The sequence below is a fragment of the Cygnus olor genome, chromosome 4 (assembly GCF_009769625.2).
Source record: "Cygnus olor isolate bCygOlo1 chromosome 4, bCygOlo1.pri.v2, whole genome shotgun sequence".
In the NCBI taxonomy this organism is placed as follows: domain Eukaryota; kingdom Metazoa; phylum Chordata; class Aves; order Anseriformes; family Anatidae; genus Cygnus; species Cygnus olor.
The window spans coordinates 38,737,462-38,809,550 of record NC_049172.1 but is presented as its reverse complement, the minus strand read 5'-3'; the positions used below and the strand labels follow the sequence as shown (position 1 = coordinate 38,809,550).

General features: G+C 34.1%; 1 long non-coding RNA gene across 1 annotated transcript; it reads right to left on the bottom strand.

Annotated features, from left to right (window-relative positions):
• Nucleotides 1–42,503: 42,503 nt before the first annotated feature.
• Nucleotides 42,504–60,231, bottom strand: LOC121069265. The gene is made up of 3 exons (XR_005819368.1): nucleotides 60,132–60,231; nucleotides 48,712–48,768; nucleotides 42,504–42,560 (listed from the first exon to the last, which is right to left on the bottom strand). It is a non-coding gene; the product is annotated as an uncharacterized LOC121069265 (long non-coding RNA).
• Between the last annotated feature and the right edge of the window lie 11,858 nt (nucleotides 60,232–72,089).

Genomic DNA, 72,089 nt, shown 5'->3' with positions numbered 1-72,089 from the left:
ATAAAATAAAAACTAGATACATCTAGTTTAATAAATTTCCCTACAGCTCAACATACTCCACGCATATGAAAAAATGTCTTGCAAATTCAAATACTTATTAGAAGCAATGCTGCCACGAGCAGAATCAGAATACGATCACCACATTTTGATCAGTCAATGTTTAGAGATGCTTAATAACAAGGTTTAAGACGAACAACTCGAATGTAATAAAAATAATGAGAAATTACTAACAATCTCACTAATAACCTCTCTGAGGGTAACTTGAATACAAGATTGAAAATAATTATTTTCAAACTAAGGGGTATATTTAAAAGACTATTGTCAATAATCAAAAATTGAGTATCAGTCCAATAGCACAGGTGATGGAATGCAACTTGACCCCTTTGTATAATGTGTAGTGCTAATTTGTATGTGTTTTTTTTTTTTCCAATGTAACTTTAAACTTGTACATGATTACATATCTAAGTGCTTCATTTCTCAAAATTTGCTTAAATTAAAACAGGGAAAAAATAGATTTTGCCATAGCTGTAGTTGTGCCAGAAAACGACCACTTAATTTACATTGATTACTCTATTTTCTTAGCTGTAAAGTTAATTGTGTTGATCCCTGTATCTCATCTGCTGCTGCAGCTTGTGAGAAACCAGTGAGAGGAAAGGAATTACACACATACAATATTGATGGGAACAGAGGATCAAGTACAGGGCAAAGATGAGATATTGATCAATAGTCTATGTCCAGATACTCATCACAAAGTCAATTCCCTGCCCTCAGAATAAATGACCAGAAAGAAGTATGTTGTTCTAAATAATGAAAGACATTCTTCCCCAATCCACAAATGCTTTAGGTAGCACTTTATGTCACATAAGTTGGCTTAGTTTTCCCAGTGACAAAAACAATGTTCGGATAACAGGAAACTTAAACCTGGGAAAAAAAATGCATTTCAAGATTAGGTTTTTATTTTTAAAAGTAACCACAACCCCAGTATACTACCAGAATGTTCTCTTCTCCCCTTGCATCCAATTCTTCATTCTTTTCACATCTATTTCTCTTGCAAAAACATTTCTTAGTTGAAGAAGGTGTTAAGAGGACCGTATAGGTCAAAGGAAATGAAATTTTTGAAGCTGAATAAAACCTTGAAATTAAATAATCGTATAGCTAAATGAGAAGATAAAAAAAGAGGTCCCTATATTTTGTATTGTCTATATTCCCTCACCCAGCTAGGCATATCACTGATTGTATTAATTGTCACCAGTATAGTACCACCAGATTTGTTTACTACCAAGAACAAGTTAACACCTTTTTTTTTTTCTTTTAAATAAATACTTTATCATCTTTTTCATTTCTTCCTGAAATGCTTGAATTTATTACTGGATAAATAATAACTTAGAAGTACAATCCTCTTAAGTTATAGTTTAAGGAAAATACAATGAATTTAAAAGCTTACAATTAAAGAATCAACCTCACATTGTGTCAATATTAACATGCATGTGTAGTGTAAGCATAGTATAACCCCACAGAAATCAGAGATCTGTTCATTGGAGGCTAACACTTCCTTCTACAAATCTCTTCAACAACTAAATGCAAGCCAAACTTTTTTATATTTCCATTATTCATTCCCTTCAGATATTCATGCAGATAACTTCTATCTTATATAAGACTACCTCAGGTTAAGGGGGGGAAAAAAACACAATCAGTTAATGTTCATATTATAATTTCCAAAGTAATTATTTTCAAGTATAATACATTATAATGTTAGATGTAACACAAATATAACGTTGTGATTCTTCTCTAATTATGCTGTTTGGAGTTTTGCCTATGACTACAATATCACCTTGTCATATCACCTTATGAAGAGATTAATCTCTAACAAATAAATGCCAAGACCCGTCCTGAAAAATTAAAAAAAAAAAGTAAACATTTAAGAAACATCTATGCACATTTTAAATATGTAATAAAATAAGTTTCTTAACTTATTTCAGAAATTTCTTCTTAAGAAATTACTTATTTGTTAATACAGAATTTGGTGGAATGGAGAACTAAAACGGTCATGTGAATAAAGAATAATTAATAAAAGACAATGTTCGTGAAAGGAAATCAACATAAGTGTCTGATGTCATTGCTCTTAAATTAAAAAAATAATAAAAATAATGGAAGAAGGCACAAAACAAATTTCTGATAAGCAGCAAAACCTATGAGCTACTAAAACTGATGAAAAAGAAAAAGAAAAAGAAAAAAGAAAAAAAAAGAAAAAAGAAAACCCCGGAGATAAACAATTCAAGTAGAAGCCTTAAGAAAATGAGTAAAAAGCCCCAGTGGAAGGCTGAAGGGAATAAAATCATAGGACAGCCAAAAAGCAAGGACTGTATCCTGGGAGCAAAGCAGTGAAATGATGCATGCAAATAAAAACTAATTACTTGAAGACCTAGAAAGGACAATATGAACAAACATATAGACAAGAACATCTGAAAATCTGGCACAAGCCTAACATAAAATGTTGGCCTTTTTAGCTAAATGAATAGCCTTGCATTCATTTAGAAGATGGTATGGCTCAAAAGTGGAAGACAACGTTCTTTTCCTTTCAGAGACTGAAAGGATCTAGAAATTGTTGTAACCTGTAACCTCAGAAAAATGCAAAGGAAACCAAAATAGAGATTTTCTAGTAGAAATATTCTGTCCTGGTGAAATCCAGCAAAAATAAAGCTTGTAAAATGTCTTAGGCAAAAAAATTAGATATTTTGCCTGGATTGTCAGACTACTGCTATTTCTTTGCCTTTCGGATGTTGCTAAATTGCAGGCACTGTAGGTAAAACGGGTTTACCTAAAGTGATGAATGAACAGAAAAAAAAAAGGAATAAATTTCCTGTAGGATGCAGAGAGGGAAAAGGAAATTCTAAGTTTCAGAAACCTTGGGTCATTTCTTAGTAACAACTTGTAAAGCATTGCTAGTAAACAGTTTTCTTAATTCAATTATGGCAATTTAAAATGATCTAACCCACAGAGCATGAAATTTGGCTTTCTGTCAGAAGCTTTGCTTAGGAGTTGGAGACAATAATCGGTTTATAGTCTTATGCAAACCAATTGCCATAGAATATATACCTACTTTCAATATTCAAATCAATATTGTCTCCAATGCAATCAAGATTGACATATGGTAAGTTTTCTCTGCTTCTTTTAATAGACTCTAGTTCTCTTAATAGACTAGCTATTCTCCCTGAATATTCTCCCGATATGTTTAATAGGCTAATGTTTGTGTACCTGAAGAATGATTGATCAAAAAACAAATCCAGTGTGGAATTTGTAAATGTTCTGTATGTAAGTGTAAATATTTTTATGTTTACTACCATGAAATGAAGCAAATCACAATAAATAAATAAATAAATAAATTAGTTAACCATCGTGCATATAAGCATTTCTCCAGGGATCAGATCTTAAACTGGGAATACTTTTTTATCACAGTACAGTGACATCTACAATAAGTAACCTTTAAACATTTCTAAGAAACAAGGATAGGTTATATTGGTATAGGTTGCAGGTGTTGGGTTGCAATTAATAAAATATCACCTTTATTCTGTAATAAGGTTTATGAATCATGCTTTATACCTTAAAAATTCTTCATACTGTGTTAAATTAAAACCTCCTTAAAAATATCAAAATGGGATGGTCAATCCCTCTTATTTACCCCTCTTCGTCACATGGAGAAAAAGCTAGTAGGATTTTTACTTATTTATTTATTTATTTATTTTTCACCATAACGTTTGTAGCTTCATACCAGCAATTCATCTTTTCCCATGCAGGCACAGGAAATTTGTTTGAACCACAATTAATTTAGTGCAGACATGTGGCTTATGAAAGTACTTGTAGTTTAGGGAAAGTTTTTTGAACATTTTTGAAAAGTTAAGAACTTGCAACAGCATACAGAATTGAATGGAAACAAGAGAAAAACAAAACAAAACAAAATACTATGCCTGAATGTTGACTTACCTGAAATTACGGCAAGGAAAAAACGTCAGCTACAGAAGTAAAGAAAAATCAGCTTGGTAAAGGGTAATGTGCTTTGAAAATTAATATTATTTTTTCTATGTAGTAGAGGGAAGCACCCAAATATTTTAAAACTTTATGTTTGGCTCTGTGCTCATGGGTAGACATTTGATGTTTAATGTTTGAACTCTTCTGCATATGGACTTCAAATTTTTAAGCAGCATTTTTCCCCCTTTTTTCCTCAGCCTACAATGAATGTGGAAGTAGGGAGAAACCAATAGCTTACAATTTTATACTTGGGAAAGCATGTTTAAGTTAGAAGAAAAGTTTCCTTGGGCTTTTGTAACCAATCTCGGGTATGTGAAAAGTTGGCAGTCAGAAAACATACATCATGCGGCTGCTTGAGTCTAGAGGTGATATCAAAAAACAGAAAAATCCCCGAGTTGCCAAATATGTATTTTGGCTTTCTGATTTTATTTAGTTGTCAAGAAACTGCAAGAATCTGAGAGCAGCCCTCTTAAAGGATAACAACTCTTGACAGCAAATACTTGTCTGTCTTCAAATTGTTTTCCTCTTGCTGACAGCTTTCCAATCTCCTCCAGAATTAGCTTGAATTGGTTTTCTCACCTTACAGTTCCAGTTTTCTTCAGGCTTGTGGTTAGCTGAAAGATAGCATTGTGTATGGTAAACTGAATTAATGACAACCACAGAAAATGCAGGCACTACAGCCCAATATAAGATCTCAGAGTCTAGCAGTATACAGCAATTAAGCAACCTGCCCCTACCGTACAGCACTCAGTGGAGCTGAAGGGCTGGGGGCATTATTACATGGCCTCAGGACCTTGGGGTAACTTTTTGGGGACACTACCACTCAAACTCATCAGCCCTATTGTTTGTTTATTGTATGTTGTGTGACTGGGCGTTGTCTTGCAAAGCTTCATATTACAATGCATTAACCAAATAAAACCCTTAAATGAGAGGAGTCATCAGTCTCCAGGTTAGTCTCTATTCCCCTCCTCACTTTAGGCTTCCGTGACCTTAGAAAACAAGGAAGATATTTGACTCTGCCAGAACATTAGTATAAAAAAAGGTCAGAATTCAGGGACAGAAGTGGCTGACCTGTTAAGCAAACATTAAAAAAAAAAAAAAAAAAAAAAAAGATGCTTTTCAGAATTATGAGTTACATAGAAATTAGATTCTTATTAAAAATGAAATAAAAATCAGGCCAATATGTCTTTGAGGTAAAATAAAAGATCCAATATAGTGGATATATTTATTAAAATGTTTATTTCTAGAGCAATAGTCACTGTGCATAAAGGAAACTGCAAAAATCAGATAGATGGTGTAGTAGTGGTAAAGTGGCAGTGTGAAAACACAAAAGAATAGAGCATGGAAGAAGCATCTGTATCAAATATTCAGTAATGAAAGAGTGAAACTAGAACCATATTATCAAGAAATCCTGAGAGAACCCTTGGTTTCAGTGGAAATGAAACACTTTATTGCAGCTGGAGACTAGTTACTAACATCTGCAGGGTATCTTACGTAAATTAAGACCACTGGAAGTAGCAATCAAGTTCATTAAACACCTTGATCTCAATCAGCCTTTAAAAATAACAGTAAAAGTCAAAAACACAAGAGAAGTGTCCACAAAAGGGCACTTACTCAAATTGTCAAATACTCTCTTGTAGCCTTAACAAACATGAACGATGCCCCTTGAATTTTAGAAGAGATCATAAGAAAATATTCATTATTGTAGAAAAACACCTCTTTTATACATTCTCTAAAAAATAAAAGGCTAAAACTATTGGCAATAGAACTGTTTCATTATCATACAAAAAATAAAATAAAATATCATAGATATCAACATTAATATGCCCTACGTTAAAAGGAGCTAATGTTGCTAGAAATGAAGCTTTTTTTTTAATGTAGTAGATAGATAAGGAGTAGCTCAGAAAAAAAAACTTTGAAAAAGCTGTTATTTAAACCAGTATTATGCTTTCTAAAAAAAAAAAAAAGGACACAAAGGTGCGTTGATGATTCAGTCTCATTTTGTAAAGTAAATTTGTGATGCAGAATTTAAGCTATGAGTTTTGATATAGTTCTGCCTTTTATTTTGAAGCTTCTGGTTTATTATTAAAGAAAATGTAAATTGCTCTGAAAATATTCTCTGTGTACAGAAACAGGAAAACCTCCCAGGGAACAACCTACATCTCTCAGGCTGTGACCAATCATTTGGCTGTTGAAATTAAAGATGCTAAAAAGCCTCACCTTTTTAGGCAAGCTCACATAAATTTGCCAAATACTCTTAAAGAAAAACCACCACAAACAACAAAAAATTATTTACCATGGAGGAAAACAGACTCTTTCCTACTTCTTATATACTTCATACCCCAGAGGATCTCTGGCTTTTCTTGATGTATTATATGCTGTGCCCTGAGGGTACTTCTATTTGTATTATTATAGGTGGCTTCAAGAGCACAAAGGGAAGCTGAGCAGTTCTACCCTGGGTGAACCCTGAGTGAAAAGCCCTGTAATACAAACAGAGGCACCCCGAGGGCACCACTGAATTTGTGCAAGTGTATGTATCTCTCTATGTGTATGCTTTAAAACATAACCAGGGCAGAACTCTTTCAGATTAACTGATCTCTAAAGGTTGAAGTTTTGAAAGGACTTTTTTTCTCTGTAATAACAAAACTACCTTTGTATTTTTTAATGTATTCAAGGACTTAAGGTGTGAAAAATCTTTCTCTACAATGACTGTCAAACTTGTCAGAAAATACAACCCTAAGAAAAGTGATTACATTTAAATGAAATTAAAACAGATCTTCCATTAAAATTCAAAAGGGTCTCTAAACTACTCATATTGCAAGTAAGCATCTTTCATCTTAACTCTTTCCTTTCAAGAGTAAGAACCAACATTTACATTAGGACTGTTTGATATTATCAATGTAGATTTAACTTTTTCCAGCATTAAACCAGCTGAAGAATTTTCTGCCCTTGTTGTAGTCATTAAACAGTATTTGTTCTAGCCAAATAGCAAAATGAAATAAAATAAATATCTCATGCAGTTATAAACAGTTATTTTTGTTAAAAAAACCATACTGGGATAAAAAATAAAAATATTTAAAAAAAAAGTAGATCTGATCTTGTAAATGTCTGCACTTAAAAATCGCCTGATTCCTGTAATTAATTCTATACGAGTGGAAAGAATCATTCATTGAATCATTTAGGTTGGAAAAGACCTCTAAAACCATCTACACCAACATTTAACCTAGCACTGCCAAGTCCACCAGTAAGCCATGTCACTAAGCTTTACATCTATGCATTTCTTGAAGACCTCCAGGGATGGTGACTCAACTACTTCCCTGGGCAGCCTGTTCCAATAGTCCACAACCCTTCCAGTGAAGATTTTTTTCCTAATATCCAACCTAAACCTTCCTTTGCACAACTTAAGGCTATTACCTTGTCTTATCATTTGGTGCTTAGGAGAAGAGACCGATCTCCACCTCGCTATAGCCTCCAGGTGATACTCTTCCTATATTCAATGTAGTTTATGAAAACAGACCCTAACTTTAATTTATTCCAACCTTAAGTGACTGCTTTTGTCTATTACTGAAGAAAAATAGTAAAGCTGAAAGAATCCGATGTTTTTCTTTGCTGTCATGACCTATGCTGCTTGATATACAATTCTGCACACCTGCTTGTTTTTCCACCAAAGAAAAATTCGCATGCTTTAGATAATGATGATCTCATTTTTCTTCATCAACAAAGGTGAGTTTATTTCAAACTAGACTTTTACATATGCCTAGAACACCCAGTAATACATCGTCTAAAAAGCACTTCATGGCCTCAGGCAATGAAAGGCAATGGAAGGCACAGCTATTGTTCTTGACAGTGGCTAAGGGTGGCATGCTTTCTTTCATGGTTCTTTTTTAAAGAACTGTGTGGTTCTTCTATAAAGAATCTTAAAATGTGTAAAAGTCATTTAAGAATTAAGCAGTTTTAGGACTATGCAAGTAACAACCTTTTCTCTTTATTTATATCATACAGTAGAACTGCTCATAAAATACTCTTGATAAAAGCTCTGTACCAAAATTACTATCTTATGGCATCAACCACCATTAATGTAACTCAATTAATTTTAGGTGAAGAGGTAAAATATAAATGAATTCTTACAAAATATCTGACTACTCCTGTAAGAATGATGTAGGGAAAGCAGTTTCTATGACACCAGAAAAACGACAACAAAAGTAAGAGCTCATCCTTTGTTTTGTGGTTTTATACTAGCAAATTAGTAAAGTAGCATGAGAAGTTTGATCAATATGTCCAATTTTAACATTCATTCAAAATGGTGTCATTATAACATGCAGAGATTAGGAACAAGACAGGCATTAATGCTTCCTTTTTTTTTTTTTTTTTGATTCCTTGTTGAACTGTTGCATATTTCAAATTTCAGAGAGATGTCCATACATATGGACATCAGTGGCATAGGACAATCAACATTCAGTATAGTTTACGGACAGCTTTGACGGACAGACAGACCTGTTGGTTAGCTTTTTTCATAAGAAAGCATTTGTAAAAGATTACAGAAGTTTCCTTGCAAAGTTTGATTTTCCTCTCTCCATCAATAAACCAAACCTTTATTTAGCTACTGCATTTTTCTTTCAAAAAAGGTATCAGTTACCCTCAATTCCATAATATTGTCGCCACTTCATTTTATCTGATAGTAAACACACTCAAAAACAACATTCAGCATCTTTTCAAACTGTTTACATAAAACACTCTAGAACTTTCATTTGCAATATGCTTTTTTTTTTTTTTAAATATAGACAAAGGTTTTGCTCATTCATGTTGAAATTCATTCTGTGCAGAGTGCTCATTTATATGTCTCCTAAAATTTAAACTAAGCTTTTCCCTCTCCCCTTAAGGAATGTAATTACTATCCTTCATTTATAGTAGTTCTCATGATGTGCCTGTCTCCCAAATAGAGAATAATACATTATCTTTGCCCCAAGGAATTTATATGAGAAGGTAAACCATATTATTGTCTGTAAAATGAATTATTTTAAATAAAAAAGTGAGGATACAATTACTATGTTCAAGAGAACACATTTAGTTCTGTTTAAATTGATGTTGAAAAATGGTGCATAGTTAATAGCACATTTCAGCTAATAATATGCTACAACAGAAACTATATTCATAAAGTCAAATTAAATTTGCATACAGATAAAATATCTATTTAATCTACTGTCCATATCTTAAAACAGAAGTTCTAGACTGGCTTTCAGTGTGACAGAACTATGGATAAACACTTAAACATTTCTTGATACTTACTAATCACATGCTAAAAATCTACGACCCATTTTTTATGCTTCCTAAAACATGTATACACGCTAGTGGTGGTTTTTTTTTGTTTGTTTGTTTTTTTTCTTCAAAACACCAGTCCTATCACAAGTGACAGGAACTAACCAAACCAAACCATCCAAAACAAAACCACACATATACAGTTATTTTATACATATTTTTGGTTTAAATCTCAGCTATAAAAAATTAGGCACACAACTGCAATAGTAACATACCATTTCTGCATTGTAATAGAGTAGAAATAACAGAAAATGTGGTAGAATGGCATAGACATAGATCTGTGCAGTCTTTCTGAATAAGAATATAAAACCTAAGTATTTAAGCTTGCTGCTCTTTCATACATCCAGGATACATCCATGTGTGTGTGTGTGTGTGTGTATATATATATATATATATATTCATTTTACGCATCTATTAAATGCTCACGGCTGTGTATTTAATAAAGCATTATTTTCAATTCTCCTAACCTTCTTCCTCTCTTTTTCCAAAATGAATAGGAAGAAGGGAATAGGCAGATCTCCATTTTCACTGACCAAAGGTGAAGAAAGTATGCGTTTTAATAGCAGGATGGAAAACAGGAATAAGACAGGAGAAAAGAACATGAGATGTGAAAAAGCTGTCTAGAAAGTGTTTGAAATGTCCATTGCTGGCAGGTGCTATGAACAACTTAATGATATCGAGAAGGTATTAGTTGTTAGATTCTGTTCCAAGGCAGATGGTCTGTATGATTTCTGGAGACCATTCCCAGACCTTTTCCCTGCCATTTCTCATGAATATAATTTTTAGGATACCTTCTACCTTCTTAATTACAGCAAGATATGATTTCAAATTAATATAGCAAAATGGCATGATATATTGGATAAGGAAGATAGTAAACTTATCAGACTAAATCCTATTAAAAATAGTCTCTAATATGTGCAGAATGCATACAATTGTCAGCAGTATGAAACCTCAGAGATCTTACTTGCAATTTTTCTTTTGTTTTGTTTAGACTGCCTTACATGTCATAGCTAGAAATACTTGATCACTCATGCAAACACTAGACTTTAAATTCTCCATTTTTAGAAAGCATTAATGTGCTGTTTTTCTCATGCACTAGAAAAAAAATAAAAAAATAAAAGCATTAAATGAATTGACCTGTACAGGTTTCATTTGAGTAGTGGAACTATGATAGCTACCATTGCAGTAGAGTTTCAAGCCTGGCTACACATCTGTATATTTTCAAATGTTGTAGTCTGAGGAGGATCAGCATACTTTTTTGTTTGTTTCTTTGCTTTCTTTCACATTCTGATTATCTGATTAAGCATTTACCTCTTTCTTCAAGTTACTGTAACATATTTCAACCAGAATTAGCAAAGCCATCTTCACAATACAGTGTCCATCTTTATTTTGCCACAGTAGGTATTGAATGCTTTGGTTAATTAGAATGAACAATGCTTTAAAATTGAACTGTATGTCTTTCCTTTTATGCAGAGAATGTTATCACATTTCAGGATGATCTTTGTACATCATGTATTGCTTTCATATTCCATAATTATTGTAGAGGCAACTCCTTCTAGGAACAGCTGCTGCTGATGGACTGATATGAAGTGGAAGACAGTATCAAGAGTAGCATGTTTAAACATTCAGGTCTCCCTCTGCTTCCTTTATGGGAAGGAGAGACAAGTTTTGGCCCTGTGTTCTTTGAGTGGCAAAAATTCAGTTTGCCTATACTATTGTAAACCCTTTAGTTGTCTCTGAGAAAGGATAAAATATTTTTCAAGAACGAAAAATATAACTAGAAAACAGCAAATGTGCTCTCTAGACAGGAAACTGAAGCAGAATGCCAAATGTTTACTTGGACTAGATGAAATAAGACAATTGCCAAGCTCCAAGGCATATGTTATGTGACACCCAACTCTTTAGATTGCAGTAAAGGCTTGTTTAGGCTTCTATTTGACCTATTTGGCCAGTGTAAGGTTTAAAAGCATTTGAAATAAAATTGCAGTCAGCCATTTAATCTATGTTCCAATTTAATTCACCTTCCAAGTTTCAGAGTCAGTGGTGCTTATGATCTGTTACCAGAAATGCCAAATAGTTTTCTATACAATTACACTACCTCTCACATTTCTTTATATAAAAAAAAAAAAGTAAAAAAAAAAGCTAAAATAGTTTTTTCTAAGTCCTAAGGAAAATTTCCCAAGCACAAAAGTAATCTGTATATTCATGTGTATATACACATGTGTATTTGTAGAAACTACTGGTTCTTCACATTCATTTTTCTTAAAAAGATTAATATATATTCCCTTCAAAGGTTTAGTAGGCTCTAACATGCTTTGAGCATAGAGAGAAGCCAAATACTTCTACTTCATAAAACTGAAGATATTTTATGGACGGTTACAGTAAGGTCATTTGACGCTTCAAACTGATAATTGAGTTAGAGAACTACTTAAGTATACAAACAAAGTCTAGAGGGCAAGACATATGAGGAGCGGTGGAAGTCATCTGCATTGTTCAGCCTAGAGAAGAGAATACTGAGGGGAGACCTCATGACAACCTACAGATTCCTCAGAAAGGGGAGCAGAGGCACTGAGCCTGGTGAACAGCGATGTGACCCAAGAGAATGGCATGGAGCTGTGACAGGTTGTTGGGCACTGGAACAGTCTCCCTAGGGAAGTGGTAACGGCACTAAGCATGTCGGAGTCCAAGAAGTGTTTGGACAATGCTCTCAGACATATGGTCTGATTTTTGGGCGCTCCTTTACAGAGCAGGGAGTTGGACTCAATGATCCTTGTGGGTCAGGATATATTCTGTGTTTTTAAGGAAACTGGAACTAGCATGGGCTTTCTAGTCCAGTATTGCTACAGTTCTGCACCATAAGGCTTGGAAATCATTAAGTCACAGAAGTTGTATCAAAACCAAGGCGAAATCCTGGACCTCTGAGAAATCATCCACAATATATGAGCGCTGAGAAGTTGAAAAAAATAGCCAGTAGATTAAAACCAATGGCAGACAGTACTAATTAATGGGGCTGAACCATCCAAGTTATTCTGTTCTATCTAAATTAAGCTTACTAAAACTGTTACAGATGCTGGTAAAAGCACTGAATGAGGGAGATGCAAAGGGAGTGAGAGGGGATACTATGGGATTAAATTAAGCTGATTTAATTAAACAGAATTAAACAATGAAACAACCAGCTGAAAAGCAGCTAGAAACAGTAAGGTCTATATCAGAGCCACTCAGATGATGGAAAGTTATTGGAAATACTGTATTTAGAAAACGTAATGACACTATTTTAATGGATACATCCAAATTCTCTACCTCAATAACAACCACATCTTCACTGTCACTCATATGAAAATGCAGAAAAACAATTTTGAATAAAAGACTCCATTGAAAACTGTGCATATATAACTTGGGAGAAACACTAGCCTAACGTGTATTTAATTTGATTTTGGAAATGCTATCCTCTGGAAAGGAAAAAAAAAAAAAAAGCAGCTTCAAATAATTAATCAAATCTCCTCTGATTCTGTGAATCGTGAAGTGGCATTTTCATAGCAAGCACAGCGTTAAACAAAATTATAGAGAACTTTGTGAACAGTTGATAGTCATGTGGAGATCAGTTGCCGCCATTTGTCATCTGTATTACTGAAAACTGCCATGTATGCAGCCTGCCGATACACTGAAAATTGTTTTAAGGAATTAGTCCCCTACAGTTTGAACCAAATGATATCAAACTGTTTTGCAGCAAGCTGACTTGACATTACAATAGACAAATTAAGTAAAATATTTGTTACCACAAACGTAGACATTCTGTGTGCTACTAGGTGGAACATCTACAACACAATTCCCATCACTTCTAACAGATGCAACAAGTTGAATGTGTTTCTTTGAGGGTTACAGACTCAAAGAATGTTTTTGTTTGTTTGTTTTTGGAAAAAAAAAGATAATGGTTAAGAATTCTCTGAACTATGTCTAATATTGTTATTTTAAAATTTGACTAAAATATTGTCATATCCACTTGCTGAAACTAGATATTCATCAGATAAGCACCGCTCTCCATATGGTTTCTCAAATTAAATACCAACTTTATAAAAAAAATAAAGTGCATTTTGGACTTTCAGTCTGATATATATATACACATAAAAATAAGGTTGTCACAAACCAGTTCATGAGATTTTTCCTAATTTACTTTAGGAAAAATTTGCAAGTTAATTTATCATGTGAGCCATTCTATTGACAGAAAGGTGTGACTTCTACCAACATGGACAGGTCTGAAGAGGATTGCTGCCTAAAGCCTAAACTTAAAACAAAAACAAAACACCAACTGATATATTTAGACCTGGGAGACACTTTTACAAATAAAGGCTTTAATACTTTCACTAGATATTTTTTGGACCACAGTAATTTTTGAAACAACATAAATTAAATAACAATTTATCGACCGTATTGAAGACTTTTTATTAAAAGTCTTTTTATACCTCCCAGAAGTTAACTATATATCAAGTAGAGATATTGCATGCTAGTGTAGGAACAGAGAAGAATGATTGAGAGTGAGAGTGACAGGGACAGAAGAGCACCTGGAAATAGAAACTCTCTATTTCCTGTCTGGGAAAAAGGACTTGCTCCAAGCAGCACTGTAGAGATTTATTGTTTGTTTCTCTTGGAAAGCTAAGATTAAGAGAATGGTTCTCCGGAATGGACTAACAGAGAGCAGGCTGTGAAGAGAAAGTTATTAATTGAAAAGGTTATTTCTAGATGGACTGAAAATACATACACAACCTCTTTGCCAGGATTTTTTGTTGGTGGTGGTGGTATTTTTTTTTTTTTTCCTGCAGCAAGGAAGAACTAGATTCAAGTATACTGTGACTCCTCCTAAAACTGAGGAAACAAATTTTATCCCCTACTCTTAATACTGGAGAGAGGAGGAGACTTTTCACTATACATACATATTATATAACTAAAAATGAATATGTTTTTCTTACAGAAGCACCAAGTTTAAATCAGAGACAAAGCTTGGAAAAGAAGAAAGTAGCAACACAAAGCCATCACTGTGCTTACGTCCTATTTATCTCAGCAGCATCTTGTGAAATAGTCCTTTATCTCCAATTACATCATTTTCCCAGGGACATAATTTTCCTGTGCTGATTGACTCTCCCTGTTAGCTCAAGTTAGAATCTCACTACTTTATTTGTCCAACCTGGATCACGCTTAACACATTGCCTCCCTTTCAATCCCAAGGCACCATCACCTCATTCAGATGGAATGATTTCAGGTCCATTGTAATGTCAGAGAACAAAAACCAAAATTAGGAGGAAGGTCCTTAACTTTCTAACTTCTCTGCTCACTGCAAGCCCACCAGCCACAAAGCTATCTTCATGTTCTTTGCTTCCTTTACCCAGGGGAATGCAACAGATTGTAGTTACGATTGTTTGCTTTTCAGGATATACTAAATATACTTCCATTGTTCAAAGATGCAAATAATAACAATAGTATTTTAAGGTTAAGGTCTTAAATCAAGCAAAGCAAATCATACAAAGGAGTCATTTTGTTTCTTGTTCTAATTTATCAATAGATGTGGACAAACAGCTCCTTTTCCTCTGAAGAGGAATTTACAAAGATGTCATGATGTGTTATATTAAGAGAATCAGATCATGTGACTGTAAATAACCAGAAGTCACCCAGACAATTAACATCTGTATTACTTTTAGAAGTAAAATTAGCTCTACTATTTTCTATGTGAATAGATGATTCAGTTCACCTGTTTTTAAGTCATCTTCACTACTAAAAATAAGAAACAGAATTTAATTCCTCTGTGAAGAACCGGGAAACTTTAACTGCACCCATTTATCTGATAAGTACTATTAACAGTTTTAATATATTCAGTGTTCTTTTCCAGAAGAGAAACATGTTAATACAGGAATATTGTGGGAATTTATTTTAAAATCAAGTAAAAGCATTAGATCACTGAAATCAAATGTAAATTTAAAAAACAACAACAACAAAAAAACAACAAAGATTTGAAATTGCATTTACAATTTTGGAACTACTTCATGGCAGTGAGGCATATGTCCTTCAACTGATAATACAATATCACTTCCTATGTTTTTTAGCGGGGAAGATCCACGCTTAAAGTATTTCTAACTTTTAAGGTCGTTTAAATATTTCAAAAGTATCTGTACTTGAATGCTTTAACTTTTTTTTTTTTCCTTTTGGGGGGAATCAAGATTTCCTTTCTACAGGCAAATAGGAAACTTCATGATGGGACTATTTGTGGGTCTGCTGCATATAATTACTGAACTTTAGTGATATGGTTTGGGTATTTTTCAAAGGAGAAAAACCCATTAAACCATGTCCTCAAGGAATTTTATTTGTCAGATCTTCCCTAAAAGTTTGCAAATACAATAATAAGCTTTTTACCACTAAAATAAAAATAATAAAAAAAATGCTAAAGACCTTCTGGTTGAACTTCAATATTCTTTTCATTAGGCAAAAAGGAAAGAAAGGAAAATAGCAAAGCACCATTCAATACGATTACAGCATGTTGTCTGCCACAGAAATGAACTCCAGTAAGCAATCGTCTCCAAGATGGTGAGATCCCAGCTGTTCACCCATTTGGATCAAACTGATGAGTGAGTAGAAAATCACACAACCAAGCTGCCAAAATATTTCCCACTGCTCCAAGCACAGAGCCAACAGAGCTGCTGAAACCATAAGGTGATGTTCAAAATGAGCTCATTCACGATGTACTTCTCTCTTCTTCTTAGAGCGTGTGAGAGAGCATATATTTCAGCATTGAGAGACTTTGAAGCAGAGATAAAGAAAAACTAATTAAGCTCTCTGTAGGCTTGCAAGCATTGCTAGCCATTATAAACAGGAAAATATCTTGCTCACCAGCCATTTGAAAGAATCCCAGAGGGCTACCACTATCACCTAGACAGAAGAAAGAAAGGAAGATTGGAAGGGTGACCAGCTGCATTCATTATTTGCAGTGGAGAGACAGGGTGCAAGGAAGGAGGAGACGAATGGAAATGTTGCATAAGATTTCAGAGTAGAAGGACTGCTAGAACAGACTGTTAAAGAGAACTGTTTGTTCAGTGCTGTAACCACAAATGACACTAATAAACATAGTTTTTCATAATCTGTGTGATCTTCTCTAATTTTCCTCCCTTTAATGCTACTTAAAATAGTTATTTTAACATTTTTTTAATTTCTGGAATTTTGATTGCATGCATTTCCCTCAACATAAAAAGCTTTAATAGATTGTAGGAATCATCTTTTCATTATTTCTTAATCTTTGTACTCTTGCCTTTATTTCGATTTCAGAGGACATCTCTGCAACTGGTTAGAATGGTAATGAACAAAGAAAACCACCTCCAGACAATAGCTGAAAATCATAAGTTAGCACAGACATAAGTTAACAGACTCCCTATGTGTTTTGTATTTTCATTACCCACAGCAGTTCCTTTGGTCTAAATCTAAAGTAATGATAAATGAAATACTTAGGGTAAATTTTGATGTTCCAAAATGGAGAAAACTTACATTGGCTTAATTGAAGGTTTTACTCCACTAAAGACTGCAGCATTAGTTTCGACAAACATTAATGAGAAGCTGTTGGAATGCAGTGGCAGGAAAAGTTTGAAAACCGGTTAGAGCAAATACTATTTTCATTACTGAAATTACTGCTGCTGGTAGTAAGATTGCATGACTGCATTTTCAGTAAATGAAGTTAACAGCATGTTAAGGTTTGGGAGTTTCAAATTTATTTTTATTGTTGTTACAGTTTAACCTAAACAGTCCCATCCTTCAATTCTGTATTGTAAAAATACAAAAATAGGTGTCTCCGTATATTCTTTCAGCAGCAGTGTACATTTTCCACTTCCTCTGAAAATTAAAGGGTAGCAAACTTTCTCTTAATTCCAAAATAAACAACAAAGTTAAATGTTCTTTTCTAATGTAAATGTTGCTATGGAAGAATGAAAAGAGATCATAGAGAAATCCATAATTAAGATGATAAAATTCAAAGCATACAGAGTAGCCAATCTGCAGTATCTTCTGTAGATTTAGGAGAGGGCTACAACACAATTTGTTCTTGTATATAAAAAACAAACAAACAAACAAAAACCTTCACTATCAGATTTAATTCACTTGAAAAGGAACCATCACTGTATTAAAATCATAATATTATTTAACTACTACTATTCATTTCAGTTGATATTTTATTTGTATGGAGAGCAAGAGGGAGATCTCTTTATGACTATTCCCCTGTCTCCTTCCTATTTGTCAGCTGCTATTCAGTAATTTATATGCATGCCCTGGTTGCAGATCCTGCAAAGCAACATCCTGAAGTTATATGAAAACTATTCTTTCTACAGTATTAAGGAGAACAACAATTTTAACAGGAGGGCTGATCCTGTTTTTCTTATTGTTGTGAGGCAAAGGTGAATTTAAAATTGTATATTCACTCTGATCCTTGTCCCCCACTAAAACTACAGATTATTACATTTACTAATATTTATTCTCACCAGACTGCTAAAGTCGACATTATTTAGATTTACGAATTGTATGACTCCAGATGATTCTGCTATTTAGCTCACTCTCTTCTGTCTCTCCATTCCAATTTTAGTGCCAAAAGCATACTGAACTCAGCTGTCTTTAGACAGGCACATCAAAAAAAGAGAAACTAACTTCATTTCTTGTACAGGAACCCCACAAGACAAAGAAATATAAGGGAGTGGTGGCAATTCTCCTTGAAGCCAGACCCAAGTGAAATTTCCTAGGATACTGGAATGACCTCGTATTTCAATTTTTCATCATTGTTGCACAATTTTGACAAAAGTAACTCCTCCAACTACATAGAAGTGCTCCGCAGAGGACACTCTGAAAATCACCGTCCAAGATTACTGGCAAATGACAAATCCATGCAATTTAAGAATTCTATTTCCTTAGAGAACCTTCTGCTTTCTCTTCATTTTTTAATTATTATTTTTTTTTAACTTCTACTAGGGTTTCTTTTTATAAATATAGTTTACCGTATTATTCTTTTTGATTTCAGTTCCAGGAATCACTATTCCCTTCCCAAATAGAGTTTACACAGAGCAAAAGACTGCCAGAAGTTTTCAGCCCCAATCTGTGATACATGGCAGAACTAGAAATCACAAGGATTAAAAGCTGCCTGTTTTGCTTTTAATGTAGATTAAGTTTGATGAAGACTAATAACCTAATAGGAATGTTTGTACCTGGGAGAACAACATCACAGAATCACAGAATCGTCTAGGTTGGAAGAGACCTCCAAGATCACCCAGTCCAACCTCTGACCTAACACTAACAAGTCCTCCACTAAACCATATCACTAAGCTCAACATCTAAACGTCTTAAAGACCTCCAGGGATGGTGACTCAACCACTTCCGTGGGCAGCCTATTCCAATGCCTAACAACCCTTTCAGTAAAGAAGTTCTTCCTAATATCCAACCTAAACCTCCCCTGGCGCAACTTTAGCCCTTTCCCCCTTGTCCTGTCACCAGGCACGTGGGAGAATAGACCAACCCCTACCTCACTACAGCCTCCTTTAAGGTACCTGTAGAGAGCAATAAGGTCTCCCCTGAGCCTTCTCTTCTCCAGGCTGAACAATCCCAGCTCCCTCAGCTGCTCCTCGTAAGACTTGTTCTCCAGACCCCTCACCAGCCTCGTCGCCCTTCTCTGGACTCTCTCGAGCACCTCGACGTCCTTGTAGCAAGGGGCCCAAAACTGAACACAGTACTCGAGGTGCAGCCTCACCAGAGCCGAGTACAGAGGGACAATCGCTTCCCTAGACCTGCTGGCCACGCTGCTTCTTATACAAGCCAGGTTGCTGTTGGCCTTCTTGGCCACCTGAGCACACTGCTGGCTCATATTCAGCTGCCTATCAACCAGTACTCTCAGGTCCTTCTCTACCAGGCAGCTTTCCAACCACTCATCTCCCAGCCTGTAGCGCTGCTTGGGGTTGTTACGCCCCAGATGCAGGACCCAGCACTTGGCCTTGTTGAACTTCATACAGTTGACCTCAGCCCATCGGTCCAGCCTATCCAGATCCTCCTGCAGAGCCTTCCTACCCTCGAGCAGATCGACACACACACCTAACTTGGTGTCATCTGCAAACTTATTGAGAGTGCACTCAATCCCCTCATCCAGATCATCGATAAAGATATTGAAGAAGACTGGCCCCAGTACTGAGCCCTGGGGGACTCCACTAGTGACCGGCCTCCAACTGGATTTGGCTCCATTCACCACAACTCTTTGGGCCTGGCTATCCAGCCAGTTTTTAACCCAACGAAGCATACGTCAGTTCAAGCCACAAGTAGCCAGTTTTTTGAGGAGAATGTTGTGGGAAACAGTGTCAAAAGCCTTACTGAAGTCAAGGCAGACCACATCCACAGCCTTTCCCTCATCCACTAAGCATGTCACTTTGAGGGATATCCCTACATCGAGTAGGGATATCCCAAGGAAAATAGAGGAAGACCCAAATAAAGAAGCATTTGGAATATAATGACAAAGTGAATTGAGGAAAGAGAGTGAGAGAGAGAGAGAAAGCCAACATGCATTGAGTAAGATAAGCTAATCAAAACTATGCCAAGTTTGGGAACATCAGTACAGATTTTTAAGTCCCCTAAATTCCATCAAGAAAAGGATGAAAACAAAACAAAACATGATTCTAAATTCTGGGGTGATGTTACCCCCTCCATACATCCTCCGGTGCTGAACAAGCAGTCAAGCAAATTACAATCCTATCCAGCATGCAGTGAAGCAGTTTCCCTTCCTAAGAAACTATCATATAGATAAGAGGAAGACAGACACAGAGAATAAAGTGGCTTCTCACCTTTCCTAAAAACAAACAAAACCCACCAAAGCGCTGATCACACAGCTGGGAACACATCTACATTGATCCCATGATTTAGAGATACAGTGAAAGAAGTGTTTCAGCCAATGAATAAGGCAGTTTTGCATTTATGAGATGCAATTTAAGAAAGGTCAAAAATAGTCAAAGTGAGAATAATTAGTCCCTGCAAGTGGTCCTAATTCAGATGTTCAAACTCTTCACTCATTTCAAGGGGAAACTCATGCTTTCTTCTCTTTCGCACAGCAAAAACCATAGTTCAGCAGCAACATGGGTTTTCTGAAGGTTATGTCATTCTTCTCAAAGGGAGCTGCAATGCCACCCTATAACTTGTTTATATTTTGGGCAGGACAAGGTTGTCCAGATGCTTCCAGGCTGGAAACTGCCATCCAACAGATTCAAGCAATTCAGAAGACATTTGGCACCAAAATAAGTTAACTCAGTCTTGGACAGCAACATTCAAGTGGAAACAAAAGGAAGTAACAGACATTGCTTCCGAGAGCAAACGTGCAGCTATTCAGGATAGCAGAATTCAACAGAGCAAAAATAAGATGTTAATATATCCCTTAATTCCAGCTCTAGAGAGCAACATAAATCAGATTCTGTGGTTTCCAAAAGAATTTCCAACTATCATTCAGAAAAGAAGGGGTTTAGCTGCTTCTTTTAAATACAGAGAAATTTTGATCTAAGCTTCTTTTTCAAGTCCATCACTGCCAGATGGCAGAGAAAAATCACGAACTGAAGGCTCAGTGGAGAAATAGGAAATCAAGATGTTTGATAACTGCATCTCAACCTAGATGGACTAAGAGCAGCTGACACAACTAGCTTATCTGTATACTTATGCAGGGAATTCTAGATTGTTTTTGAAAAGACTTTTTCAGATGGGAAGTGTAAAATTGTTTATACAGTTTTGTCCGTGTCATTATGGTTTTGTTTTTATCTATCACAGTAAAACTATTACATACATATGAAATACACCAATATATAAAAGTGTATACGTCTAGTCAATATGCTACACCAATCTATTGCTTCTCTGTGCAGTGTTAAAACATGCTAGACAAACATTTTTTTATTACCTGTTTAGACAGCACTGTTATGAGGTATCCAAAGGCAAACGGTTCCTTATGCAAAGCACCAGTGAACTAAATTGGGCTACCATGAATAAAGTGATGCTGTGATATTCAGTGTAACTAGAGCATCTATTAAACGTTACAGAATACTCTCCTCCCTCTTTCTTTCATCTCACCATTCTGATTTCATATTCACTATAGTTTCAGGCTGAGGCAAGTAGGACTTGCTCCTTCTAAAGTATCTCCTTTAGCGACTTACAAGTTTCCCTCTACAGCTGTGTAATGTCACTGCTCAGATATCCTGTCCCAGAGTTTGGTGGGAGAAGTCTAATCAAGTGTTCATTCCATTAATTGCCCAGATTCTTCCTCCTGTTTTTATTTCTTTTCCCCCCATGGGTACTTTCTGAGCAAAAGTAAGTTGTCTGCTGTACCCTGACCCTGCAAAACACTTAAATTTAGCAGTCTATTTCTGATGCTTCCAGAAGGAAGAACTTGTATTTTATGGATTTTGTGTTTCCAGAATTACCTTTATGAAAGTGAAATAAACCATAATTTACCATTATTTTTAAGGGCATTCTGGGAATGTTGAGACCTGATGTTACATTAAATTACAGCTTCTGAATAAATCCTAATTCTGAATGGAAGAAAAAAGTCTTACGTCAAGTTTCACAACCATACCTACGCCTATACATTATCTACATGTAGCATACTATTACTATCTATAGTATAACAATGGTTAGGTGAAATCCTACAGATCTAGAAAGAGAATTAATACTATAATACTATACTATAAATCTTCCTGATACTCTATGCAATTTTTCGACAGGCATGTGTAAGCCTTCCTCACACATATTAATTTGTGATCTCATCAACTGTATGTGGACATGTGACTGCTGAAAAAAAAAAAAAAAACCTGACTTACCTCATTTCTAGCCTTTCATCTTTTTAAATCTTCAAGTCATACTTTTAAAACTGAACACATTTGTAACATTGCATAGAATGTAATTTTTGCAATACATGAACTTGTTCATCCCCCTTTTGTAGTCAATTTCCCTAGTTAGAAGAAGCTCTGCTTATTTTTAAGAGTTTGTCCTGAAGATTCTTTGAAAGACTTCACAATAGATTCCAGACTACTTCAAAAACATTATTATTATCCACATTTATAACTAACTGAAATATGTTTTGAAGTCATTATAACATAGAAAATCCACCTGACAATTCTTGTCCTTATGAAAATTTTTCTTAGGCTCTGAACCGTCTTAAAGTTCTTTGAAAGAAGCTGATCTTTTCACATAAGAAATAGAATTTAATACATAGCTTCAGAAAGTATTGGGGAAGGGTTGGCTAAGATAAGGGGAAATAGCTATAACAACACAATAAAAAAGATAATGATTATACTTAATCTGAAGTAGTTTAGGTGTCATTTATGGTGAAATTTATGATCTAATTTGATTATCAGCATTCTAACCAATTAACATACTGAATACAACAATTTCAGGCAATACTACTCACAAAATTAATTAAAATGTATGTGCAGTACAAGCTCTAGTTCCCATATCGTTGTGTATGGGCTGTGAGATGATGTAGAACATCATCTAACGTAAGAACTATGTAGAACATTAGCAGTAAATTAGGTACCTTTTCTCCAACACAGATTTTTCCTTCTAATCCCACATTGATTGAATTTAACACAGAAATCTGTTTGGTTTGAATATCAATTTTTATTACTAACAACTATCCTTGCTATCCTTCCTTTCACCTATTACTCAGTAAGACTGAGCAAGGACTCAAATTTGGCCTTGAAGCTAACATACTAGCCCCAAAGTTTGATAACTTCACATTAGGTTGCATATGCAGCCCATCAATGTTTATACAATGAAATCAGAGATCCATAAGTTATAAGAAAATCAGGAAGGAAAAATAAAAATAATAATAAAAAAAACAGTCAAAATCAACTATTTAGGCTGCACTTTAATAGATACTGGAACAGTAATAAATGATGTGGAACCACTGAGTGGTTTTGCTTATGAACCTAATGAAATTACATCTTTTCATTTTTATTCTAGTTCACCTTCCTTGTTCTATATTATTCATCTTTTACCTTTATTTTTTAATTATTATTTCTTAAATGAGAACATAACCATCTTTCAGGGTCTTCTGGTTAGCAATAGAGTCCAAGTCTAAGTATACAAAACTATACAGACAAAAGTTAGACTGATCACATGCAAGTTAATAGTACTGCTCCATCTATTATCTTAATGTTATTTCTTAAACAAAATCACACTTATAACAACAGAAATTGAGAAAAAAAAACAGAAAATATAATAATGAAGATATAGGAAATGGCAAAGTTATTCTAAACATTTTTAAAACTCTTGAAACAATAAAAAGGTGTGAGAGTAAAGCACGAGAGCAGACAATCATAAAACAGAAGGCACAGCTAACATTATGCATAATACTTGCTTACAGAGAAAAATATTTAAATGCACCAAAATAGCTAGAAGTGTCTATGTCAGTGTCAAAGTCCCTTTAATTTTATTCCAAAACAGTTTTGAAGAAAAAAAGAGTGTCTCTAAGAAGTGTATGCTTGAGTTCTCAGTGAAGGTCAGATTTTCTCCTGCTTACTCAACAACTGTTATATTCTGAACTGTCAGTCTGGCTGGGAATAGATAAAGATGTACATAAAATAGACTAGTATTTCACCATTATACTAGTTGAAGTATCGATTAGTTTCATGCTTTGCTTTTTAATGAGTTAAAGTTTTTAAAATTATCTAGTTCCTGATATCTTCATCATAAAGTTTCATAAAAATAGGACCTCCAAAACACTTTTATATAACTAGACTTTATTTCCTCCTTTTGATTGGTACTGATTAAAAATAGTATATATTCATAGCTTTTGTTGGAAGACATAATTTTCAGATACCTCTAGAAGCACATGCCCTCATGCTTTAAAAAAAAAAAAAGTCTTTGACCTTTCAAGATGTAATTTTACTACTAAAGTATCACCCTCAGGCTCTTTGTAGGACAGTATAGCCATTAATAATGCTTTGTTGTTGTATAGGATATGATTTACGCTCAACTCTAATGACTTACAATCCATTTATTTTTTTGGCAGTATGAGCGAATTAGCTCTGTTTTCCTGGCACAATTAGTTGCAAGTCCTTCATTTTCATTCTGCTGAAAACTGAAGGACAAATCAGTGATAACAGAATCAAGCACTTGGGTAGTCAGCTAAGATTCTTGTCTGGGAGCAATTTATCATGTAAATGGTGTCTGCTTTGTTTTATGGAAATCTGAAAACAACTTTCTGCATGATTGAAGCCTTTGTCAATGAAAACCTCTTCAAAATGTGACAAATGTTTCTTATCTCTGGAAGATGCTGAAAGGACTTATATAATAAAAACTATATATACACTTACTATTTTTATCCAGGTCATACATGTATATGGCATTTGAAGATAGCAGCCATGCCAGAAATTTTCTATATATTGGATCTATATATTGGATCGATTCTGTTCAACTTTATTACTGAGTATTCAAAAAATAATCTTTGTTTTACCCATGCTATGTATAAATATTAATTAGCATCATCATAAATAAACAAAACACAATATGAAGTAGCTTCCCAGAGAAAAAAATGAAGTGTATTACAGATTATTTCCAAGCCTTTTTGGAATGTGAACTGTATGCTTTGTCGTCACATTTGTCACAGACCTATGTATGTCAAAGAAGTCACTTGCATGGCCTCTATCTCAGACTTCCTCCTTCCCACTCCACAGTCACTTTCCATACCATGTCATGGCTACAGCTCAGCTCCCACAGGTGAATTATGATTGATACATATTCCACTGTGAATAAACAATGACCTCTTGGAACTTGACACCCCTTGTAATGCAGACTTAGGTTTAAAAAAAAAAAAGAGAGAGAAAATCTACTTCACAGTGTCCCTTCAAATACTTTGATCTAATTGCTCTTTTAAGGTTCTTAAACCATCTTGGATAAAGACTGAGTTACTCACAAGGTGGGCACAAACATAGAGTGAAAAACAATTTCTAAGGGCAGTTGCATCCAACAGAATCCTAAATTCAACATACTATACTCTGGAATTTTTTTTATTTATTTATTTTTTTTACCTTCTATAATACAGAAGATGTACAGCCCAACGAGGCCTTGTTTTTTTGTTTGTGGTCCACCAAAAAAAGTTATAGCAGCAAGGACAATCCCAATTATGTCCCTTCTTCTTAGTCTGAGATCTCAGAAACAGGATGCACCTTACTTAAGCATAGACATAGACATTAGCAGCATAAACACCTCATCAAGGTCTCCAGACCTAAGTTATCAGCATGAGTAACACAAGAGATGCTTTTTTCTTTTTTCCTATTTTCACCTACCCTAAATATTTCTAAGTGAGATGAAACATATGCCAAGCCCCAGAAAGCTTTTCCTCTTAGAAACAACGTACAACAATCTAATAATAACTTTCAATTGTTAACATTTCTGAACTTGCAATAGAAGAATGACATCCTTAAACCATTTGTGCAGAGAAGGTATTTTCTGTTTCTTCATTAGCAGCATGCAATAGACCGGCTAGTCCAAGTGCTTTCACTTGGAAGATGTTGAAGATAATTCCTTCCAGTACTGATATTTCAGTTTGAGCAAGAAGCAGAGCATTGAGTGATTAAATGAAAACAAGGGATAAAAGGGGTGGGGTGGGGAGTATGAACGACTAATTTAATAAATTCATTGCAGTATTTTCCCTTATCACCAGTAAAATCCAACATACTTGAGAAATGTGTTGCCCCAATAGATAAAGCGGGAACTTGAGTGGGGAAAGATTTGTGTGCTGTAACCATGTTCACCTAAGAAACACTCTGCATGGTATGATTAGATCTTGCTAACCAAAACCCAGCTGTTTAAGTTATGATACTTAGTACCCTCCAGTTCTTAACCAGTCTTATCAGCAGCACTCATCACCATCACCTCCAGCAGTCTGCAGCCACATGGTCCTTTCTACAGCCTGGATATTAATATTGGTTAGTCTGAAATCTACCTAACAGGCAGTTGTTTATTGACAATTTAGAGTACACCGACCAAGCCAAACCTCATACATCTTGATATATTTTTATTTATTGGTAATGGATATCCTGGAATCTACACTCATGTATCATTACATTTTGTAAATATTAATATTGAGTACATGGTATGAGTCAAAACAAGAAGTGAAATACAACATGAAGAAATAATGAATAATTAGAGATCTTTCCTTTTCTATCTAGCTCTAGCATTGCACCTATGATGAAGCATGATATAGGTAGCAGGTTTTAATCATGGGAAATTAGATAAATTAATTTTAATCCCAAAAAGCCTTAACAGTTAATATTTTCCTTCAAATAATTTTCTAACCTCAAACCATTTTTTGTTCGTTTCCAGAATATGTAACTTTCATATGGACTCGTCTTTGCTAACATTTTTACAGTGTTAGACATTATTTAAAATGATTTTTTTCCTTAGCTTCCAATATATTCAAAATTCATAAACCCTAATGAGCTCAAAGGCAGTCAGATTAAAGCATCCATTTTTGACATAACCAATCTTCTTTAATAGAAGGTACTTTTATTACCAACTTTGCATTCACTTTCTGTGCAAGAAGAGAAAGTAGTCTTAATCTTAATGGATACAGATTTTAATGGCACTCTAAACCTTTGCCAAATCTCCATCAGCCTGAAAAATTTGGTCAGAAGTTTCACAGCAATGAAATCCTAGCAGAGTGAGAAAATTTGCCTAGATTACATACAAATCAGAAAGAATTAAAAAAAAAAAAGAAGTGTATATTTTCTGTAACTTCTCAGATGAGGTTTGATTTCTCCCCTTAGGTAAGTACAACTAAAGAGACCAGGTGATGGGTTATTAGTTATCAAAGACAAGGCTTCTGGCTCAAATTGAAAATCATGGTGGACAAAAGCTGCTCAGGTAATTGATGCCTGCAGCTCTATTCTGCTCAGCCCTCATCAAAGTGATAATATCTCCAGATAAACCCTCTTAGTGAGCTATTTTCATAATTTGGAACCCAAATTATGGGTTCCATGTGCTGTACTAAGGAGAGACTGGTATGCAATTGAAATATTTGTTATTAACCTGACTACACTTTTTCTGGTAAAATTTCAAGATATTAGAGAGGGGAAATGCTTTAGTATAATTCAGTTGTAAAATATCCCTTAATATCTGTAAGAACAGAGTTAATACATTCCATCAAGTCACTCACTGTCTGGAGGTTATTACCACAGAACAATTTGTTTTTAATTTCAAAGAAAATCAGAGCTAATTAAACCTTTAAGGAACAAAATATAATTGGTTTTGATCAAAAAGGTAAACAATATTTTTTCAGTTTTTATTATTCTTCCACCTAGCTTTATCCCAAACATTAATTATCTGATAGAAGCTCCAGGGGAAAATGAAGATATATATAGCTGAAATCTTTTCTGTATCACACACAATACAGCAACGCTGCTTATTTCAAATGCTCTGCTGTTCTTTACACGAGCAGATAAACTCACAGAAGCTGCCTGAAGCAAATTTTAAATGAACATTAAATACTTCCACACTTTTAAGCAGTAAACCCAGCCTGCAAAGTCTGATTTATTAAAAGGAAAAGACAAATCGGTGTTTCTAGAGGCTCTTGTTCAGAAATTTAAAGTCAAATAAAGACTTCTCAAAACAGTAAAATGTTTAAAATGTTTTTCCTTTGGTAAAAAAATAAAAATGCCAGACTCTCCTCCCTCCAAAAACCAAAGACACACCCCCACAATTAACCCATAACCATAATATTTCACCATTCAAAAACAATGCAGTTGTTTATGCAAATATTAATACTATTAAAAGGAAAAATAAATTAAAAAGTCTTATAGTTTACCATTTTTTATTTTTGCAAATATCATGGTTTGGGGAGGAAGATGAAACTATGAGCTGAGAGAAAATAGCATTTACTCTTATGAAATATCAGATTTTACTAGACAAGTTTTGTTGACTTGAAAATGAGCAAAGGTGAACGAGGTCAAAGAATTCCTTGTGGAAGCTGGTAACTTTGCATATTGTGTATACTGGGAGAAAGAAAGTGAAAAGGAAAAAAAGAACCCTCACCACTGCATGCTTTAAAAAAACAAACAAACAAACAAACTTTTCCTAAAATGTACTAGAAACATTATCTTTTCCTTATGATCCTGTGCTGTGTGTTTTTCTGTTTTGTGTTTTTTTGTTTGCTTATTTTTTTTTAAAGTTGTGGTTTGAAAGGGAGATAATCAGCTGAGCGACTAAGTTTTGAAAATCAGAACATTATGATCTTTTACCTCTACTATAAAGTCAATAAGATATCAGGCCATAAAATAATTATGAAAGAATCACCATGTACATTGTCTTCTTTACTATGAAACACCTCTGTCTTTAGTTATCACAGAAAGAAGTGTGTACATTTCATACACAAATGCATTGCAGGCTCCAAATTCAATTTCTCTGTTTCTTTCAAGGTATTAAGTTGTACTGCAAAGTTAGGTTTTCAGTTGCATGAAATGGTCAGTTGTGGTCACAAACAGGAACATGCTGTGGTAGACGTTCAATTTTGTGTTTTTAGCATATTTTTTTTTTAAACAAACCTTAGAGGAAGTTTTGAATTTCACTGTCAAAAATAATTTTATTTATAATATTTCCCTCTTTCTTTAAAAATCATGATGGTTGCAAGACATTGAAACTGTCTAGTATAGTCTTTAAGGAAAAATAGCTTGGGGGTGAAGGAAGAGAGACAAATTACAAGTACATAGGGAACTAATACCACTATCATGTGAACATGTTTGCATTTATACATTATTTTCTCCATATTTCTAAAAGATGCTAAGATCACCACAGCAGTGTGGAGTCCTGAAAACATACTGGAAAGTACATTAACTACAGAGCCCACTCAAACTGTAGAAAAGTCAAAGAAAACAAAGGTTAGAAATTTACATAGAACAACTTAGAGGACAGTAAAAAGGTGGCAGAAATTGAACTCTGATATTCTAAACCACAGTCCACACCCTACTCATTAGATTTGTTTACATTTAAAGCAATTAGTCATTCTTAATTTCAAAGAATCCTTCAGCTGCTTAAAACACACAGAAATATGGAGAACTCAACAGCACTAAACTGCCCTGAACACATTAAAATTAAAATACTAAGCTTTAGTCTTAGTTCTGTGACAATTAATGCTTTTCAGCTTTAGGATTTCATCACGGTATATTAATCAAGCCATAAAAATACAAATTAGCACTTTAGTACAGAAAAGCAGTTTCTAAACTGATTTTAATAGTAACAAATTTCCTGTCTATGGTGTTCTAATTATATCTTTGAAACTGCATGAATCTGTTGTATTCAGCCTCCATGCTTGTGTTTATTTTCAGTTAGTTATTAAATAAAAGCCCTGAATACATAGAAATGGCATACATAGAACAATATTGCTCTTCACAGTACATACACTGCCCTATCAGCAAGCCAGGGCAATACTTTATTTTTATTGTGATGAATAGGACAACACATTTATCATTATAAAGGTCATAGCTTTTACTAAGCCATCTTTACTCCTCAGCCTGATAGATTGGTTGGTGAAGACTATCTTTAGACAGCATTGCACCTTCCAAAAGATGCTCAATACTGAGATAATAAAGTGATACGTGAGCAGAGCACAGGCAGGTCTGCAAGGCAGAAGCAGGGTAAGAAGTTCAAGAAAAATCCAAGCAAGCTTTGGAGACAGCACAAGATGTTCAGAAAAGGTAACTGAATTGGATGAGGTGCAAAAGGCAGAGAGATTGCAGACAATGTAAGGAAAAAAAAAGTCTGAGAAGATGTACAAAAGGAGACACAAGCAAGGAGTGAAGCAGACAAAGGTATCCCAGCAACACACCCACCCAGCACAGATGTTGGTGGGAGTACAGAATTTGGAGCTAAAATTACAGGAAATACCTACTATGAGGGCACTACTCACAGGCATCATTCAGAAATCTTTGATTTATGTGATGACTGGAGGAATAGATTTATTAAGATCCTGGTGAAAAACATTAGGAAAGATATGGAACGACAGCTTTGTCAAAAGTGTATCCTTACCTACATTTTTTCCCCCAAATATCATAGATTCTTTACCTCATATACAGTATGAAGGAATTTCAAATGGTCATGCTTGAAAACATGATTAAGATATAATACTAGACAGTAAACGATTAACTGCTTAAGTATATTGCATACATACACACAGAAGTAGAGAAAGGATTAAGCTGAGAAAGTATTTGTTCAAATAAAACAGCACTTTAGTTTAATGTACAATGTAGCTAAGGGATAGCTTAAAAAAAAAGAAAAAAGAAAAAAAAAAGAAAACTAGAAAACTTACCCTAACACAAAAGCTAATAACTAAACGTGACCTGTTTTGACATCCTATAAAAAGTAAAATATCGTTTTAAAAAGCTTGCAAGTCCTTTGTTAATAGTTCTCACTCACTTAGCATGTTTCAGTAAGGGAGCAGTATTTAATAGCTGAGGTGTTGAAAGCTGTCTCAAAATGCTTAAACGTTTCAAGAACTCATCTGCTATATTTGAAATGCTGTATTAACAAATGGCTTGGTTTTCTTCCCTCTATTTCACTGCTTTATTCCTGCCACTTCCCTCTAGGGTTATTGCAAACTCTGAACAAGTTTTCAATAGCGTGTATCCTAATCACCTTAATGGTACAGGATAAGCCTGAAATACCATCATGCGGTGTGTACAAGAGGAAAGGGATTTTTGGGATTAGCAGGCTAATGCTACAGGACACGCCGCTGGGATAAATCCACTGTTTCCTAACACAGACAAGAGCTGCTCAAACTATGTCCATTCAGTACTTCAGTAATTGTCTACAGTCTAATGAACAGTAGAGTTTTTGTTTGTTTTTATGAGCGCTGAGTTTAGTCAGTTTAAGTGTTAAAGAAGTGAATTGCTACCACCTCTTCACACATTAAGGATACCCCCACATTCAATATTTCAGTGTTCAACACACACGGATCTGCAATCTTAGCAAAAGTCTCAGTTCAGCTGTGAAGGCACCATTTACATAGAAACTTAAAAATATTTATTCATAGACACACACCATGTAAGTAACACTCTGAGACATGGACAATTCCCTAGTTAAATAAAACTACTTCATGGCTTGCTGAGCCTGCCACAGCATCAGTCATGCATATCTGTGTCAATCAAAGCAGGTCAAGGACCTGAGTGCATTTTGGGATCTGCCTTCCCACTTCAGCTGACAACTGATTTGCAACGTGCTTTTCACCTCACCTACATATCAAGATTACAAGTTACATTAGAGAATGAGCAGAACAGATTTATGATTTGGATGCTAAAAAGAAAAAATAAAAAAGGATGGAGTGGAAGAAATTGGTGAAAGATGAGCACACTTAACACTTTCCTCTCAGTTCCTTTTAGCTGCAGAGAAACACGTTCATTGCCCTAGGACATTTAAGAGAAAACAAGATCAGAACTGATTAACTTGTATGAGAAGTAGCTAGTTTTATGGAAAATATCGATGGAATTAAGTTACTAAAAGTATTTAGAATACCTTCTATGTAGGTTGCAATGACAAAATGATAAGGAACTGCATATTAAAAGAATTTGGCTTTGAGAAGTTAATTCATCAGAAGGGTGGTTTGTACAGTTCAGTCATATAGTAATTTCCCTGTGAAAAGGCCTTGTTTACGTTACAAAAAAGTTTAACAATGACTACAGTTAAGACATTAGCTAAAGTCTGTCCCAAAATGAGATTTAACAAAGCACCATGAGTGCTTTTTTTTCATTTTTTTTGCTGTACTCTACTAGCAACTCCCTCTTCTGCATGAAGAGAAACACCTTCCATTTTTACACTTTTATACTGTCACCTGTCAGCATGACTCAACCAGACCTGTGCAGAATTTAACACTTCATGTTAGTGTTTCTTCCATAAAATGCAGTCCTATACAAAGAAACAAATCACACAAAAAAAGGAAAGGAGCTGCTGAATTTATACTGAGGCTGTACTTGCTTGTCACGATGAAAAAAAAAAAAATCTCACCTTCTCCTGTAATTTAAGTAGTCATTTATGCTGTTATAGAATTGGTGTGAAATAAGAACATTCTGATTTGATAGAATTTTATGTCTCTTTTTACTTATTTTGTACAACTAAGTGACTACGTAAGGTTGAGGGCAATGAGAGGCGGGCCCACTGGGCACTAATGAGTTCGTATAATCTCTGGAAGATGATTAAGCAGTTGACCTTGCAGAGAGAAAAAGGAAAAAAAAAAGTTCTTTCTGGTTTATTCATTTACACATTTTTTAGAAATACTTTTGTTCTAGGCATAGTCTAGTTGAACTAAAGGCCTTTTGCTTCTCAGGATTGAATTGAGGGTTTACAAGCAGCCAAAATAAGTCAGCAGTAGCCAAGAGATACACTCATTTACAAGGTGTGCATGTGTGTGCGGGGAATTATTGCTATCCTCAGAATACATGTTGTTTCTGGAGTGACACAAGAGAACAATTTAGAGTAAGTTTATTAAATGACTGCTTTCTGAATAAATTACACAAATTTCTATTTATTATTGTTCCTTTATTGTAAGATTTCATCTTTCTGTGGGAGTTATCCTTGTTTCTTTCAGAAGAAAAACCACACGATGGAATGTTTCAGATCAAATCTGCAAATACAGTGCATTCACATAAACACCCACGAGATGTGTGAACAAATCAACTCACAGCTTGCCCACAAGATGAATCAGCATGAATATCTTCAAAAGAAATACAGAATTTCACAAGAAAGTGATTATTTTTCTTTCCTTATGCAACTCGTAATTAAAGTACATTCAAAGAAATATTTACTGCATAAACAAAGCAACTCAATTCTTCATATCATGCTTTTGACATATTCCACAATAGTGAAGACTTGTCCACTGACAATTAATTAACCTTCAGGTAAGGCACATCTTCTTTAGGTAGCCATTAATGAGAGAATACAGTTATATGATACATGTCCCCTCACTTCTCTACCATATCCCTGTCCCCCTCCTAATCTATTTAAACGGAAATGAATAAATACAGAAAAATGTTTAGAAGTCAAAATCAGGTTAAAAGTAGAAGGGAAAATGTTGGTAAAAAAACACCTTATTCAGTGTATGGTACAGGAAGAATTAAAACGTACTTTGTGTTTTCCAGTAAAACACGATTTGAAGACATGATTACAAGAGGCACAAATCACTAACCTCATAGACACAAAAGCATGCAAGCCATTTTTATCCTAATCCCATAGTTATCGTTCTGGTCAGTAACTATTAATTAAATAGACGTAACAATTCACTTGGTCAAACCACCTTACCTAACACTGCTCTGAGGTGATATAGTTTTCAGCACTGTTAACATACAAACGGGAAGTGGGGAGTATAAAGACAGGGAATCAAATAAGCAGCTAAATACCAAGTCTTTTGTTTACAGCATATTCCTGACACAATCACAGGTTTGTTTGTTTTTCATTATCTTTGATGTTGTAGCCAAGTCATTAATCCTAGAAGAAGCACCTTTCTAAAACATTTTCTCTCATCCTGATGCATTGATTCTATTTATTTTACCAGCTGTGGTAGCATGCAGTAATTCATGGCATTTCAGTATGATTATTGTCCACAACTGCATTCTCTATTCCAGGTACATTCCAATAATTAATTTAAAATTAACTGGAATGATAGCTTAAAATGTCTTTATGGAACAAAGCAACAAACAAAAGAAGACAACAGTCATAGAAGTAAGGGATAGGAAAGAACTTTGCAGAACTCTCAATAACCACAAAATAGTCTTCCAAATATTCATTTGCCTAAATTATTTCACCTACTTTATTTGTTCTTATTATCTTTCTCCAAAAGAATACATAGATATATAGAAAGAACTGTAGGAAGAATGTAAATGAATACATACTCATCATGGGCTGTCTATACAGAATTATTATGAACAGAAGGATGAAAGCACAGAAAAGTAATTACATGATTTTTCTCTTCTTGTTAAGAGCTGCAACTTTTAAATGACACTGCCTTGAACCTCATACATCTTTCTCCCCAGTTCAGAAGTCTGAACAAGGAGCAAGTAACATCTGCCTGCAAACAGAGTCTAAGTCCCCAAAAAGGTAACAGGGAAGGAGAGAGATGACAAACCCAAACAGCACGAAAACTTACAAGAAAACAAAACTAGCACCCCAAAGAACATCAACCACATACCTGACAATCAGTAAAAATTAATACCTCTTCAGTTCCTCCACCCTTTTGATATTTGTTTTGCATCTTTACTACGGAAACATCAAGTTGTGATTTTCAGGTCCTTGTGACAAACAACAAGGTGGATAATGTACAGCAGCCAAGTAACGTAACCACCAGCAGGATGAAACCTCACCCTCATCCTGCAACTCACTGTCAAGCCATGATAGCACCTGTGTCATATTTTAACCACTTTACTGCTGTCCTTCATTCACACAGGCTTCAGCTGTCTTGCCCTCACCATCTTGCATTTATATGAAGGCTCCCAGGTGCTATGGTTTCAGATTTTTTTTTTTTTTAATTTCTCCCCTGCCCCCAATTATAATCCAATTACAAGTTGCTGTCTAGTCTCTAAGAAATATATCTAATAACTGTAGTGTGTTGTGCTGTGCCTGAGGAAGGGTTTAAATTAACTTCATGACCTATCCCACCTTTGACAATCATTGCTCTGTTGCTAGGTAGGAAGACCTCATGACATTTGATGCTTGAAGGTTAGACTCCTACTAGTTGCGCTCAATATTAAACTTTTTACCACAGATGCAAGGATCAACATGTTAAACTTAATAGAGATTTCTAGTCAATTCTAGAAACACTGCCTCTCTAATCTATTACCCAAAGTACTCATTTCACTCCCTTTCTCCCTCCCCCTCTCTTGTCTACTGTCTTAGGCAACTTTTCAGACAAACTTAATGGTTTGCTAGACACTTGTAGCTTGTGATACCAAAGGAGGATTTGCAAAATTAGACATGGTCCATGCTTTCCAAAAATTTTTGAACTCTCTTTATTCTAAAGCTAATTGTAGTAGTCAGTAACTCCTCTAAAAGAATCACAAAGAACATATTGTTTCAGCAATGTCTATAACCTAATGCCTTTTAAATGTACACCTAGCATACAAATATAAATGTTCTGGTCAAAATATCAACATAAATAACAAATACAAGATAATAATATTGGAATCATGCAATGACGGCATGCCTCAAGTGGTGCACATACAACAGGGAATCTGCAGCATCCTTCCTTCTCTATAAAGCCACAGAAGATCAGTACAAACAATGTGAGAGCGGAGCTTAGTGAAAACTTTAAGGGGTGAAGGAATCACTTTAAAACAGACACCTTCACTTCAGGTAATAAAATACTCTCTACCACTAAATCTGTGGATCACAGAATGGTTGAGGTTGGAAGGGACCTCTGGAGGTCATTTGGTCCATAATCATGGTTAGATTTACATTTTATTTTCCATATGCAGAAAATTTAGTTGCAGTCTGCCAACTTTTGATGTGACAAAATGATTTATTAGTTAACTGTTCAGTGAGAGAAAAGCAGGAATCTCTCTAACACAAGTGTTATTTGCATAGATGCAAGAGGAAATGCACGGAAGTAATGTTCTGTTTTCGAGCACTTTTCTGAATCCCCCAGAAGTCTGGGCAGCAGCTCTAACGCTACAAGCATGTAGTATATATACTAATAAATGTAGTGCATGACACCAGTGTTACTTGCCTGATATTTCTTTTCCTCTTCATCTTCAATAAAGATTTTTGATAAACACAGATTGTCGCCAGCAAGTGTGTGGTAGCGACGTTTTCAGTACAAATTTCAAAGAGCAAGTAAGGCTACTATCAAACCCCAGAGATTCTCAAACCCCCAGGTTGATTTGAGAGTATAAATCCACACAGTCTAAGCACTGAAGAAGTGAGTCACATGGATCTGTGACACAACACATCTTTCACTGTGACAACTTCAGTATCCCTCAGTTGACTTCACTATGTCCGGAGGACTGGAAAGTAAAATCTGGGGCTATTCCAGTCTCAATTGTGATGCCTCAGTAGTATCTCAGAATTTCATGGCTGCAGATAAGAAATAAATGAGGTCATCTGTGCATGACTGAATCCACACTAGAATCTGTCACAATTTATGACACAAAATAAAGTAAATTAGGTATTTGCTAATAGGTGACATTAGTAAAGCAAGTTTTTAAATCACATTCTCTGCTGTCAGCAGCTTAGAGAAAAACAGAAAAAAAAAAAAAAAAAAAACCTAACTGCTCCCCAAGACTGGCTTTCTCTGCCTCTTAGAAAACCACTACATACATATCTAATTGTATATGCATATAATATGGATTTACAGAAAATGTCCTACCGTACTCTACATATACTCATAAATATAATATTTTAGCATATTCTATGACTGACAGTGTTTTAAGGACATTTTCAAAGTGCTGAATGAAATCCATAAATGTTCTTGTTCCCCTCCTACCTCCAACAAGTCATACACATTTCAAACTGGATTCAGAATGAATTAATAACTGGTATTAATGAATTTAATAACTGGTTTAGGGGTTTTATGGCCTTTTTTTTTCTTTTTTTTGGGTGGCTTTTTTTTTCTTGTGGTTTTCTGTGTATCAAGTCTATGGCTGGCATTTCTCTTGAGTCTCATGTATTTTGCCATTATGTTTAGGAGAGACAGAGTTGTCAGCAACATAGAAATAAAAACTATGAGCCAGTTCTAAATCCGTGATTAGAAAACCTGGAAAATCCAGTTACCTGGTTTGGCTATAGTTATAAATGCCACTTAGTCAATGAAAACTGAAGCAGTATAGTTTCAGATAATAAAAAATAGCAGATCAGGGGGAAAAAAAAAAAAGTGAGAGAAAACTAATTTTTGGGTTCTTTTACAAATCATCTGTTGTTAATGAACCTCAAGATGTAGTGATGTGACTTGTTCACTGAGACCTTGTACTCCTGGCAAGCAGAATTACTCAACATTTTCTGTGCTGAAGCACAGCATGTGACAAATATTCACCCTAGCAAAAAGGCAAGCTTAATCAATAGTCTTTCTTCCACTTAACAAGACTTAGCAGAAATCATACTGTTTTTCTAAAAGTCTAAAACAAGCAGAGAAAAATCTGTACAGTTAGCAGAATGACGACAATCTTAGTACAATCTTAGTACAAGACAATCTTTCTTACATTTCATAAATTAATTTGTGGTTACAATAACGCACATTTTAGTATAGTACTGAATTATTTATTCTTCTGAAGTTATTTTCTACTGCTTATTTTTTTGGTGTTGATATTAGTTAAGCACTTCTATGGTTTTATTATTTAAGTCTTATAGAAAATATTTATAAAATATTCTTTTTATCTAATTCAGTATTCCTTATTCCAAAACATTTTCTATCTCGTGTGGATTTGTTTATTTACTTATTATTCTATGGGAAGAGTTAATTGATGTGCCTGACTGCTGTTATTACTTTGTCTGAATGCGGTTCATGAATCTACATTCTCTAAAAATCAGCTTTCCTAAAACCAGGTTCTATCCCTGTTGTATTCAATTCCATAAAGTAAAACAACCTGGTTTTGAGTGAGATAGAAAATAATAAATATTTTAAGAAATATGAAGAAGAAGAAAAAGTCGTGATAATTTCCATTTACTAGGGAGGGGAGCCTCCTGACTGACTGGTTTATGAATGCTTTTGAAGGGAAAAAAATAAACGTGCACACACACACCACCTTAATTACTGAAATTCAAATTTTTTTGTTTTCATAGCATAAATTAGAATTTTATAATGGCAAAAGGGAAAGAAATTTCACCACAGCAGAACTCACAGCTCAGTTACTGGGGCAGCCATCTCTAATGTAGAGATACAGGATTACATTCCACATCTACATAATTCAGGATATGGACTTGACCAAACATACAAACAGATCCCAGATGACTGCTCTCATCCTCAGGATAGTCTGTGTGGGTTTTGTTTTTCTTTTTCACTTTTTGACAATGAATCAAAAGCACACATTGTACAGCTATTTTGTTTAAGCACATTGAAATTTCAAGACTTATTTTTAAATTAAATGAAGTCCTATTCTCTGACTACATTCCAAACTGTCAGACTTTTGCAGAAATTGCTCTGAGGAATGTTCCCCACTTTCCATACTCTCTTTCACTGTCAGGAGGCACTCTGGACTCCAAACACATTAATAACTCCTGATTTCAGCATGTGTTCAAATTTTACTTCCAAGAATTGACTTACTCCATATAATCCATCTTTTATCAGTGCCAAAGATATTTGTTTGATTTTACCTCTCCACAGTAAGTCTCTGGATTTGTATCAAAATTCTCCCCATACTTTCCTCTATAAGCCATGATCTTTCTCCTTTCCTTAAACCACATATTTTAATAGTTGTCTTTCGTGAGATGAGAACTGCTCTTTTAAGATATGAAATTATTTCATCTGTAGGCCATATCATATACTTGCAATCACAAAATTAAGTTTAACATCTTGCAATGACAGTATGTTCCATATCTACAGTTAAAAAAAATCTTACCATTTTAAAAGACATTTAGGAATTAGCTCTGTCAACTGTAAACATTACCATTTTATTTAATTTCATTTATCTTTCTAAAGAAAGCTTAGTAGCATAAACACATTTCAGAATATTTAAAACCTCTGAAATGTATTGTTACAACTCAAAGAGTATTTCCATTATAGCCAAAAGAAACAAGTTTCTTGTTGAGAACAGAGAGTCTAAGTCACTTTACAGTGCATGGGGTGAAGGATTAAGTCTTTCAGGCTTGTGGTAGATGACTGGATGTGAGTTTCTAGGATGAAATTGTAACTAAGTGAGAAACTGATGTCATTTGCCTGGACTTGGACAAAGCATTTCGCACTGTCCTGCATGACATCCTTGTCTCCAAATTGGAGAGACACGGATTTGACAGATGGATCACTCAATGGATGGTGAATTGGTTGGATGTTCATACTCTAAGAATTGCTGTCAATGTCTCAATGTCTAGGTAATGAGTAGTGTTCCCCAGGGATCTGTACTGGTAATATTTAACATCTTTGTTGGCAACATAGACCATGGGATGGAGTGCACTCTCAGCAAGTTTGTTGATGACACCAAGCTGAATGTTGTAGTCAATGTGGAAGGGATGTCATCCAGAGGGATTTGACAGGCTTGAGAGGTGGGCCTGTGTGCACCTCATGAAGTTCAACAAGGCCAGGTGCAAGGCCCTGGATCAGGGCAATCCCGAACATGAACACAGGCAAGGTGATGACTGGATAGAGAGCAACGCTGTGTAGAAGGAACTGGAGGTATTGGTGGATGAAAAGATCAACATGAACTGGCAACATGCATTTGCAGCCCAGAAAGTCAATTGTATAGTGGACTGCATCAAAAGAAGTGTAGCTAGCAGGGTGAGGGACATTATTCTCCTCTTCTACTTCACTCTCGTGAGACCCCACCTGGAGTACTGCGTTCAGCTCTGGGGCCCCAAACATAGGAAAGACATAGACCTGTTGGAGTGGGTCCAGAGGAGGGACACAATTGGAGGGCTTAAGCATCTCTCCTGTGAAGAAAGGCTGAGAAAAAGGTGTTTGTTTAGCCTAGAGAAGAGAAGACTCCAGGGAGACCTTATAGAAGCCTTCTAGTATTTAAAGAGAGACTCTTTATTGGGGAGTGCAGTGACAGAACAAGAGGTAACAGTTTTAAACTAAAAAATGATAGGCTTAGACTGGATATACGGAAGAAATTCTTTACTTCAGAAGCAGCAAAGACAAGAAAAGTGTCCCAAGTGGTTTACAACTAAATCTTCAGCATCATCTCACAGCTGAAAAGTATTGCTAACTTTTCACAGGTGATGTAAAATTTAATGTTTTGAGTTCTAACGTGATGGTAAACCAGGGTAAGAAATAAAATATGAGCTGTAGTTTGCTAGTGCCATAAGTATGATATTATTAAAATAGTTCGTTTTCTACATAATAGGGTTAATGTGAAGAATTTAGTTATGAGAAGGGAAAACAAAACAGTGGGGAAAAAAAGTTTATTAAAATACGTTGAACATTATCTTTACTGATTGTACACTTGAGGTAGAGAGGGTTGCAGATCATTATGCAACCTTCAGGTTATTTTTCCTTTCTCCCCTCCCCCTCCACCCCCCCTTCAAAAACACTAAAAATTGATCTTTTACAATAATTTAGGAGCCTAAATATATAAAATAAAAAGTCCACCTTGAAAAATCAGTGTCTCAAGATATCTTGTTCTTCTTTAAAAGTTGTCTCTGTTTTGTTCTTAACTAATAATGGAAACAAAAATCAAAGGTTCTAAAAGAAATACCGCCAATAATAATTATTAGGTGACTAAGTCTAGATTACAAACTTTTACCAAACCTGCACGTAGCATTTGCTTTTCTGCAAGTATACGTTGCTCTATGTCCTTGCAATTATATGTAGAGCTTTGTATATGTGATCTGTAACAGTGGAACATAAAATCTTCCCGAAAGTGTTTAATCAAACTAGCTCACTTTAGGACAATAATGACCTAAAATGAAGAACATTTTTAGACAGCAAATGCCAAATGTCACAAAAAGAAACAGTGAAGAATCTATGTACATTTTACTTCCACTTCTTGTGGAAGTATGGCAGCATAATTTACAACACTTACACCTTCAAAATGCATCCTGCATTGCCATTGTCTGTATGATAAGACTTTGCTTATCAGAATTGCAATGCTTTTGTATGTTTCATGCTCTTTACTATTATGCTAATGTAAACACTAGGATAGAAAATCAAATTAAGCAATGATATACTGAGCTTATTTCCAACTTTTTAAGGTGATAGCAATCTTCTAAAATTCATGCTTTACTTGAGACTTTATTGGAATAATAAAAAAATTAATAAGCATTTAAATAAGGAGGCTTTATAAAAATTTAGAAAATAATATTGGAAAGATGTCAGGCAACAACACAGTATTTTCACTGTGATAGCACTAACTGAAAATTCTGTTACCTCAAAAATATATTTAAACTATTCCTATATTGTCACCCATTGTAATACACTCTATTTAAATCTACAGAGAAATATGGTGGGCAAACATTAAATCATTATTTTCCATCCTATTTGTTTCACTTCTTTTTACATCTGAACTCTTCCTTACAGGTCCGCTGTTTTTCTGTACTGATTTATTGAGTCACAAGTGACAGCATTGTCCAGGTTACAGCTGAAGTAGCACAAACAGCTATAAATCCATGAGGTAGCCAGAAGATAAAACATGCAAGGAAGCAACAGTCTGAGGCCCCTTCTGGACAACTTGCCTAAAGACTGAAACATTAAATCCAAGATAAAGTTTATGGGTCTAGCTTATTTGTTCTTCTGCCTTTAAGAATTATTAAGCCTTGTCTATGGAAAAAAAGATTTTAGCAAATAATGCCAATAGTTGTATTATAATCAAAGTCATATAAAAAAGAATATGCAAGTCAAATACACTTTTGACAGTATATGACATTAACTTGACCAAAGTATTTAAGAGTGCATATACTTCCCCCCTTGTAAAAAAAAAAAAAAAAAAAACACTAAAAATCTAAATTCACAATTTTCTACTAGAAAATAAAAATTGAAATGCACTAAAAATGTTCTTTCATCTTAAAGCAATTTGTAAAAGTATTTTTAGTGACAATCACAATGGAGCAATCAGTACATACTGTTGGAGGTATATCCTTTCTTTCCATTCTCAGATAGTTCTCAGAAATTTAACTTTGCACTATAAGGCACTTGTTCTGAGAAAACAAGATATCACCAAATAGCATTATCATTTGTGATTATTTTCCCCAGAAATCACTGTAGAGGATTATAATGTTCAAAACTTGACTTATCATAATGATACATCAACTATCCAGATCATCATATGTATTGGTGATAGACCAAAAAAAACAAACAAGCAAGCAAGCAAGCAAAGACAAAGCAAATGAATTGTTTTTTTGTTTGTTTGTTTTTTTTTTCTTACAAGTAGACACTGACAGAGTCAGGAGGTTTGCAGCATTACTGTCCCTGTAATTCTGTTCTCAATTGGCAGAGAATTTCATATATCTGTAACAGGTACTTTAATGCTAATTCAAATGTTAAAATAAGTAACAAAACAAATTTAGTTATAAATTACCTCCAACATTGGATGATGACAGAAGAAAGGAGCAGAATCTAGACTGCATGCAATCTAAAATAAGAGAAAACTGAATTAGTTAAATATTTTATCATGTTAGTTGAAAGCCTAAGACAGTTATTTATAAGTCCTGTTTCTTATTCCTGTCATTTACAGTAATGTCTGGGAAAATGCAGAAAAAAGAAAAAAAAAAAAAGTGTGGTGGTTGTTTGTTTGTTTTTTGTTTTGGTACAGTTTAAATCCCTAAAACCTCAGCAGTAGTTGCCTCTGAGTTTTGGCTGTGTTTGAAAATCAGATAATTTGACAGACAAATTATTTGTATTTTCTGCAGTTTTGGAAGAAAGATTAAGATCACTGGTGTGCCTTACAGATAGAGTGAGAAAAGAAGCAGTTTAGGGAGGACGCATGACATGGTCACTGTATGCAATCCATTCCACCTGTACTCCTCAACATTCATATTGAATTAAGGACATAAAATATACATGCTTGCCTGCTCCTGCTGTTACCTGTTTATGAACCTTCTATCCATGTCTAACCCTGCTTTAAATCTACTAATAGTGTTTGCCCTGCAACCAGAAGTTTTCTACCTACTGAGAAAAAATACAATCTTTTGTCTAATTTAATTACATCACCTAGTAATTTCAGTGATTGCCCTCTAGTTTTAGTTCTGTGAAATTTGGTGAAAAACAGTTTTGCATTTACCACCTGTCTGATTTTGTAAATCTTGATAACACACTCTGTTTTCTTTTTCTCAAAATGTCTCTTAAAATGCTTTCATGAAGCCAGTCCAGAAAAGAGGGTTAAACTGGGGTACGTCTGCACAAAAATACTTACAAATTGCTTGGAATACAGACTTTTTTTTTTTTTTTTTTTAACTGAGAAGATAGTTTGGCTAATACAGTGATGTGTAGCATTCTAATGACTCTAAAACGGAAGTTAGTTTAATTAAACATTTCTGAACTCAAACCTCCTGTAATTTCAGGAAAAAAAAAAAAAAAAAGGTAAGTGATAAAGAGCAAAGAGAGTTAAAAGGATGTTTCTGTTATTTAATTTTTTTAATCAAGGCTGGACATACCTTCAGGCTCTCTGTCCTGAGTAAAAACTCCCAAACAGTTTTCTACAGCTGGAGCTTGAGTATTCTCTCACAGTCCTCTCACAGTCCTGGTTCCAGGATACAGCCTCGGTGTGGGGCTGTTTTGTATTTCATTATCCTTTCAGACTTTTAATTTTAGCTTTATATTTGATTTGCCTACTGCATTTTTCTCTGGTCTATTTTACTCTGTTTGATTTTGGCTTTCTTTTCCCTTTGATTTCATTTTTCTGCAGTGTCCCCTAAACAACCCGTAAATTATTATTTCTATTTTTTCATATCAGAATGCATTTTAAATTTATCAGAATGAATATTGAGCATTTTTAAATAATAATAATAAAAATACTAGTGAATGAGAAGCTGATGACAACTCTATGAGTATCTGTTTTAAGTCATTTCATTTGGATATTTGGTAGTTAGGTACATTTTCTAAAAACAAACAACAAAAAACAGGAAAACTACAGAGGACTAATATCCATGAGACCAGTTAAGACAAGATGTTTCTGAGACGTTCAGCTGGAATGGTTCAGAGTTTGCGCTTGGAAAAATAAATACGCTGTGTCTTAATGGAATTGATCCCTGTCCTTTCTGACTGTGAGGATGGGACATACTGGTCTCCTTTTGGTTATGATACACATCTGCCATGTGTATGCTTATTAAAAAGTAATCAAGACTCAAGAGAGAATCCCAACACTGCGCAATTGATAGAAATGAAAATAGAATTGAAACAAACCTAGGGACAGAAAGAAAGATCAACTTTAAAGGGCAAGGAAAGATCAATAGAAAGTTTCTTTATCCTTTCCTCCTAGCTCCTGATATGATCAGGCTGCTAGAAGATCAGTAATAAAAAGGCTGAAATCATCCCCCAGGGTTATTTTCTAGCCAAGGACTAAAATACAGATTATACAAGCCTGGCAGCTTTCAGCCTCCATTTCTTTAATATAGACAGAGAAACACCATATGTTTTGTTCTAAGATTGAACTGAACATTTTTGCTTCAGATTCATTTTTTTTCCCATCACCAATCAAAACTTAATTAATCATAAAAGCTCGAATAATTTCCCATTCAAACTGTTCCTCTAGGGCTGAGCTAGAGTTTCCACTGCTGTTTTTTTTTTTAAATTATTATTCATAACAAAAAATGTTTTGTTTTGTTTTTCCTCTAAAAGATCTACTTGAATCATAAAACATATGGAGGAATCCTATGGTAAATGATATTCAGGAGCTCTAATTTGATGATCATGACTACTCCAATCTCATAATTCATAACTCTGTGATTTATATGTTGGGACTGCTAATCAACTGCTAATCAACAAGAAAATCTATAAAACTGGATAGTTTCATATTATCTGCTACATTTGAACAGGCTCTCCTACTTCTGAATAGAAAGAATATATACTATGATGCAAAAATGGTAAATTGTCCTTATATTTTTCAAGAAATGAAAATATTAAGAAAAACAACCCTGGTTTTTCTGTTGATTATTTCATTTCCTTTTTATTATTTATTATTTATTTATTTTGTGGAACTCGCTATATCTTCTCTCATGCACTTATTAAATGTTTGATGTTGGTCCTAATAGTTTTCTTTATTTTTAATCTATGTGTCAGAATGGTGGCTGCCCAGCTATCTTATTTTCATAGTTTATTTTTATGGCTTCAGTTTACTCTACACAGACACCATTTTAAACAAGCAGCCATTTGCTGTTTTTATGGACATATATCTTTGCTGTTCTTACCAATTTGGATATTTTGCACCAAAGGCAACATAGATTATATCTAAGACACTATATTTAGGTGAAATAGCATAGCACCTGCTTTCATCCATTCAGTCTCCAATAAACTTCCATGGAAATCAGTAGCTGTAATAGCAAAGCTACAGAAGTTTATGAAACCATTTGGGAGATTCTGAAGAATTCTGGGCTAGTCATTCCAGCTACTGTTTAGTTTGAAAAGACTGAAAATTCTGTGGCCTTTTTTTTTTTTTCATGTGCAGTAATACTTACTGAATGCTTTTAGACTCATATGTCTGGAGGGAGAAGGCTTGTTTTCATTCTATTGACAAGGGTAGAGATGAGACCAACAGGCAGACACCAGACTTCCTGCAAATATTACTGAAAACCGTCTTTAAGGTAACTTCTCTGGGTGGCGGGATAGTTCAGTCTTAATGCCATTTAGCTTCTCCTTGGAACTGCCAAAAGACATGCCAATTAATGCCAGCTATGGTGATATTTCTGATATGGACACTTGTCCTTTGGGAGTTGGATTGAGTCCATTATGCTCATTTAAAAAAACGAAATATGAACAGGTGGTAGAAAGTTTTAGTCATGCCAATTTGTGTTGGTCTTTAACCAAGAACTTAATTGTCTGTTAATCTATTACCATTCACTTAAGCTATCCTTTGGGAAAAGATGTTGTTTTCATAACACAAATTGCTACCTCAATAGTAAAGAAGTATCATATAAGAAGGTGGAAAATATTTTCCCTAAATTTTAGGGAAAAAATGTTGTTTAGATATTTTCTAGCAATAAGACTATCAGCTATATATTACGTATAGCAAAAAATAAATAAATAAATTATCCTTTATACTTTGTCAATATTGATATTTTAGTTTTGCCTAATCACATTTATATATATTTTATGAAACTTAAATCTCATAATTCGTATTTATTTCACTTTTATTCAAATTTCTCATTTGTTTAGGGAGTGAGTTATCCTGGAATTGTATTATTTTGTGCTGAGAATGCAAATTTATAACATGTATTTTGATGTTGCAAATGACTGTCATTAAATAAAAGTAGCCATGCCATAACATAAAGAAAGTATGACACCATGAAGTATTTAAAAAGAAGAAAAAGAAATAAAGGTACTGTTTTATAAAAGCAATTTCACCTAAATGATTGTTATTTCTTTTATATCTAAATATCATCGTTTGTTTGTCACTTTTAATGTTTGCATTTACTGTGTCTTCAATAAAGCCTTTTTTAGGTTTGTTATGTTAAGTAGAATAAAGAAGAAATTCATTTGGCATTTTTAAGAGGAAGAGATGATATCAACAGAAATAAAAATGATAATAAGTACAGTATAGCACAAGTTATTGCATCGGCTTTATCAATAAAATAGAATGCTTTTATTTGTGGTCATCATTTTACTTTATTAAATCTACATCCATGATCTATTGAATCATTGGAATGCTCATGCATATTTTAGATACTTAAAAATGAAATTTGACTTCACTAAGTCTCAAGCAATCTTCCACATTGATAACATAACCACAACCTAATCGCTTGCAAGTCACTTAAACAAGGAGAGTGAAAAAATGTAAGGACTATTTGGAAGCTTTCCTGGCTTAAGCACCTAATATGGAGCAAAGGTATATTTCTGAGAACAGTAAATATTAGTTACTGTAATAGGAAAGTAAATGAGTGCTACGATTTATCTTCTCAACAATAGTTCCAGACTGGAGGTGAGGAAGACAGATATCAAAGAAATACCATATTTTCATATTCTACCTTAAAACCATAGCAGTACGTGAAATACTTTATAAAAAATCTTGATGATAAGCTACAACACCGAAACTATCTAGGTAACATTTATAGACTACTCAGCATTAAGTTAATTTGTTCAAATTTCCCTGCCATTGGTATGAAATCCTATGGATATGATATGATACAACACTACTACAATTGTAAAGTGATCAGTGCAGGGTATTTTAATATCATACAAAAATGTCTTTAGGAACACCAATAGTGAGGCAGTACTTTGCTAGAATAATAAAGTAAGAATTGTTACCTGGGATACAAGATTCACTCATAAATAACCTCTATATATGTAGCAATATGTTAAATGCATGTTCTCATGTTCTTCCTTTTTTATTTTGAAAGATTAGACTTGTTTGCTTGTTTTGCTGGTGTTGTTTTCAAAATTAACACTAAAGCACTGCACATTATTTTTAAACATGAACAATAAGTTCATGAAGTTTGTTCGTAGTGGCTAGCAGTAGCTTCAGAATAGGAATACTGGCTTCAGAATAGGAAGATACATGTTAGAGTACTTATTCCAGAATCACAGAATAGTTTTGGGTTGGAAAGGACCTTAAAGATCATATAATTCCAAATGCCTGCCATGGGGTATGCCATCTATAATACCCCTCTTTAAAGTTTCTTTAGAGTACAAGTTCTCTGCTATCATGTGATTACCTGAAAGCTTAAAAAATAATAATAAAAAAAATCAAATAAGTAAAATTTATGTTCCTACTCATAAGTACCTGTGATTTTTCATAAATATCCATGATTTTCATTTGAAGCATTCATTTTCCTAATCTATTTTTCTGCCTCTTCCATTTCCTCCTTTTCCTCTTCCTTACCAAGCACTTCAAAAATTGTAAACAAACTACCAATGTATTCAGTCTCTACTCTGGCATTTTGTTGTATACATAATAGGCATTGTAGATTTTGAAATGCTGATTCAGATTCTGAGAGCTGATTATTTTTCCTGTCTTCTGATTCTTTTGATTTTAACTGTGCTACTGAAAAGAAATATGGACAAGCAGACTTGGGTCTCTCTGCTGTGTAAAGTGCTTTCCCAATTTCATCAGACTGGGATATCTCCAAACTATATAGAGATGCCCCTGTCTGGTAAGGTCTCACCACTCTTATGTTAATGTTCAGGTAACTGAGATAATGAAAGGATACCGATAATCAAATTCCATATCATAGTACATGCATTAAAGTTGACAGGTGTAGGATCTGTGGATTCTTAACTTTGATGTTCCTAATCTTACTGGTTCTACATCTCAAACTTAATGTTGCATTGATATAAAGGTCTATAACTCTTCTCCATCCCTAAATAATAGAGCTTTGTTTGTTTAGGAAAACAAACAACAACAACAAAAACAGAAACAGAGCAAAACAATATATATTTTTTCATTTTTGCATTTTCATTCAGATCTTATTCCAGCCTTTTTTTATTGCTAAGAATATAAGAGACACATATACAGATATGAATACCTTGTGCTAAGAAGCTAAGTGTTTGCAAATAAAGTAACAAAATACAGGTCAGAGTAGAACATCTGTTAACTTTAGATTAAATAAATACTGGGATATAGTTTTACGCACCATCTCGTAGTGTCTCTTTCCAAGTATATGTAATTTCTTCTAGAAAACTGGAATTCCCTTTAGGAGGAAGAACAATAGGGTTCCTCAGTCCTCACCCTTGAAAAGTCTGTGCAGCCACAGTTATGAAGTTTCTATGAATATAGGCTTCCACAGTTTTGAAGCTTCTATGAATATAGGCTTCCACAGAATCAGAAAACATTGAATCCCTAGTTCTGAAGTTGAATTAAACCCATCAGGTATAAATTCTTCCTGCTACTTTACAGCAAAGATGTCTAATTTCTATTCTTTTACTTTCAGGATTTTATCAGTTTTCTTAAATCATTAGAACTTTCTACTACCAGAACTCTTTCAGAAGGAACAAAATTTGATAAACAATAATGGGAAAATCTAAGTATCTTACCTGTTGTACATTTGCTCATTTCACACTAAGTACACACTTTTTTATGAACCATATGGTGATTAAGATTATAAATCTAGAATTTAGGTAATCTTTTCCTTCGGTTTGTAGACTTTTTATTATTGTAGGCTTATTGGATGTAAACAAACAGAAAAATCACCACTTCTTTTATAAATAAGCTGCTTGTACTCAGACTAACTAGTGTTGAACAAGATTCTGTTACTTACGGAGGTAGTTCCAAATAGTTCCAATCTCGAATACATATTTCATCCAGTATACTGTTTTGAACTTAATCCCTAAACAAAACTAGGATGAAAAAATCTAATTGAAAAAAAAAGTAGGACAGAGCAGGAAAGGTTTTTTGTTCTGAGAGCTCACTCATCATAAGTAAAAAGGTAAGCAGTGTGACAGCCTTGCAGGTTAACAAAGTTAATGCCCTTTTTTCATAAACATTCTTTTTCACATTTCAGGCACATTAAGTCAAATTTTGCCCTCACATGCATCACTGAGCACCACAGGATACATCCTTATTCTTCCAAGGGCAAAATTTGTCCTTTTGGAACTTTATTTAAGACCTTATTCATATTTACTTCAATTTCTTTAAGACAGACCAGTTCATTTATTTCTGAACACTTTTTTTCCCTATTTTTTTCCCTATTATTAATTACACAGTTAGTTTATTGTAATCCCTTAAATTTGGATTCTTATCAGTTTTATCAAAGATCTACAATTAACAGCTCTTATTTAGCAACAAGAGTGCAAATATATATACTTCCATGTCTTCTAAATGATTTTTTTTAAATCTCATTTCTTCCCCTGAAGAATCTTTTCATATGAAAAACTTACCTTGTTTCCAGTTCTTGAATGATTCCTCATGTTGCTATTTTGAAAGGACCATTTAATCAAAGTATATAAATGTCTTTTTGATCATATGAAGCAAGCTGTTTCCAGATAGAAAAGCTTAGAAATTATTTTCTTTCAACTGAAAGTGATTCTTAAAGGCATTTTAATGGCGAAAGTGTAATAAATACCAAACTTACACGTTTCTAAACAGTGATGTTTATTCCCTTTCGAACAATAGAATAGCAAAATCTATATTTAAAACATAACCAATATTTCTATATTTATATGTCTTGGCACGTGTTTGCTACAGGGAGCTTTGCTAAAACAAATCAAATCACTGATGCTTAGATTTAACATTTAACAAATGGAATATTAATGTTAATATTAAAAGACATCATTTTCTGTTTGTAGGTTATGAAGTTTTACATTAAATAATTTAATTTTTGATAAAAGTATGCCAATGTTTGCACAACAAAATGCTATTATTTGCTCCCCATAACTTGGTTTTGAAAAATAAACAAAACTATTAAATAAATACACCGACATATATTTTCAAAACCTGTGATGTGATTTATTTTGTTTAGCTAGATGTCTCATTTCTAGTTATGTCTGAATAAATTGCAGATTTTTTTCCAGTAAGGCTCCACTCATCACTGAACGCCAATCACTATATCTCTACTAATGACTGAGATAGGCACTGAAGGTTCACTTCGTAACACCACGATACTTTAGGTTAGACTGAATCTGCTAATTTGACCTTTAAGAGCAATTTACTAAAAGCAGTTTAGCTTAAAATATCTGTGCTGTTCTCCAACTGTTCCATACAGACATCATGTTGTATACATGCTCAATGTCAGGTGTTCATCAAAACAGCTAAAGACTAGTAAATAAGAAAGAAAAGTTGTTTCATGTTTTTATAAGATCTATTCCAATCTTGTGGTAAATAGTTGTCTATTATGCTACATGAAACATGCTTTTGGTAAATAATTCAAATAGGAGGAAAAAAATCATTTATTTCATTATTTTCATAGCTTTCTAGGAAAAAAAATAAAGAAAAAAAATTAATTCCTTGCAAAGGTGTATATTTTCCATGAATAAAAAAAATAAAAGTAGAAAAAGACATAAAAGTGTTTTACCAGCTCATTAAACATTTTGTGAGCATCAAATACTGCAAACTGTATTCACTGGCATAATGCAAAAAAACATTTTTGGACAAAGCAACTTCATGCTACTACTCTCTTTTGTCCTATTGCTGGTCACCAGAGAGAAGAGATCAATGGCTCTCCCTCTACTCCCTCATGAGGAAGCTGTAGGCCACAAAGAGGTCACCCTTTAGCCTTCTCTTCTCTAGGCTGGACAAACCAAGTGACTTCATCTGCCCCACATACATCTTTCCCTCTAGACCCTTCACCATCTTTGTTGCCCTCCATCAGCCACCCTCAAACAGTTTTATGTCTTTATATTGTGACGTCTAAACCTGCACACAGTACTTGAGGTGAAGCTGTACCAATACCGGAGAGAGGGACCATCACTTCCCTTGAGCAGCCAGCAATGCCACACTTGATGCATCCAGAATACAGTTGGCCCTTTTGGCTGCCAAGTCAGACTCATATTAAACTTCCGTTGACCTGAACCCCAGATCCCTTTCTGAAGGGCTGCTCTCCAGCCTCTCACCCCCCAGTCTGTACGTATATCCAGGATTGCCCTGTCCCAGGTGCAGAATTCAGCACTTGCTCTTGTTAGACTTCAAGTTAACAGCTCCTCCTACTTTAGAATCATCTGCAAACTTCCTTAGTGTCCATTCATATTCTGCATCCAGATCATTTATAAAAACATTAGAGAGAACAGGCCCTAAAATGAAGCCCTGGGGAACTGCATTAGTGACTAGAGCCTCCAGTCTGATTTAACCCCTATTACTATAAACCTTTGAGCCTGATCTGTCAGCCAATTGTTCACCCGTTGTATTATGTTTTTTTTCTAATTGTATACTGGACTTTTTGTCCAGAAGCATACAGTGAGAAACAGTATCAAAAGCTTTGCTGAAATCCAAGAAGTTTACATCAACCAGCTTCCCTTGGTCAACTAGGTGGGTAACCTTGCCATAGTAGGAAATTAAGTTACTTAAACAGTGAATCTGTATTGGCTGTGACCGATGACTGGAGAAACTGAGCACACAAAATGACTGTGAACTGGTAGAAATCATTTGGGGAATTGGGGAATAGAAATCATTTGGACTAGCGCTGAAGTCATGTTCTGGTCTGATAGTCCTACTAAAAACAGCAGTCAGACATCATGAAAATATATTATCTCTGCTGTGTCTTTATGGAGTATAAAGTAAAACTTTTAGGTTGCCACAAGTCTGCAAGACAATAGTGTGATTGTTAACACATTTTCTCAATTTTAGTCAGAAAATGGCAGAATATTAACTAGTTTTATTAATAGTAACTAAGTTGTGAGGAGTTAGCTCTCCCATAGTACCTGTCTTCCAAGAATTGTTTCTAAAAGCTACAATCTTTGTGGGGAAAAAAAAAACTAAGTAAATTAGTAAAATAAATAAATAAAAGAACTTTCTAACGGGTTCTTTTGGAGTTCTCTGTATAATGCATTTGATAAGGATGGGAAAGGGCAAATATTAAAGCAAAACATTTGTTAAGCTTGGCAGTAGAAAAATAGAGTTCTTCCATAGACCTTATACAACAGTGAGAAGAAATATCTATTTTGTTTCTGTTTTGATTTTTTTTCAAATAGTACCAAATACTCTATCAGAAATAATGCAAATATTGTATTAGACACATACAGTAACAGCTGTATTAAGAGTTCTTACTCTTTTCAATTAGAAATATGTTTACACAGGAGCTCATTGTTGACTTGGTTCTGATCCCATGGAAGTCAGTAGTAAATCTCACCACTGTTAAATCAACAGAAATTGTTTGAAAGCCTACCGTTAATTAATATATTATTATTCCATAGCAAGCCTTCAAGACATAAATGTTGACTCTGCTGAGATAACAGTCTTTATAACAGCCCAGTATTTACTGGGATCAGGAAGAAGGTTCCCTTCTTACTCTTTTCTTCTTTTTCCTATTTTCCTTCTCCCCTTTCCCTTCCCCTTCTTTTTTCCTCTTTTCCTTTCTCCCTTTCTTTTTCTCATCATGCTTACCTATTCCACTGTCAAGGCAAAAACTTGGCAATTGAATGATCTACTTGGCAATTGAATGATCTGAATGATCAAAGACACTGAAAAACATGTAGTTTTTCTCTTAGGAATCAATGTATTTCTGAGACATGCAAATGGTGAAAGATATTTTCTAAGATCATGTTTTCACAGGAAGTACTGCAGCAAGTATTAATGATATATGATCATTACACTTATTACTTTCATAACAATGTTTTATTGAAAATATCTCATGTATGTTGCTGGACTGAGTCTGTACCAATTAAAATTGTTACTTTTGTATGTTTTACAAAAGAATAAAACATTTCATTGTTCTTTTGATCAAAGAAAATATGAGTAGTCTGTGAGGCGAGAAGAAATGAATCCCACAGTGACTAATTCAGGAGATATCAGATATTCTACCTCTGTAGACAGAGAGGGAAGAAAGCTAACACCAATCAAATAACAGCAAATTCAGAGTACAGAGGGCATATAACTATTAAACACTAAGCCATGCAACTGGCACTGAATGTCAAACAAATTATTTTTGCATTACAAAATAAATGGATTATGTTTGTCTGTAAATCCTATTTGTATAACTACTAACTAAAGACAGTTCGGGATCAAAACAACTAGGTCAGAATGACAGAAAAACTATTTAAGGATAACAGTTTTTCATTTGAAACACTTCTCAAAGGGCAACATCTGCTTATTAATTTAGAGGTCAAATATTAAACAAGTTATTAAAAACTAGTGACTGATGAGCTAAAATATCATAGAAAAGAAACTCTTCTCAGAGTTTTCTGTGGCAGGCAATTGACACATTGGTGTCGTGATCTGTCTCTCATGTGAGTTGAAATTTACAACCCTGCTTTGCTCAGCTGATGTTTTAATTACAGGTTTCAGGCATGCAGATATTTTTGTGCAGTCACAGAGAAAAAACATCCATGATATCACAGAAACACAGAAGTATGGCTGGAACTTATCTGGAGGCTGACTTAGTTCACCCCCCTGCACTGAAACAAGGCTAGAAAGACTCAGAAGACCCCTGACAGATGTATACTTCTTAACACTTCTTTTAATAGAGAGATGTCACAGACTCCTTAAGGAATTTATTTCCTTTTGCTTAATTATGCTTTTATATATATATATATATTTATATATATATATATATAATTTTTTCTCTTATATGTAACAAAACTCATCTTCCCTACAAATCAAGCCAAATCAAAGGCTTTCCTAGGCCTTGTGGAACCAAAAGCAAACATTTGCATATAAGAAAATTTGTCCCCTCTTCTTTCTCTTCTGAAGTATTCTAAGTTTCCTAAAAAGCGCATCTTTTCTGAGCCTGTAGTGAGTTTTGCTGTGTGTTAGACAGCTGCCTGCAACACCAATAATGTTTTCTCTTCACCTACCAAAGAGAAATACTTATCTTGGTCTCACCAATGTCCTTATACAATCTAACACAGAGGGAGGTGAACCTTTCCAGAAGAAAAGTAAGACTACCTAAAGACATTGTATGTTTATCTTCCTTGTCTATCTCGTTCTTAAAAGTGAGATGCCCAAAATATAAACAGTATTTCATCCTGATTGTTGAAAGCACAAAACCAGTTGTAACTGAAGTAGGGCAATATGCAATTAACTAACAAAAATCCTGAACAGAATAATATCCAGAAAAGGTATCTAGAGTAATTAACTTAAAAATTAAATTTTCCCACTTTGCCTACAACAGGTAATCACGCCAGAGGTATTCTTTTCCAATTTTTCATTTTCATCTTAATTTGAAATAACCTATTTACATTATGCTTCTCCAGTTAGCTATGAAGAAAGCTACGCAAAAAAATTCTACTAAAGTCAGAATATAACATATCTAGTATTCCTGCTTTATCCAGTCTGCCAGTGTTTTCATTTAAGAAGAAATTTAGACTTGCTCATTCTGGAAAAATCCATGTTACCTGTCCTAATCACTTTATTATCTCCTAGATGCTTATAAATCTATTCATATTTTTTTTCCAAATAACTCTCAGTGTATCCCAGCTAGACTGAATGGTCTTTATTTCCCAAGAAATATCTTTTTCTTCCTTAAAGGTAAGTTCCTGTGTTTGCTCTTTAAGTCTCCAGGGACTTAAAGGACAGCCTCCATTAATTCAAGAGGATAATTGCTAATATTCAGAGACTTCTTAGGCTACTTCCTTAAATACACTGCAGTGAATTTCATTGGGAACTGAGTACTTTAATTCATCCAGTGTGTGGAGTGTTCTCTTGACTGCCTTTCAGCACTCCACCTTGTCTCCTGTTAACTATTCTCGTTGCTATTAATCAGTAAAACTACATGACCCTTTGCCTTCCTCTAATTTTACTTCTTGTGTATCTAGTAGAACTCTGTTTTTTTTATATATCTTTTGGTATTTTCATTTTATACTGCTTCTTAGATTTTTTCTGGTTATCCCCACATGGTTATGCTAACCTTAATTTTTAAGTTTGATCATAATTTTTTGGTTCTCCTTTTACATGACTCCTTTGCTTTTATTTTCAGATTCTAAGAGATCTTAGTGATTGCCTTTTCTTCTTCAATAACCATCATTTCCTCTGTGCTTTCATGCTAAGTGCTCTCAGAAGCCACAGTTTTAACAGGTGAATATTATACTAATAGGTATTCAGAAATTAAATAAAATTAGGAAGTAGTTTAAGGAAAAGGGTTCTTTCCCAATTTAAATTCTCAAGGCAGTATTAAGTAATGTTAAAGTGAATTGTATCCATCCTTCTGCTCTTGCTTTTTTTTTTCCTATTTCTTAGAATTGTGAACTACATCATGTTACCATTATGCCTCTTCACTTACCTTTCAGTCTTCACATGCTCAATCTGTTCTCCCTTATCTTCGCTGTGAATATTACGTCTAAGCTGCTTTATCGAACCTCTGAGATAAGAAACTGTCCTCCACACTTCCAAGAATTTGTTCATGTCTAGTGTGTTAATATTAAAAATCCAAGAAATTAAAGCCCCTCCTTTGTTAGACCAGGACCTGTTCCTTGAATGCTTCCTGCAGTTTCTCATGCATCATGCATCACTCTTTAATGCACTGAACTGTAGCCAATGCAGGACCCCTAGTCTTTTCCTTCTCTTATCTTAACCCAGACTCTGTATTCTTCCTGAAGGTAAGGTAAGCTACCTGCCTCACTTCTCTGACAATTTATCTTAGTTTTCTAGCCAGCATTAAGGAATGTGTTTACAGAGTGTTACATAGTATAATTACAGAGCTTAAAGCTCAGAGAAGTGTTTCAGACCCTTTCCACAGTCACCCCTGTTCAGTGACCTACTGAAAAAAGGTTAAACTATTCCACCTTCAGAGAAAATTATCGTTATGCCTACATTAACAGCAACAAAATACCAGCTAGACTACAAGACTTAGGAATAGGTAATGATGGATGACAAGGAACCCCAAACTAAATTTCTCAAAATCTAACAAACATAATCAATTTAGTAATAATTAGAGTTTATTTTTGCCCTCAGTTTGGTTCCCTCAAGAATAATTAGCTATTGCATTGGAATATTCAATTTTCCAGTACAGAGGAGTTTCTGTATATGAACTGAAAACTTGATTAACTCTTGTCCCCTCCCATCTGGACCCCACTGTCATCACTCTATATGTTTACGAACCCCTATCTCTATCCTTCAGTCCTTCCACACATTCTGCTCTCTATATAGGTCATGGAGTGAATTAATTTTCATTTGTTGTACAAAAAATGTCATCTATTCAGATCTTGTCTACTAACAGCATCACCACATTTCACTCCAGATGACTTTGAACAGGGACCACCAGAAGCATTTTATTTTTTCGGACTGAGCTCAAAATCTTTATCATAGCTTACAGAGAAGTAAAAAGAAGTATTTCTCACATTATTATTATTAATGCATTTATCTGGAAGACAGATTTAATCCTCCCAAGTGATAAGAAGCTCAGTAAAGGGTCTGTCAAGTATTTTCACATGCTCTGATAAATGCCATTATGTGCATGCCAAATGAATACTATTAATATGGATGGATGATTAAAAAATTAAGAACTTATTTGTTCATCCTTCATTACCAAGAAATGAGTTTGCATTTTGATTTTTTGCATTTTGGAAAGCAGTTTGTATTGAGCTAGAAAACCACTAAAGCAAAATAAAATAAAATTCTGATCTTCGTTTGACCTAACATTTGAAAGCTTTTGATTCTTTTGGGGTTTTTAGCATTGCATTTGCCTATTTAAATTTCAATGATAAAAATCTACAGAGAGAAATAGTCCTGACTCCTACGAAAAACAGTGAGATAATACCATCAAGGCCTCCTGTATTTTTTTCAGAACAAGAGCAGTCTCAATTATAGCTTTTCCTTAATAGAAAACACACTCACCCACACACAAAGAGAAAGAAAAAGAGAGAGAGAAAAAGAAACACAGAGAGAGGAAAACAAAGAGAGAAGGGTGCGGGGAGAAAGAGAGAGAGATAGAGAAAGAAAAACATTACTGAATCTGTAGTAAAGGGTTCGAAGTCATTCCAGCAGGCGAACAAGTTTCAGACAATTAAAAAAAAAAAAAAAAAGGAGATTAGCGACTTTTCAATATGTATGTTTTGTTTTGCTTTGCTATTGTTTTATAATCTTTCTGGATGTTAGAATTCTTTACATATACTGAGAGCAATAAATGAACTTTCATGTTATGTTGTTCCCACAGCTGATACTGCAGAATATATTGCTCAAAAATCAGGAAGAATTGATTAAAAAATAGCGTAAAAAAGAGAAATTTTGGAAGTATTACAGTTTCTAACAACTGATATTGATGTAAGACCTATCAGAACAAAGTATCCTTAGATATAGATGATACAAGCATCCAGTAATACACAGTATCCCTGTGTGATTGCTTCCATGGTAGTACAGTTGTTTCCTTATCTAAGGTATATTCATCTCATCACGCTCTAAAAGATGCAAAAGCAACAGTAGTTGCTGAACAACAGTTCACCTCATGTCTGAAGCAGGTTCTTTTTCCAACAAGTTGCAATTTCAACTCAAGTGAGGTTAGTCATGAATGAACAGGGATTATCATAATGTTGATACACAACATTTGAAATAACTCCACAGTATTGCCACTTTCTCTTATGAATGGACACTAATGCTGATACCAAAGTTATTTATTACTCTACAGTTGTGGTCAACAGATAGTACTGATATCTACTGCCCAAAGTAGATAATCCGCTACAAAATCCAGTACTCTATGACCATCCAGAGTGTTATCAGGATAAGATCCTACGAATAAAAGTGGGGATGTATAATCTTTTCTTATAAGAAATATATTTTTATATATTGCCATACATATAAGCCTTTGAGCGTTCTTTAAATTAAAAAGCACTCAAGATATGGCCTTGAACAGAAAACACTGTCAAATACACAGAACAAGTTAAATAAAAGATTATTTTCTTCTCTTCTCCTGTTCTCTTCTTTTTCCAGAACATGCTAATGACTGGCATGGAGAAACACTTCCTAACTGTGTAATTTGTGTGCTGAATTTAATGGAAGTATTCAGTCAAGCAGCAGAACATACCCAAAAGTAGGAAAAAGTGTCAAATAGTATTATTTGCTCTTCCCTTTATTCTTGTTTTGGTCAAACAGCATCAAAACACTGTTAATACCAGTACTTAGAAAGGAATTATGTTAATGAGAACATCATAAATCAGAACAAATTACTTTTTAAAGAAAAGTTTTTGGAATGTAACTCCCATATAAATACCTTTTTTCAGTCATCTGTACAGATATTACAGATGTTGAACATAAGTTAATATACTCTTTATCTCCATAAAGAAAAAAAGTTTGTTGTTCTGAATTGCAAATGTGTTCCTTGTCAGACAAAGAAAGATGTCTACTTGACAGCCAAAATGACTGAAAACAGTAGTGATAGCTCAGTTATTACTAGGGGATCTCTAATTTGTTCTCTTCATAAAAGTTTAATGCTTGACTTTAATTTTATAGTTTCTAAATTCACAAGAAGACACACAGAATTTCAAAAATGATTTGCATTTACATTTCTGAGAAGAAAATAGAAACGAATCTGTTTATCTTTCATTCTTCCTACAAATAGCTTTTCTATAGGCCTTCAAAGTTAACTGAATTGTATTTTAAATATTTTAAGAACTGCATTTTATACTGCTGTGTTACTTGGCATTCTACCAAGTAAAACTGTTCTGTAATGATCAATTACTGTGTATTCCCTTAAAGAAAACTAGCATAACCTGAAAAACACAATTACATCTTTCTGCTACTTGAACTATCAAATCCATATGAAAAACAAACAAAAAACAAACAAACAAACAAACAAAAAAAACCACTGTTTTTAGAAAAGATGGTTAGAGAGAGATTTACAACAGTATTTCTTTTTAAGAAACTTTCCTTGAATTGGATGGTTCTCTACCCAAATAATCCAAGTAATCATGATTCTAAGTTCACACACGCACACATGCATTTGTTTTCAGGCAGCTAGTTTATCTCTATCTCAGCAGTAAAATATACTCTTCATGTATGCATACACTAGAAACAAAAAATTATTGAGTTTGAGTGCTAAAGAATAAACCACAAACATACTTTAAATAGGAAAGAACACCTCATCACACTTTCCTCTTAGTTGAAAAGGAACAACATATTTTTTCGTGTTATTTAAAGAAAAAGCAGAAAAGACATCTCCAGATGTAAAATGCTTCAGTTACATGTGGCTATTGAAGAGAACAACAAGGTGTCCATGATAATTTAAATTAACTTTACTTTTCACTGAAAATGATTTTTGTGACTAAAATGCCTTCTAGTATTTCTCCTTTCTGATGTACTGTGTCAGATATGAACAACATTATGACTGTGATGCTGAACAGTAGAAACTAAATTTTTTAAATAAACGTACAGTAAAATAATTGATTCAAAAAATACAAAACATTTCTGAAATAGTTCTTATTCCTAGGATGCACAAAACAAACCCCAGGATAACCAATTAAACATTATGGTACTTACCTTAAAATGAAAATATCTTCTTGCCTTGGCAGCAGCAGACTCTGGGCCACAAACAGTCCTGCAAAGTACCTGATGATGTTATGGTTAGGGCACAAAGCCCTCCAACATCTAGTATCTTCCAGTTGTAGACACAAGAACTCTTCCTTAACCAAAGGTTTCTTCAGTGTTATCATTACCCAGTTTCTCCAACAAGTAAAATAATTGACACATCAATCACTTCTTTGCTGTTCAGAGCATCTGCAATAAAGAGTATAGAACAGCATGAGGGGTAATGAAGAGTAAATATAGCATAACACTAGCTACAGTTCAAGAATCCACAAAATGCATACAAAAACAAATTAAAGAAGGTATTAACAAGGGAAAGGATGTGACTCTGACTCTTCTGAAAGTACATTGACCATAGAATCACAGAATGGTTCAGGCTCGAAGGGACCTCTGGAGGTCATCTGGTCCAACACCCTTGCTCAATCACGGACATTGAGGGCAGGTTGCCTAGGACTGTGTCCAGGTGGCTCTTGAAGATCTCCAAGGAGGGAGACTTCATAATCCCCCTGGGCTACCTGTGCCAGTGCTCCATCACCCCCACAGAAAAGAAGTGCTTCCTGAATTAAACCCAAAGTTTAATATATTTCCACCCCTCCTTTATTTCTTATTCATGGATCCAAACTGTATTGATACTCCAAATAAGTGGGATACTTGAAAAACAAGAGACCTTTTTTTTTATTATTATTTTTTTCAAGCTGAGCTCAAGTACGACCACTCGTAATGTCAGTTGCTGTAAGTTCACACTGTTGCTTGTTCTCCTTTCCCTGAAATTCATTATTTGCTTTCTCAGTTTTTCTTTTTTTTTTCTTTTCTTTTTTTTTTTTTTTTGTCACCTCATTTAGTCAGGAAAGACTGTGTTTTTTTTCGTCTTTTTCCTTTTTGACATATCTGTATGTCCATGGTCACAAAAGTAATTCCAGAAGCAATGACAAACTAACAAAATGAAACCCTGATACTGACCAGGTGCTGGTGTACCTGATGCGTCTTTCTTCCCTCGACAGCAAAGTTTAAAGTTTGAGCCTGTGAGAGAAAAAGTAACAATTTTCTAAGACTTTGATTTTTTTTTTTTTTCTCCCTATGTCGCCACTCTCTCATTTTATCTTCAGGGAATCAGCATTGCTCCGTAACTGTAAAAATAGGAATATCATCTCAACGCTTCTCCTAAAATTTCTTGTGATTGAAATATGGCTGAATAACCCTTGGCTGCATTGAGAGTTCAGAGTCTCCAAAGATTTCCATAAAAAAAATCTATCTCCCCACAGAAATGAACTAAAGTTGAAATTAATTCCTGTTCTAATCAGATGGAATTACCTTGATTTTTTTAATATCTTTTTGTGAAGAAATTTTTATTAAGAGGTGAATATTCCCCCAAACTGGCATTTTCTTACCAGTTCTATCACCTTCAAGTTATACCAAGATTACTTTTGTAGAAATTAGTACACTTACATGAAAATAAAATACCTTATTTTGAGAGTCTAAACTGGTTCTGGATCCTTCTGGATATGTTACGTTTATGCTTCAGGTTTATACCACAAAATCTGTACTACAACATTACCTGAAGTGCAGTAAAATTTATTCCCAGTTTGGTGGTGGATGGATAGCAAATTAAGAAGGTGAAATGGACTGAGTGCTTCTTTGTTGGCATGTGCTGACATAACCAGCTGCACCCACAAACTTCATCACACAGTACAACTAAAGCATCTTCAATCCTTGTGTTATCTCCTTACTTATAACCAACCTTAAAAGCACACATGAGTAGAGATAACTTTTTTTTTTTTTTTTCCCCTGAGCAGGTGTGGATGTTTGCAAAACTTTAAGAAAATACAGTTTCAGTACAAGTTTAACATGGTTTGCTCAATAAGAGAATAAATCAGTCCTTACGGTTGAAAGACTTCTTTAAAACTCAAGTGGACATTTAATTCTGTGAAATAGCTAAGGTCTGTGAAATAGCAGAAGTGTTTTCTATACTTGTGCAGAGCAGATACGTAAGACTCTGTCACTACATCACACAAACTCCAGAGCAAAATTTCTAACTCCATTTCTCACCAGACTTTTCTGATGTGTATTTGTGATGACTGATCTTAGCCTTTTCTTTTCTTCTGGTTTTCATCAGAACATACAAATAAAAAGTACCGAAGTATTTCCCTCTAAACCTCTAGGATTTTATCTGTTCTAAGATATACATTGTGCATCTTAGAAATACAAATGTGTCACAGCATTCAATCAATCCTTTCAAAGATATGTAATTTCCTTAATATGTGGAAAGATTTCACTTGTGAGTAGGGAAGAAGTTGAATTGCCTTATTTCCTTATTCTAAATTCCAATCTCAAGTAGTTTCCTTTACAAGATCGGTCTTAATTTTTAGAGTATAATTATCTTGACAGAATTTATTTTTACAAGTAGAAAATGAATTTTAGCATGAAAAATTAACTCTGTATAACGCCTGAATTCAACTCCTTATGTAATATTTCTTTAAACTGTTGTGTCGTTTATTATTATTTTTTTTTTGAAATACGTGCTTTAGAATGGAAATTGCTTAACTACACTGAAATGTTAGGAGTGGTCTCCTGGACACTGCTGAACAGTTCAATTCTTACAGCGTTATGTATGCCACATTACAAACTGAGCAAATAACAAGGTCAGGAGTACCTGACTAAAGGTAAGGATGCTTCTGATATGCAGTATAATATCTGTCCAGGTGTAAGAATTAGACATTCGGAAGTATCATCAGATTTAGAGATTAGTATGTTTTTCCTATTCGCCTCTTCCCCTTCCTTTTGTTTCAGCTGATTACTTCAGTCTTTACATTCATGGAAAGGATAGCATGGTACTTACCTTATAAAATGTTTTGAAGCTTTTGAAGAGCTAAATATTGAAATAGATTTTTTTTCCCAGTGGAGGAAAAAAAAAAAAGTATTTCACTTTTGAAATGTATGGATTATAGGAGCACATATGTGTTTGGCCTATTAGTTTCTGAGTTTATCTGTGTGTTAAAGATAGTCATAACCATCTGTGGAAGCTACAGAATAGTTGGCCAAGTATGGAGAAATGTCTTCATTTAAGAATTTGCCTGTATACTTTATCACTAATCTGGGAGAAGCATTTGAAAAAGGACATTATTTCCTACAAGGCTGTCATATTTTTATCTTTTTTTATGAGGTGAACAGGGTAAAATTTATTTATTAATTTAATCACTATGCATCTGAATCAATAAAGTAATAATAAAATCATTAGAAGATTCTGTTATATAACAAAAATATTGTCCTTGACTTCTACCTGACGAGACTTGGTTTACCACATGAACAGTGTGTCGTGTCTTCTAATTGAACATTGATTATGAACTGACTTTTGTTATATCAGAAATTAATTAGAAGTAAAATAAAAAATATTCAAATTATTTAGACTGTTTTTAACATCTGTGTTCATGTTTAATGAAAAAGGATTATTTGTTCAAACTGGAAACTTTTAAATACTTCTATGACTCAACATTTTTATATTAAAAAAATAGTAGTATCAGGTTTAAAATTATTTTAAAATGTAAATGTAGGGGATAAAAAAAAAAAAATAGCCAAGGCTGCTTTGTTTTCTTAATATGTTTTTGTTTTTCATAGCCTCAGCATTTAAGTTAAGGAGCTAGAAAGGAAAGGAGGGACATGAAGAAACAAAATTAATTAGTGGGTAATACATCCATTATCAGTTTTCTTCCTATCTGTAAAACAAACAAAGAAGCAAAAAGGAAAAAAAAAAAAAAAAAAAAAAAAAAAAACACCCTTTAAGCCCCGGAAAATAATCATATCAAAGGCTCTGTTACACATTTCCTTAAAAATTCCCAATATGCTAATTTATCATATTCATGCCTCATATTTTAAAGGCTGGACAGTTTTTAAAAGTTGATAATCTTTTGTTATTTTTCTTTCTTTCCCAAGGTCTCTCTTTTGCCTTTTATTGTTTGCTTGTATACTCAAGTCCCAAGATTCAGCATTAATTGAAAAATCCCATTTAAATCTGTTTTCTCACAGTACTGTAGATTATATCAAGCTTTATTAAGTCCCTGGAATGCTCCAATATTTTTTCAACCCATGTTTGTAGTATCCTGTATGGATGAACTCAGATACCATGAAGCTTTTGATTAATACGTTGTGCTTATAACTTGTTGCAATTATTCTTAATTTTACTGCATATAAATCTGATCTCCATACTATTGTACTAACTGTAGATTAGCATGTTGCCATGGCATTATATTTCATAAAAATATTTGTAGGTTTTAAGCCCAGTAGGCTCTATTAAAATCAGTTCTGAGCTTATGTATAGTCAACACTTGATCAAATTTTTGGTTGAATTTAGGACACAACCTCTAAGAAGACATTCTCTCTACATTTAGGAGTCCAGTGAGGGTGGGAAGTGGGGAGGGTTGAGGATTCACTTTGTTATTTATCACCATCATTGGAAAAACCTTTAATAACACTTCTAGTTTAACCTGAGAGCATTGGTTGTCAGTCATTTGATCTTGCTCTCCCTTTTTCTTCAGATTAAAGCTATCTATCATTAAAAATTATTTTTTCCTCATACTTCTACATATATATATCAGAATTAAATTACATCCAAAATTAACCTTGGGCAGATGAAATACAATAAAAGAATTCAACTCTTCAGTCTGTTCCTTAGAATTTCTAATTCTTAAATCATTCTGATGGCTTTTTAAATTATTTTTTTTCAAATAATTTCTAATTTCAGAATTTACAGTCTGTATGGTAGGTACTAACTGACTGAACTTCAGGACTGAACTTCAAGCATGACTCAGTAGCTATACTTCCTAAGAAGGCTTCCAAATGCTTTCCTAAGGGAAGACATACAACTATTTAGAAATGACAATTACTTAAAACTACAGTATTCCTAAAGTTCAAGCCTTTTTGTGATACGTGAATGTGAGAAAATACGTAATAAGAAAAAGCAGCGAAACTCTCATTTATACATATGCATCATGATTTGAAGAGTATTAAAAAAGAATTTGCATGTGTGACTTGTTTTTTGTTTTTGTTTTGTTTTCCTAGTAATATAAAGGAGTATCTTTGGAATATAACCTGCTCCATACATTTTTGCTAGACTTCTAATCTTGCTGCTCTGGGCAACTCACCATTCCTTTCCATACACTTGGCTCCTCCAATGAGCTTAAGAGTAGAACACCTGTCAGAGAAAGAGGCTCGTAAACACCACAAGATTACAGGATCTTTTTTTCTGTGCTTGATTTAGAGATAAGGTCTGCTTCTTCAAAGTTATCTTTTTACCTTCATTGATGGAATATACTTGAAAGAGTATTCGATAACAGTTAAACAGACCCTTTATGATTTTTAATGAGATATTGCAAAGATTAGAAAAATAAAGAATTTTTAAAAATCTCAGTTTCAAATTCGTGGGATAATTAAAAATTAGAGAAAATAATTCTTTCTTTTCCTGTTCCCCATTTCATTGTTCTTTGACACTTTCATTTTTGGATGACTCATCCATTCATTAAGTGGTGCATAATGGCAGAAAATTCCCACACAGGAAGTACACAACAATTTCAAATAATCCATTTAGAAAGCAAAACAAAAAGTTTGAGAAAGTTTGAGTCCTAGCATAAAACCTTTGCCTAATTCAAAAAGCAACGAAAAATCATAGCTTGTTTAAAACAAACACACACATCCTTCCCCCCTCCCCCAGCTTTTTAGCTACTTTTCAGTCCTGGTTCAGGGAACTACTTTGTCATCTATGCTTAACTTGCCAAAAACAAATAAGGAGTACAACAGCATGAACAGAAACTGTGTAGAAATGTAATTTATTCTTCCTTTCTGCCTTCCTGCCTATACACTAACCCACCAAACTCTGCAGTTGGAGTTAAAGTAACACACCTCTGCTTTGCTACACTTCTTCACCACTGGAAGAAAAAAAAAAAAAAAAAAAAAAAAACATAAATGAGCAAAATGGACTTTTGGGTTCACAGAGTTAATTTATTTTCTTTTCTGGACTGGTCTGTGAACAGAATAAATTTTGTTACCTTTTCTACTCAGGCTATCTGACTGACTGTAATTACTAATAAATACCATTCCCATAAACAGTTATCTAATCCTTTAGAAGTAGATACAAATGAAACATATTTCTTAAAGCCAGATTTCCTCTTACACAGCACTGTGGTATCTAAACCATATTTGGCATAATTATTCCTCTTGTTATATTTAATTGACACATTCATCAGATAGAGGTTTTTTTTATTATTTATTTTACTTTATGGCATTGTTTCAAATCCCTGCTCTCTATGCATGTAATGTAAATCTTTCTTCTTTAATCTCTTTGAAGCAAACCCTGAAGAAGTATCATATCTTAATGCTGTTACTCACTAATAATTATTTTATAAACTGCTACTTCATTCTAGAAGAATTAGTTGAATTCCCTTTCGGACGACAGTGATGCAAACAAAAAGATCTCACATTCACCGGAATCAAATCTCTCTCTTCGGAACACATTCGGTAAGTGTCCATCCTGATTAATGTGTTACTGTTTGATCTATTTCTTTATTTTTATTTTTTTTTTATTTAATCAATCCAGCAGCCTCCATATCTTCAAACACACAAGACCCTTAGAATGTCAAGTTCCTTAGGGTATTGGGTTAAAGCTAATTGGAATTATATTGAATTCCAAGGGGGAAAAGTATTTCTGTTAAACAATAAACACTGTGGTTTTGTTTGTTGTTTTCTTTTTTTTTTTTTTTTCTTCACCTATCACACATATGAAATAAGGAATTAAGCAAGGATGAACATACAATTGGTCTGATTCAGGTACCATTTTTTTCACATAAAACGACACAATCTTTTTGTATAAGTGAAGCCTGATTTGAGGTGGGGAAAGTGCAGCAGAAAGAATTCGACAGGGAAGCAAAGCATAAATCACTCCACTTTAATTTGGCCAATGGAAGTGAGAGTAAAAAACTGTTATTTACTGCACATTATTCAAACTTATTAAGCAAAATGGCCATCACTTTCTTTCTATGCTCCCACTTTGAAGCAATAAGGGTCTTCTAGACCTTGGATCTAGAGGATAGATCTCAGAGGTGCCACAGGGCAGGGGTTAAATCCTTTACCAAAGAAATTACCAAAGAAATTCTTTGGATAAACACTGTTCTCTCTTTTTGCTCACCCCAATGCAAAAATAAAATGTTACAGACATATTACTTTCCTTTACATCCCCACATTAGAGTAATTTTCAATCTTGAAAGCAGAGACAATAATTTTAAAAGATCGACTTAGTCTCCTAAATCCATATTTGGATTTCATATTTAAAATTTTATAGATTTTCTTGCACATAAATATGCACAGCTATATGTATATATATGAACTATATACACTTATACTTGTAAAACAAACTTTTAAAAAATTAATATGAAAACTAAGTTTGTCAATAGATAATGTGTGCATAGATAAGCTTAATTTCATACCAGCTAATGCAAAACGGCTCTCATTCAAAATAATACTTCTCCTTTCAAAAACAGATAGAGAAATCCTTAGGCATGAGAGATGACACAATCATCACTTTTTAACTAAAGTCACAGTGGCTACATGGGTTATTGAAAAAGCTAATCATTTTAGAATTTGTTTTTCAAAATAATTGACAGAAAAGAGAAAAATTTCTTAAGTAGCTGGCAGGTAACACTCATTATCTTTCTAAAAGATTACACTTTAACCATTTACAAATATGGTAGGAAAATGTTTAAAATTGAATTTAATTCAAAAATGCACAACCCTCTGCCTCCCTTGGTTTTCTTCAAAAGTTATATTCTGATTGAATAAAATCTGAGTTTTGTATAGGGTCCTCTAATATACCAATATAATTATTTTATTGAGACAGTCAAATTGAAAAGTACTTCAATGATCAGGTCCAACAATTGCATCACTGATAATATCCATATTTAACATTTCTTGCAATATAACTGTGGAGGCAAGAGATTTTTTTTCCCCTTCTGGAAAAAAAATGTAACAAAAATGCATGTTTTTATCTGCTTCTTCTATGATTTTGCGCATGTTACATGCCAAGATTTTATTCCTGAGTCATACTGCTCACCTTTGTTTTAAACAGGTAATTAAGTAATCACAAAATAATCAATAGAATGGGTAGTAAAAGCAATGCACACAAAAAAAATCTGAAAAATTCAGAACAATCTACAGGAATAAGGAGAGTTAAGGAATGGAAGGAAAAGACAAAGCTTACCTTATATGGTGTTTTTGTTTGTTTGTTTTCAAATAATCTTTGGTGCAAAGGGAAGTCTAACTCCTATCTTTTTCAACTGGTTAACGGCCATCCTTAATGATTTAATTCATGCAGTAAGAAAGTTGAGATTAAGTTTTCTTATATATTTGTGCAATGACTACCTAATCAAATGTTTCGTTATGGAGAATACTTGAGTTGCAAGACAAAATTCAATTCCAACTGTATACTGTGCACAAAATTCCTTATTAAGAATGCCAGGCCTTCTCTCTCTCTCTCTCCCTTTTTTTTTTTTTAATCCTAAAAATGGTTTAGGCAAAAATAATCAAATTGCTAAAACTTTGTCAGCATAAGCAACAATGTATAGATGTTTTTCAAATGAAAATTTTTCATTTTTTTTGTCATTTCTATGTTTTCAATTCATTGTGAAAAACAAATCAAAACAAAACAATCAAAAAAACCCACAAAACAACAAAACACAGCTTTTTTTTTTTTTGAAAAAAATCATCATTCTGAAATGAAAAGCTCTTCTTCGTCCATACCGGTAGTAGACTGAGCACAGCAGTAGTGTAGACTGTAGATGGGCAACTGCAAAAATGAACATACAAAACACTTTGATATTTTTCCTTATAAATCTTGTATCCTTTAGTTTATTCAGACAATTAATCCATAATAAGCAGTATAAATCCCTATCACTGCTAACGCCTTATTTTTGAAAATTGAATTGAATTTTGAAAATTGAATATTTTTGAAATTGAAAATGTGTTGTATAATCTAGGATTCAGTTCAAACTACTTTGAGAACATTTCAATTATTAATTGTGTAAGGGACTTTTTTTTTTTTTTTTTTTTTTTTTTTTCCCTTTTTGCTTCTATAGCTCTTCTGGATGCAAAGTTAACAACATTGGCAATGTAATTTAAAAAGGTGCTAATGAGCTCTTTAAATACCAGAGATTGTTGAAGTAATATTCTTCTGTAGTGATTTTTTAGTGGTAGAGGAGTTTCACAAAACATGAGAGAGCATCATAATTTGTTTTTCTGTTTTCTTTCTTTACTTCAAACAGATAAAAAAGTGTCAAATAAAATGACACTAATTCATTTCTATCAAATGTTCCCATATTAAAGCTCATTTTATTATGCAAAGCAAGCAGATAGAAAGAGGAGGGAGATTTTCTTCTCTGGCTAAATACAAAATCTCTTTATTGCTTTTTAGAACATTGCACATTTTCAAAGTGACAGCAATACTCACTTGTGCCACTTTAGTCACGTATCTATCTAAATATATTTATGGGTTTAAGCAGTGAAAAGATTCAAAGGAGACATGTTTTATATATTGTTTCTAGCATTGCAATTTTTTTTAAAGATAAGGAATCTTATTATTTTATTTATTTTTTTTAATCAGAGATTTGAGTTTGTGGAAGATACAGATTCTTGCCAGCAACCTTTCAAATGCATAAAGAGCCCACCAAGCAGCAGAAATTGAAAGATTTTAAAGAGGGAAACAATTGTTTTAAACAAATTTAATGGTCTCAGAAACTTATCTAGTAGGGTTCAAATCATTCAGTCTTAGTGTTTATAAAGACCTGCAGTAGTTTCCGCAGAAGAGAGACCAAACACAATTGAAAGGTCTAAAGACTATACTATACAAAATGGAAACATCAGCATAAATAGGCATTCCACTTTTAAATAGCAGGCACGATTTATCCAAAACTATGTAACATGCAATTTAAATTTTATTATTTAATGGCAGCCACATCTTAAATACATATATTGCCTTGTTTTCAAAAAAAGTATAAAATATACTGAGGTCTTGTACTGTGCAATAATTTTTGAGTATTTCTCAAAACTCAAGCTTGATAAATACTCAGGTATGCCCTAAATATTCCCTGTCCTCTGAAGACATCAGGCTCCATGTGTTCCTCAGTTCCTAGAACAGCTGCATCTCATTCTAAGCTAGGCACTCAGAGGGTGTGTTGGATGTTCCACAAAAAGATTAATTTCCACAAAACTGTGCAGGTAACAGGGATAAAATGTCTGAGAACAAGATACAGCTCTGAAAAATCATGGATGACAACAGTAATGTAGAACCTACTGGAAAATCATATTATCATTTGAAGTTCTCCAATTGTCAACTGTGGAAAAATAATATTTCACAGGCTTTCACAGTTTTATTCACTTTTCATTGAAATCCATTATAAACACAGAAAACAGATGGAGAAACAATCAGGAACCTGATAAAAGAGGTAAATAGGAAATTTCACACAACAAAATGTTTTGCAGCTTTACAGATGAAATGCTTTGATATTGTGTCAACTGTTCAAAGACTAACTATCTATGTGAGAATTAAACAGCCTATTTGCAGACCGTGGTTTCTGTGATTGCTAGTTATTCTTTAAATAGTTTTGGAAAGTGAAATCACCGAACTTGATCTAGAATCACAGGAAACTACCTACAAGCTTCCCCTAAGGTTTGTCTTTCAGGAAATCATTATTTTGCTCCACCTGTTCAGGCAACAGCTTCTGAAGCTGATTGAGGTTTTCTGAGAATTCAAGTCAAGGAAAACCAGTATTCCCATTCTTATCAATACTTATTAGTAAACTAAACTTTATTAGCATAGAAAGAATAAACCACATATTAAAACAGAGGTATATTTGAGGTTTATCCTGAACATTTTCTAGAACCCTTAGTCAAAAGGTTTTTATGACGCTCAATTCCACTGGGTACGTAAGTTCCTGGGGCTTTAAAATATGAGTCTCAGTGAGAAAATACTACCCTCAGAAATACCAATACCAATTGAAAGCAATGCTGTTGTGAGAACAGTAGGTTCTCAAGCAAGAAAGATTGTCAAAGAACACAAAGCTTACTTCATCCTTGTTAATTTTTACTAAATAAAGAATAATTTTCTTTTGTGAAAGACTGCTTTTTCAAGCAAAAGCTGTTTTTGCCAAGAAAAAATAATCAGTTTTTGTGTTTCTTTATACTTTTTAAAATTCATTTTTGGAGTATCTCCTGACTAATTCTGAAAGCAAACTTTCAGAGTACTTTTTGTTTTGTTGTTTCTTCTGCTTGTGACAAACATTTCTAATCTACTGTGTAGTCTTTTTGTGAACCACATAAATGTTTTCCTGATGTTAAAGCTTTCAGGATTTTAGACCTGAGAGTCTTTTCAACATCACACACAGGAAGTTTCAGTCCTCTTCGAGTACAGCACTAAATTATTCTTCTTCCTCCTTTCGTTCTCTTGCCTTGTGTTCCTATCTTGAGAGGTCTGGAAAATGAAAGAATGAAAGAACGAATGAATGAAAGAACGAAAGAACAAAAGAGAAAGAGGAAAGAAAGGGAAGAAAGAAAGATAAAACCCTACTAATTTTGTTTCATTTAAATTCTGAGAGAAAACTTACTCGAATTCAATTTTGAGGTCCATGGGGGAGAAGGGGGTGGAGGGGAAGAAGAGGGGGAGAAGAATTCCTTCCCTTATTTGTCCAGACTCTTTAAACTTTATGATTTACACAGAGACAGACACACAACAGTTAATTGCAGCAGGCAGAAACACAAGACACTAAGTACAAAACTTTACAAAAAGGAAATGAGAACTCAAGGAAAAGGCTAAAGTAGAGCCTAGATGAACACTGGTAAGATTTTGCAATCCTGATAAAGAATACGATGTTGTTACCAATG